This window comes from Coptis chinensis, chromosome 9, assembly GCF_015680905.1.
Source record: "Coptis chinensis isolate HL-2020 chromosome 9, ASM1568090v1, whole genome shotgun sequence".
NCBI classification, from domain to species: Eukaryota; Viridiplantae; Streptophyta; class Magnoliopsida; order Ranunculales; family Ranunculaceae; genus Coptis; species Coptis chinensis.
In genome coordinates this window covers 79,800,728-79,870,954 of record NC_141464.1, presented here as the reverse complement: position 1 = coordinate 79,870,954, position 70,227 = coordinate 79,800,728, and the positions used below count along the sequence as shown (strand labels likewise).

The 70,227-nt window shown below is 35.8% G+C and overlaps 9 protein-coding genes, 1 long non-coding RNA gene and 2 pseudogenes across 15 annotated transcripts; 8 read left to right on the top strand and 4 right to left on the bottom strand.

Annotated features, from left to right (window-relative positions):
• Positions 1-9,916: 9,916 nt before the first annotated feature.
• On the bottom strand, positions 9,917-12,048 carry LOC147478485 (Pentatricopeptide repeat (PPR-like) superfamily protein). The gene has a single exon (XM_086584796.1). The coding sequence runs from the start codon at positions 11,664-11,666 to the stop codon at positions 10,044-10,046; it is 1,623 nt and encodes a 540-aa protein (XP_086440922.1). The 5' UTR covers positions 11,667-12,048; the 3' UTR covers positions 9,917-10,043.
• Positions 12,049-13,549: 1,501 nt separating this feature from the next.
• On the top strand, positions 13,550-15,543 carry LOC147478484 (uncharacterized). Its single transcript, XM_086582859.1, has 4 exons — positions 13,550-13,767; positions 14,136-14,657; positions 14,840-14,870; positions 14,952-15,543. Exons 1-4 carry the CDS (start codon positions 13,707-13,709, stop codon positions 15,112-15,114), a joined length of 777 nt encoding a protein of 258 aa, XP_086438985.1. The 5' UTR covers positions 13,550-13,706; the 3' UTR covers positions 15,115-15,543.
• A 3,721-nt stretch (positions 15,544-19,264) lies between these two features.
• On the bottom strand, positions 19,265-20,416 carry LOC147478483 (Plant basic secretory protein (BSP) family protein). Its single transcript, XM_086583013.1, has one exon. It carries the CDS (start codon positions 20,331-20,333, stop codon positions 19,533-19,535), a length of 801 nt encoding a protein of 266 aa, XP_086439139.1. The 5' UTR covers positions 20,334-20,416; the 3' UTR covers positions 19,265-19,532.
• A 1,525-nt stretch (positions 20,417-21,941) lies between these two features.
• Positions 21,942-26,882, top strand: VDAC4 (voltage dependent anion channel 4). Its single transcript, XM_086583503.1, has 7 exons — positions 21,942-22,081; positions 23,160-23,232; positions 24,248-24,315; positions 24,877-24,987; positions 25,168-25,254; positions 25,556-25,764; positions 26,388-26,882. The coding sequence occupies exons 1-7, from the start codon at positions 22,061-22,063 to the stop codon at positions 26,689-26,691; spliced, it is 873 nt and encodes a 290-aa protein (XP_086439629.1). The 5' UTR covers positions 21,942-22,060; the 3' UTR covers positions 26,692-26,882.
• Positions 26,883-35,594: 8,712 nt separating this feature from the next.
• Positions 35,595-43,709, top strand: LOC147478481 (pre-mRNA-processing factor 39-2-like). Its single transcript, XM_086584257.1, is given in 14 exon segments — positions 35,595-35,774; positions 35,973-36,037; positions 36,113-36,342; positions 36,936-37,103; positions 37,232-37,604; positions 37,692-37,835; positions 37,935-38,087; positions 38,170-38,286; positions 38,789-38,869; positions 39,405-39,527; positions 39,529-39,555; positions 40,620-41,960; positions 43,083-43,199; positions 43,486-43,709. Coding segments are annotated over 14 exon segments (3,069 nt in total). The 5' UTR covers positions 35,595-35,734; the 3' UTR covers positions 43,576-43,709.
• Positions 43,710-44,465: 756 nt separating this feature from the next.
• Positions 44,466-49,812, bottom strand: LOC147478480 (uncharacterized). Of its 6 annotated transcripts, none has more exons than XM_086581691.1 (8): positions 49,514-49,694; positions 48,369-48,612; positions 47,914-48,050; positions 47,677-47,782; positions 46,613-46,984; positions 46,433-46,498; positions 45,334-45,671; positions 44,466-44,970 (listed from the first exon to the last, which is right to left on the bottom strand). In XM_086581691.1, exons 2-8 carry the CDS (start codon positions 48,535-48,537, stop codon positions 44,812-44,814), a joined length of 1,347 nt encoding a protein of 448 aa, XP_086437817.1. In that variant the 5' UTR covers positions 48,538-48,612; positions 49,514-49,694; the 3' UTR covers positions 44,466-44,811. The 6 variants fall into 6 exon arrangements, with proteins under 6 accessions (XP_086437817.1, XP_086437819.1, XP_086437820.1 ...); XM_086581693.1 differs by having other exon boundaries at positions 46,613-46,981; positions 49,514-49,673; XM_086581694.1 differs by having other exon boundaries at positions 46,613-46,978; positions 49,514-49,654.
• A 1,568-nt stretch (positions 49,813-51,380) lies between these two features.
• Positions 51,381-54,295, top strand: LOC147478479 (ribose-phosphate pyrophosphokinase 4-like). Its single transcript, XM_086581695.1, has 7 exons — positions 51,381-51,551; positions 52,271-52,586; positions 52,769-52,864; positions 53,046-53,114; positions 53,200-53,328; positions 53,694-53,793; positions 53,872-54,295. The coding sequence occupies exons 1-7, from the start codon at positions 51,406-51,408 to the stop codon at positions 54,003-54,005; spliced, it is 990 nt and encodes a 329-aa protein (XP_086437821.1). The 5' UTR covers positions 51,381-51,405; the 3' UTR covers positions 54,006-54,295.
• Positions 54,296-56,613: 2,318 nt separating this feature from the next.
• LOC147478478 (U-box domain-containing protein 3-like) lies at positions 56,614-57,297 on the top strand (annotated as a pseudogene).
• A 1,443-nt stretch (positions 57,298-58,740) lies between these two features.
• LOC147478477 ((R)-mandelonitrile beta-glucosyltransferase-like) lies at positions 58,741-60,518 on the bottom strand. Its single transcript, XM_086582697.1, has 2 exons — positions 59,833-60,518; positions 58,741-59,730 (listed from the first exon to the last, which is right to left on the bottom strand). Exons 1-2 carry the CDS (start codon positions 60,344-60,346, stop codon positions 58,796-58,798), a joined length of 1,449 nt encoding a protein of 482 aa, XP_086438823.1. The 5' UTR covers positions 60,347-60,518; the 3' UTR covers positions 58,741-58,795.
• Positions 60,519-60,639: 121 nt separating this feature from the next.
• LOC147478476 (protein TOPLESS-RELATED PROTEIN 2-like) lies at positions 60,640-62,396 on the top strand. The gene is made up of 4 exons (XM_086586251.1): positions 60,640-60,698; positions 61,832-61,949; positions 62,021-62,188; positions 62,343-62,396. Exons 1-4 carry the CDS (start codon positions 60,640-60,642, stop codon positions 62,394-62,396), a joined length of 399 nt encoding a protein of 132 aa, XP_086442377.1.
• A 67-nt stretch (positions 62,397-62,463) lies between these two features.
• Positions 62,464-63,461, top strand: LOC147478475 (uncharacterized). The gene is made up of 2 exons (XR_015207725.1): positions 62,464-62,533; positions 62,687-63,461. It is a non-coding gene; the product is annotated as an uncharacterized LOC147478475 (long non-coding RNA).
• Positions 63,462-63,948: 487 nt separating this feature from the next.
• On the top strand, positions 63,949-66,336 carry LOC147478474 (U-box domain-containing protein 4-like; annotated as a pseudogene).
• The last annotated feature ends 3,891 nt before the right edge of the window (positions 66,337-70,227 follow it).

Below are 70,227 nucleotides of genomic sequence, written 5' to 3'. Positions count from 1 at the left end.
TCCTATTCTCAGACTTATTTTAAAATGGGTAGGTTGATTTTTTTTTTTTATTTTTTTTTTGTTTTGTTTTTGTAAAAGGGTAAAGAAATTGTGGTTTATGAAAGGCTAAAGAAAGGCTCAGAGAGGCGATTAGCGAAAAATACTTTCATAAGGTTTGAATTTCTGGCTATATCGATCCAAAGAGGGCCTAAATTCTCGCTTAGGATATGGTATAGTCATCAAGCAAGTGGACGTGTGATTTCTCTATCCGGATTATACTTCTCCCTTGTGTCATTTTTCAAATGTTTCAATCATATAAGACTTTAGGCTATATTATCACAGGATTTATAGAATAAGTACTCTAGCCTAGAATTCAGAAACTTATTGTCAAACAATCATAGATACTCATATAATATATTTATAGATAAATGCAAAGATTATTACGTACATATTAACCTAAGTTTCTAAAAACTATTCTAATGCAAAAGCTAACGCGTGACTTCTAGATTATTAAGATAATAGAGAAAGAAAACAATACCAATATTCCTAAGGCCCTGTTTGGTGTATAACCCATTCAACATATCCCGATTTTTTTATGTTTTTTATTTTTTTTTTAAGCTACTTTGGTTGGCCCAACCACAAAAGTATGAATAACGGTATCCATTGGAAAAGGTTGGATTTCAATCTACATCATAATAAATAAGAAAAGGACTAAAAACACCTACTCTCTTCTTCTTCACCACTTCAACAATTTATTCCCCCCACCACCACCACCACCATCTTCTCTCCACACCTTGCTTCTCTTACTACTTAAACAAAAAATGAAAAGTGCAATATCTCAAAGCAAAACCCACCGTTTTCATCACAAAAATTCTCCATTTTATCAAATTTGAACATCTCTTGATTTTTCATCTTTTGATTTCTTTTTTGAAGATACAAAATGAAACCCACTTGATTTTTGCGATTTCCAAATTGTTGCTACTAAAGAAGTTTATGTAATATTTCTTTGTAAATTTCTTTCAAGAAAATAGAAATATATATGTGGTTGTTTTGGTATATTAATTTGGGAGTTTGATTAACAACTGTTTTAAACCTTGTATTGGGTTTTCTATTTGAAGTTTTTCATGATTATTTTGTGTGTTTTGACTTGGGGTGCAATAACTTTTGTAGGCAAGAACCAAACAACTTGTGTTATTGATCATCTACGGGACATGAAATAAATTTGGCTAAGTACCACCTAGTAAAAGTTATCAGCATAACATTTTTTATTTTTTATTTTTTTGAAATTTTTGAAATTTTAACTAGAAAACAAGTACATATTGTACCTATATATATTCTAACATATGCCTTAATTACACGTGTTTCTATGCCACCACCAAACAAGAAGCATGCTTTATCCTCAAAGTATTGAAATAAAAGGGTAGAACGGAACATCTGCAAAATAAGGTTAAAACATACTAATATAAAAAAAAGAAAAACAGACGCAACTCTACAGGAGTTCCACCCGTTATGGGGTTAACAAAAATTAAATTGTTTGGGACATAAGCAGACACTAACTAAAACTAAAAACTTACCTTATCTCCCGTGTTTAAGCATCATCCTCATCCTCATCAAAGAAATGAGGTTCCTTCGCGTCCTGCCACGCCATGATAATTTTCCAGGCTTGACGCCATTTATCATCTACGATCGCTAACCTATTAAGTGATACTTGGTCGGATGGGGTGGGGTGTAAGGTGGAACCTAATGAGGTTGTATCCTCCACCCTTGCCAAGTCATTGCACGGAAAGATCGAATAATACAATTGGTGGGTCTCACAATGTCGACCCCAACCCAATCCGTGGAACGAGTACAAAAAACAAGAAAGAAACATAGCATAATACGACAAAATAAAACAAGCATAAGAAGGTACTTATGCCTCATGCTATGGGCTAGCGCTAAACTAGAAACTAAAGTTCAGGGAAGGTCATAGAACATACGTCCCGTGGCTAAAGCAAGGAAGACGCTGCAAGTGGCGTCATTCACAGAAGAAAAACATCATTCCCCTAATATGTTTAGCATGATCCAAAACATAATAGTGTCCACGTTCATGGACAAGCTACCAAGGGCGACGTTGTATTCCCTTTGGTCCTCAATACGCAAAATTCCTGCCCAATAAGCCTCATGCAAAAACTCATAGGTGTAGATATAAATATTATCTACCCAATAGCCCCATGGGTCTTGTATTTCAGCGGGCATAGCAAGTCCAAGAACAAAGGCTAGCAAGAACCTGGTAATTTCCATTGGTTCATCCTCAATGGTGATGGAAAACACTTGTTCTCTATCCGGTCTATCAAAGAACTTACAATTATCATAAAAATAAGATGTAAGTGCTGGATAATAATGTTCATCAGGTCTTACTATTAGCGGTTCCCAGCCTACGTGTATGATCACCTCGCAAAACCAAGCACCATAGGTGTAACTTTGGAACAAATCTTCGAAAGATTGCTCAGGTATGACTGTAGGAGATGTCATCACAATAAATACTCTCTAGAAGTGCTGCAACAACCTTGGAACACCCGCAAAAAAAAATCTCAAATTTGATGTGGCTACGAAGGTCAAGGTACGGGTGCGCTTTGAATTGGCTTTGGTAGGGTGCGAGGTTGCTTTCGGTATATCGAGGTTATGATCGAGTTCAGCGCTCACTTTTAGCCTAGGATGGGCGCAGGGTGCGCTCGTGCCTTAGGCAAGTTATAGTGATTTGGGTGCAGGGCATGCTCAGATTTGGTGCGGGTAGGTGGCGGGTGCTCGAGGCTTTGATCGAAGTCACAAAGCGGTTCAAAGCGTGGTGTAAATTTTATCGAGGCGCAGTCGCTCCGTATAGCTTGAGTGCTGAAGTGAAGAATAAAAGAGAAAAAAAAAAAAATTGGGAATGAAAGGTGAGAGATGAAAGTAAGATGTGTGGGTTTTGAGTGTAGAATGGAGGAAGTATATATAGGGTTTTGGCTTCTAAAACGAATTAACAAGTTGCCAAAAAAATTTAAGGCAATTGCCGAAAACAAAATATTTCCAAAACCTAAAATATAAACAACCCAGATTCATTATTCTAAAACCAACCTAATATCTTTTAGGTTGAATTTAGGATAGTAACTTCCTAACTCATTGAAATTTCATCCTACCACAATATCTAATCATAGCCATGCAAATATCGGCAACATTCCCAACAATCATCACAAAATTACTTCTAAAATTGTGGATCATATAAAAACCATGCTAAAAGAAATAATACCACCCCCAAACAATTCGGGAAGGGATTAACACTAAAATCAACGTATAATTTGAAAAGAACCAAATTAAATTAAAATCGAAATTCAAATACAATTAACTACCAAATTCAAATTTAACTACTGAATTCAACAACTTAACATCCGAACTAATAAAAACAATAAAAATAACATCAATCAATAAATTCCCTAAACCACTCGCTACTGGTTGAAGATGGACCATGAGATGAAGATGGGTCCTGAGTTCCCGATGGGCACTAGCCATCCGTCCTTCGGTGATGACGTTCATGCCTCATAGACACCTCCTCAGAAGAAGACCCCCCCTGGGGTGGGAAGTGTTCAAGCATTTCTTCTCGGAACTTGCGTTGTGCTTCCATCTCTGCCTTCATCTATTCCCAATGTTCATCCTCGCACTGAGCACGATTCTTATAGTTATGATGTATGGTAGTCTGCCGAGTCCGGAGATCTTCACAAATAGTATTAAGAGAACGCATGCCACGATGAAGCACTGACATATGTTCTGCATCAGAAGTACACATCTCCAAGGTATCGGCATCAAAACACGTCGTGTCCTCCTCATCATCCAACTCAACCTCTTCCACTACCCTCTCTCCAGGCAACCTCCACGTTTTCTGGATACACTCCGTATAAATAGTAGGATTTGAGTGCCTCTTCAGCCAAATCCGATCAGATTTCAAAGCTCTCAAAGTCATTATAATCTTTGTTATCAAAATAGGGAGAGGTGCAATACTCTTCCCAACTCCTCTAATCATATTTATCAAAAACTCGAAGATACAGAATTCATACTTCCTCTCTTGGAGTATCCATAGAACGTGAAGACAATTCAGACTGATGTCACTGACTTTCTCTTTTCCAATGACATTCCTACCAATCCACTGAGCTACAGCCAGCTGGTTGGTTTGCAGAGACGACTGGCGAACACAATGCGAACTCGAATTGTAGTTTCCCTCCAAAACTGTCTCTTTCATCAAAGGTTTGATCCGACTAAGTTGGGATTCCTGCAATGTGGCTACTAGAGTGGGTCCTTCCTCCATACCAAAAATACGAGCCAATAAATTTCTATCCACTTCTCTCCTTAATTTATTCACCTTCACAAAAATATTATTCCCATCCAACTCCCTCGTCTTATAGAATTGTTGGACCAAATCTTCGTGATAAAAATCGTTCGTCGAATACCACAACCCTTTCCACTTCCGGTGGATCATCTCATCATCCTTTATAAAACGCGGCGAAATGGTCGTGATAAAATCGACAAAATTCGTCATTTTGAGCCATTAAAGTTTGGAAACGATTTGTGGGATGAAGACAATGTAGGGAACGAGTATAAATCCAAACTAACTAAAAAAAAATGGGAGGTGGCGCGGTGGTGGTTCAATTTTTTATTTTTTATGTTTTGGTGGTGCAAAAGGTTAGAAATGGTGGTGGGGATGTTGTGGAGAAGTTTTGGAGTGGGTTTAAACTTTTGGCGTGGTGGTTTTTTTTTTTTTTTTTTTTTTTAAATTAGGGTTTAAAGTTTGGTAATGGCAGAATTGGAAACAAAACTCGCGATCTGTTTTTGATTTGAGGAAGGAGACGCACATGCATGCGGTATTTGGGCCCAAGCCCAATTCGATTTCCGAAATTTTCCGATTTTTTCACGTAACTTCAAACTAAAATTATTGATTCGTTACTGGTCCGATTTTTGCGAATGAGATATGGAAACGATCAGGAGAGAATTTCCAATCCAATGATCCATAAAACACGCTACTCTAACCGTATGTGACATATAAAAAAATGGAAAATATCTCAAAGTGCGTGCGTGTCGTAAGTTATGCGAATGAATGAAAACTAAATTCATAGATAATGTCAACCCGAATCAAAATACGATTAAACGGCCTAAGTAACAAAAATGGAAAGTTGAACAATCAAGGACGGAAAAACCAACACCCCACCCCCACTAGATGAGCCAATTAGGATCCCCCCCCCCCCCCACTAGATGGGAAATTAGGGTAGTAGAAATCCTGAACCTTAACAAGCACATTTTCAACCACACCCTTAGGATACTTAATAGACTGATCCGTTAATTGCAACGTCATTTTAGTAGGTTTCATCTCTTGTAGACCTATTTGTTTGTATAGATAATACGGGAGTAATTTAACACTCGCCCCCAAGTCTAGTAAAGCGGTCGTCGTGTGGGAATCTCCTAAGGTGCATTGTACAGTAGGACGACCAGGGTCCTTGTACTTAACGATTCCATTATGTTCTGATAAAGTAGGAAACTATTCAGTTAAAAATGCGTCTTTAGGAATATTTGTCTTACGCCTAGTAGTGCACAACTCTTTAAGAAACTTAGCGTGGTGATGTAACTTTTTAATTGCTTCGAGAAAGGGTAGGTTTATCGTTAGGCTTCGTCAAAGTTTGTATCCTTGTTTAACATTGCTAATCTCTCGGGAAACGGTGGTTTCTCTCTATATTTAGCGTATGGATCAACTGAATGTATAACCTTGGCTTTCTGTTTCTTAGGTTGTGGTTTAACTGGTACCTCTACAGTGGTAGGCTCTTCAATTTCTATTTCAGTATCTAGTTCAATATCCGGTGTAGAGACTACTGGTGGGGTAACTATAGGCATAGTTACGGCGTTATCAACCACTCTACCAGAACGGAGAGTGGTGATGGCATTTAGCTCACCTACATTTGCATTTTCTGTACTAGATTTACCGTTCACCTCAAAGACTATATTTGTTGCTTTAGGATTAGGTATCGTTTGACCTGGAAACACACCTTTGGGTTGTACTTTCTCTTGTGCTAACTGCTGTAAGGAAAGTTGGATGGCTTGTAAAATCTGTTGTTAGGTTTGCATAAAGGCATCAAAATGATCCGATTGTAGAGGAGTGTTTGCTATAGGTTGTGTGACAGGAGCTATGTCACGTTGGTTATTAATGGGTGGGTTGTGATAGTTATTATTTACCGGAACAATACCTCTATTAGCATTATAATTATCCTGACCTTGTCCTTGTCGTGGTAGAGCTTGGTTGGAATTGTTTGCTGGCCTTACATTTTGATTATTAAACCCTGGAGGTGTTACTTGTTGATTATTTCTCCAACTGAAGTTGGGATATTGTCTCTAAGGGGCGTTAGGAATAGGATAACTATTAATTGAGCAAACATTATCTTGTTGTGATGTTTGTTGTTCATAAGTGAGAGGACAATAGGAGCCGAGATACTCAGGACTCAAACAGAAATTACATGGATTAGAGTTGACATTCATGATGGGGATATACTTTTGTTGAACAGAAATAGCCTCTACCTTTTTAGTAAGAGATTCGATTAAAGTTTTTAGTTTAGGATCGGGTTTAATCTCAAACATACCGGCAGCCTTAATTGTTGTAGAAGAACTAACGGAACGGGAGATATCGTCACTACCCCCAAGTTATTATTACGCTTTATTTGATCTTTTAAAAATTTATAAGCCTCTGAGGCTCCTTTACTAAGAAAACTACCCCCATTTATTATGTCAAGCACCTCTTTGTAGTGGTGTAACAGTTCCTTAAAAAAGGCATGAACTAACGTGTCTTTCGCAAGGTTATGGTGTGGACACTCTATAAGAAGGTCGGTGAAACAATTCCAAGCCTCTGAAAATGATTCATGAGGATTATGTCGAAAGAAATGAATCTTGGAAAGCATTTCATCTGTCTTCAGTGGTGGGTAAAAATGTTCCATAAATAGTTGAACAAGTTTAGCCCATGAGTCCACAGAATTAGGCGTTTGGGCAGTTAACAAAGATCTTTGCCTTTATCGGCTAAAGTGAAAGGAAACACCCTTAGTTTAATTTGTTCAGCACCAACCGTAGGATGGTGGAATGTGGTAAGGACTTGTTCAATCTTACGCATGTGCTGATAGGGTTTTTCATGGTCTAACCCATAAAAAACGGGTAACAAATTAAATATATTTGGGGGAATTTGGAAATCCCCCACTGGGTCTGTAAGAACGATGCAAGATTTTGGGAAATCATTCAAGGCTTTGTAAAAGTCAGAGAGAGGAGACTCTCTTTCTTCAACCATTATATCAGGTGTAGTGTTTGGTATATTAGTTAGAGGTGTAGTGAGTGGTATACTAGATAGGCGTGTTTGTTGATGTGGCCATTTGATTACGTTAGGCATTTTTCTTCGACTTGACCTTAATCTCATGCAAGGCTAAGACCAATCTTAATTAAACATGACAATCTCAAAACAATCCTGATATACTAGTATAAACCTCTAACAAGAGATGCGAGGAGTGGAAGAAAGAAGTACATGAATGCCTCTTTGCTTCGCTTATGAATATCGTCTTGTATACGCGAGCTCAGTGTGTGTAACAAGTTAGAAACACTGAATAACTTGAAGAAATGGAAATTTGAACTAACCTGTGGAAATTGGGCGGTTCAAAAGAGGGAGTGGGGGTGCTCTGAAGTAGCCTAGATAGGGCTCAGGGTGCGCTCGTGTCTGACTCGAGGTCCAGGCACTTTGGGCGGGTTCAAGCTTTCTGGTTAAGCATTGGACGGGAGAGGGCGCTTCGTGCCTTGGCCGATTGATGTCCAGCACTTCAAAAGTCGCGCCCAATTTTTGGCCTACAAGAGCGCAGGGTGCACTCAGTGTATTCCTGCGGAAAAAAAAATCAGTTCCGAAGTAAACAACCACAGTTATAATCAAACAAGGGTGGGTGGGTTTAATGGGACTTTGGGAAGATCGACTAACAATACTAATGAAAACAATTCGACTTCAACAGACTTTTCATCCACTTCTGCTCTTCTGATTGGGTCAATGTTTGGACCATTGAAAACTCTTTCCAAGACGGTCGTTTTGACATAAGGTAGGCCTAATTCTGAGGTCTGGGTCCAAAGATACAATCTTTGAAAGTTTTGCTATCTTTTGTGCACTGTTTCTGCCCGCGTTGACTTTTCAGTTTTACTGGGCTTTAAAAAAGCTTTTTCTCCTTGAGTCTTGGCCTTTAATCACATAACTTCTTAGCAACCAACCCGTGCTCCTTTATCTCACAAAAGTGACACATTTCTTCACATAATTGACTCCAATGCCTAAAATATATAAAAACACGAAATCAGCACTAACTCTTATTTATTACTCGCATAATTGGTCTAAAAGTATTATTGTTAAGGGGTTAAAACTACAGTTTTGGGCTCTTATCAAGGTATATTTCTAAATCAAAGAAAGTATGTGTTGGATCTTTTGAGTGAAATAGGAAAGCTGGGGGTAAAACCATATGATTCTTCAACTGATAGTGGAGCCAAGTTGGACAACACCGGTGATCTTCTTACCGACATTGGTCAATTATCGCGAATTAGTTGGTAAACTAATATATTTAACTATTACAGTATTACCCCACCAGATATTTCTTATGCAGTAAGCTTGGTTAGTCGTTTTATGCATGCTCCAAAGACTCCACATATGAATGCAGTTTCGAATCTGCAAGATTCCGAAAAGCGGTCGCCAAAGTGCAGGTATTTGGATGCAGAAAAATGGGCATACATCTATTACTGTTTATACAAATGCTGATTAGGCAGGATGTCTAGTTGATCGGCGGTCTACTTCTGGTTATTGTACCTTTGTGGGAGGTAGTTTGGTCACTTGGAAGAGCAAGAAATAGAATGTAGTGGCTCGTTCTAGTGCTGAAGCTAAGTGCATGGCTATGGCTTCCACCACCAGTGAAATCATATGGCTTCGCACTTTTATGAAGGATTTATGTTTTGGTTTGCATTTGTCAACTACACTTTAGTGTGATAATCAAGTTGTTATGCACATTGCTGCAAATCCAGTGTTTCATGAGAGAACTAAGCATATTAAAGTTGACTGTCATTTTGTGCGTGAAAAAGTACAGTCTAACATTGTCACTACCTTCTTTGTTCGAAGTGACCAATAGCTTGCAAACATTTTTACCAAGGAACTTCCAGCTTCCGAGTTCCATGATATACTTTCCAAGTTAGGTTCGCTGGATATCTTCGCACCAACTTGAGGGGGAGTGTGGGTGAAGAAAGAGAGCGCGTGTGCGCTTAGTCGGTTCATGACAAGTTCGACCGATATTGGTGTTTCTATAAAAGGGAATACTCCATTCTTATAATATACACGATTTTGTGCATTTGTGTTGTGCCTATATATATCTCTGTAATGGAACCCTACGAAATCAATCAAGCAATAAACATTTCTTTTCCCGTAGACATAGATTGCCGCATTGGCACTGAACCACTATAAATTCTCGTGTATTGTCTCTTTAATTAGTTGTTTAATTCTACAATTTTTAGAACCAACCGTTGCCGAATTGTCACAATCAGGTTGTTCTATTGTGTTTATTGGCTACTAATAGTGTAATACTTTTGCGAACCAACAACGGTTGCCGAATAGTCACAATGGGGTTGGTCTATTGTGTTTATTGGCCACTAATAGTCACAATTATTGTGTTTATTGGCTACTAATAGTGTAATACTTTTGGGGGCAAGATGAAAATGTCTTCGGTGGAGAGTGTTTGTGGGACCTATATTTTTTTTTTTTTTTAATTATGGTGGGGCCCAAAAAAAATCTCTATTCTCTCAACTAACTAGACAATTAAAAAGAAAACTTGCATGGTGTACCAAAAGTTTATTTTTGAAAAATGGCAGTGGTGGTGTTGATATGATCGATAGCAATTGGTTTATCAAGATGAACCACGAACGTGTTTTTCATATGGGTTAATAATTAGTGTTAACCACCTCCATTTGACTACATTTTAATAATTAGTCTTAATAATTGTGTTTACCCCATTTTAAGACTACAGTCGTCAAAGTTTAATTTCCTTTAACATCAAACCCAACTCATCCAACAAGGCATGTATCTCTATGGCACGAGGATGCGAAATCCCACCAACTACAAACTCATGAACTTCACCATTCACTTCAATCAAACTACATCCTGGTTCTTTCTTTGTTCCTCTTTCCTGCATTGAACGCCTTGCATCCATTGCCTCCTCATATCTACCTGAGGATGCGTAAACATTCGATAAAAGTATATAGCTTCCACTATCACTAGGATCCAACTCAACTAATCTCTTCGCTGCTCGTTCACCCATTTCAACGTTACCATGATCTCTACAAGCAGATAGCAATGACCCCCATATGATGGCATCTGCTTTTATTGACATGTTAGTTATGAGTGCTTCTGCTTCTTCAAGAAGTCCAGCTCGGCCTAGAACATCAACCATGCAACCATAGTGCTTAATAGTAGGTTCAATCACGTATGTTTCAGTCATTAAGGAAAGATAGTACTTTGCTTCATTAACCATGCCTGAATGGTTACATGCGGTTAGAACACCAATGAAGCTTACGTCATCCGGTCTCAAACCAGAGGATTCGAGGTCAGAAAATAATTGTATTGCCTCCTCACCATGCCCATTGACTGCTAAGCCTATTATCATAGAATTCCAACACGAAAGTCCTATTTTTGAGGATGCCTTGAACACTTTAAAAGCTTCCTCAATCCTTCCACACTTGCAATACATGTCTATAATTGCTGTCAAAACAATGGTGTTGAGTTCGATTTTGTTCTTGTTAATGTATGCATGAATCCACTTCCCCTGTTCTAGAGCACCTAAGCGAGCGCTAGCGGTTAGTAAGCTCACTAAGGCGAATTCACTAGGCTTTATCCCTTCTCTCTGCATATCTCGAAAAAGCTCAAATGCCTCTATGAGTTTACCATTCCTTACGTATCCACCAATCATCGAATTCCACGATATTGCACTTTTCGATGGCATTCTATTAAATAGCCTTCTTGAGTCATCAACTTCTCCATTTTTAGCATGACCCGTGATCATAGAGTTCCAAGCAACGACATCCAAGTTTGCATTCTCATCAAATAACCTGTTAGCTTCAATCAGATAACCACAATTTGCATACATGTAAATGATAGTATTCCGAACAAAAGGATCGGCTTGAAGCCCAAGTTTTATGATTCTACCATGAAGTTGAGCTCCATCATGAGCTAGACCAAGTTGAGCATAAGCTTTAAAGAGTGAAGGATAAGTTAGCTTTTGTGGTTGAATGGAGGAAGAGTGCAGCATGTCAATAAACAAAGATATAGCAACGTGAGGTGTGGAGCTTTGAGAGAAGCCTCTTATGATAGTGTTCCACGTGAAGAGATTTGGATCTTGAATTTGAGAGAAAACTAAGTAAGCATAGTTGATGTTACCAAATGGAGATGTGGCACAGAAGGATAAGACTCTACTAGCAGCAATATGGTCTTTTATTAGACCAGTTTTGATAAGATTGGCATGAAGCTTATGAAGGTCTGCCATGCTGGTGCATTTTTTCTCTAGCATGAGAAGAGCTGGATGGTTTGAAATGAACTGAGATATGGAAGTGGATGATGATAATGGTGTTGGTGTTATTGCACTAAGACTGGTGCGCATTTTTCCTATCCTCTCATGATTCTCATGTGGATAGGATGAAAAGGGGGGGACTAGTTAATTGTTTTGAAGAGTGAGGGTCAGGAATGCTGGACAGCAGACACCTAAGCTAGTCCAGAATTTTGAAGTGCGGTTTTGGACTTTTGTTTGGTGAAATATGAACTGCTACGCTAAATGGATATGTGATAAGTCTCATAAGTTCTATGTGCACTGTGATGGGGGTTAAGCACCATTTTCGTGTTCATTAGGCATTAGCTAACTCAACCTTACAGGGTATCTTTCTATAATTTCTGACTAATCCTCAAACAAAAATGTTATGACCCTGCACTTTTGTTTAAGGATTTTCGATATACATTAAATAGATTTATAGAACTATAAAAGTGAGTGATATATACTTCATGCAGCCTCGATGATGATAAGTCACATAGCTAATGGATTGAACCATGATAAAGTGATCAGATATGGCATATGAAAACATTTGAATTTTGAATTTTTGAAAGAAAAATGATGACTAGAAGCTAAAAACTGCAAAGAGATATGAATGATGAGTGGATATCTACACTGCATATTATTATGATATAATTATAATTTAATAACATCTTAGTATCAAACCGATGCTCTACAATTTTTACCTTTTGATTGAATGATCCTAAGTTAATACTTCTTTATTTATGGTCTTGTGTAGTGTGTGTATTTAAATGGGAAAAAAAAGGAAAAAGATTGGACAGGAGAACACTATGGCTTGAACTTTCAAATTAAACAAGTTTCGACATGGCCTCAATTGGCAGGGACTGTTCCCTTACAATGGGGAAGTTAGCTAACATAATTATCTCATCTAAAATGAGGAGTAACTGGTCTCTTTCTTTAAGGCACGGCTAATGGATCAATATATATAATTATCTTGAACTTTTAGATTATTTTTTAATTTTCTCCCTTTTTCTTTTTGGCAATTGTATTTTCCATCCTAGGCATTCCTAGCTACTACATGCATTGTTATCTCCTGGATGTAGAACTGTAGAAGGCAAGGCTGCAGAAGGCAAGGTTTGAAAGCCTGCAGTTGCCTGTAGCAATATGGATGAAAATGGATTCAATGGCCTTTATATATAATAGACCCTTTAATCTTAGCAAAGATATTCAATTCACAAGTACAAATTGGTATACAAATTTGTAGTAAGGTGCTATCAATTTTTTATTTACTAGTAAGGTACTATCTATTTGATCCATAATTTTCTCAAACTTCAAAATAAAGGGAATCCATAGATATAGACTTACTCTCAGCTGTTCTGACTAGCTACTGAGGAAGATGTGAAAGCAAAAAAAAAAAAAAAACTAGTTAATGAATTATGATTAATTGAACAAAAACTTTGCTCAAATGGAGTCTAAATTGGAACCAATGAGTCTATGACCCATGTTCCTATTATTTGTTGTTTAAGGGTGACAAGTCTTGTTACATATCCGCACTGACAAAGTAACTGCAATAAACTGAATTTTTTGGTGGTATTATACTGGTAGTCTCTTCATGGTTAAAGACTTTCAAATGTTGGTTGAAGAGCTTGAAATAAGAGATATTGAAACACGCACCCAACCAACCAACAAGATACCTCTATCAGTCTTATCACCCTCCTTCTCTCTAGTCCCCCACTTTTGGCATTTTGATTTAGTCCCATAAAACAGTAAAAGTGAATGCTGTCACAAAATCATCATTAGTATCATCCCACAAACACACACTTGGAACACTTAAATTCCAAACAATTCTCTCTTTACCTCCTTTTTCTTACTCTTCACTTTTGCCACCTTTTTCCACTTGACCCTGCACCTTCCAAACCTCCATGCCTCCTTTCCCAAGTTTTCTTTTATTCCCTCCATCTCTCACTCTTTGTCTCTCTAGGCCTGATTCTTCAAATACATTTGTATAACCTAGTAAGGTGATCAAAAGTACTCATACATCTCTTTATCAAGATCAATAATTAATGCTTCAATCTTGTTAAAGTGATTTTGCCACTATCTTTGCGTTGAACTCAATAGAAGAAGAAGGTTGGAGGTATGGGAAGAAGCGTTGTTCAGTGTATCATATTCTTCATCTTGGGCCTTTGGTTCTGTTCAGGTCAGTTGGAAAAATTCTTTTTTCTGATGGGATTTCTTACTTTTATGTCTAGGATCACTTTGGTTGTTTCACAATGTGGGTGTTTTGTTCTCTTTTTGCTTTCTAATCATTGTTTCATGTATGTCGGTTTGAGTTTCGACTGCAATCATGGTTTTCATGTCTATTCATTTAATGGAGTAATGAAAATCTGCAACAGACTATTTCCTCTGTTTTCAATTCGATGCAAACTGTTTTCTACATGCGTGTGTATCTCTTTCCTGTAAGAGTTCATATCTGCATCTTAGACCATTTGAACTAGAATTGGACTAGTTTAACCTACTTTGCATTTGATATGATGGTGATCAGCTGTTGTTTGAGTCCAAATGCAGGTTCAAGTGAAGAAAAATTATTGGTCAAGTTAGCTGAAGGATTGGATCGCGTAGAAAAGCAAGTATTTTTCTCATCTACTTCTAGGAGGGACCTAAGAGGCGGAGAACAAACATCATCCACCACCATACGAGATGTAACAACACCAATAACAACAGTACCCTTGATTAATCCATTGAATCCAACTACAACAACTCCAGTTACTAATCCAGTTGCAAATCCAATGACTCCAACCATAACAAACCCAGTAACTAGTCCAAACGTTGCGTCCCCTGCATCATCAGGTGGTAGTTGGTGTGTTGCAGTCCAAGGTGCCTCACAGACAGCTTTGCAAGTAGCTCTTGATTATGCCTGCGGATATGGTGGTGCAGATTGTTCAGCAATTCAACCAGGTGGAAGCTGTTACAATCCAAATACACCTCATGATCATGCATCTCACGCGTTTAATAACTACTACCAAAAGAATCCTACTCCTACTAGTTGCAACTTTGGAGGGACTGCTATCATCACAAATGTAGACCCAAGTAAGATTATATGTTTGCATCAACATTTTCATTGGTTTGTGCTGCATTCCTTGTTGTTCCCCGTGTCTGCTTCATTTGTACTATGCAATTATGCATCCCTTATTCCCATGTTGACATTTTTTTTTTTCAAAGTTTTGTGTAGCATTGGGTAATAAATGGACAACTCCTCTGTATTCTTGCAGGTTCTGGGGGATGTCAATATGCATCAACTAGGTAAAAATCACTCAATCTACTTTCGTTTGTGTTTATTAGTCGCTTCGAATATGTTAACAACAACTGATGCGCACTTTACAGCACCAGTTCATCCGTTCTAAACACAACCAACCAGACAGGAGAAACAATTTTCGGATCACATCCATCTGGGTCCAGCAACTCAGCATCTTCAATGTCACATTGCTTGCATCTCCTTTTCATTTCAACATGTCTTTTGATGTCATTTCTTGCTTTAAGTCTCTAAAAGAAGCGGTCCCAAGACTATTTCTCCACCTCAGAAAGAAAGGAATCTACAACTCAAATTTGAGTACCAAATACTTCGTATATGCATGGGTATCTGAAGAACAAACTTAACCTCGATCGTTTGACCTTGTTGGTCGTCGTTGTTGCTATCTTTGACGTTGCTGATGTAGAATGACCCCTTTTGCTCGACGAAGTGACACACATAGAGGACGAAAGATAGTTGCAGTACTACAACTAGTTGTGATGGTGTGCTTGTATAAGTAGTTAAGTAGACATCATCAAATAGTTAGTTCTAAATTTTTGTAGTATCATATCGATCAGTATAGTACAGTGGAAAATTTTAGTTACACTCATTATGTTATTATACCAAGTTTGGTTTTCAGCTTTTCTCCTATAATATGAAATTTAACTACCTCAGTTTACAATCTAATACCTTTTTTTTGTTTGTGCACCTTATTTGCATTTACACAAGTTTTTTTGCTAATTTGTGCTCATCAATGCAATTACGTGTAATTCAGTAAACATCAATGATCTTCAAAAAAGTATCACATATCCAATCGAAGTATATCCATGGCATACAAAAATAGTTAAGCTAAAAATGAAAAATATTCTTGATATATATTGTGATAATATCAAATATATATAGGAGATCAACATATAGACACAGCAGAGGAAAACGAAAGACGAAATTAACATCACTGATTTATAATATACCGAAAGTAATCACCGAAAAAAAATTGTTAAACGTTGTGATTAATGACATTAAACCAGCTAGACATATATTGATGCTATCCTACATGCCGTCATTTCAAAATGGAAGTTATGCCTAAAGGAATACTAAGAAGTTGACAAAAAATTTGTTTCCTGTAGTCAGTGGCGTCGATAGCTTCATCAGTACGTCCAAACCCAGTTTCACAAATTGTTGGCACCATATGGACACTATTGATGAGTGTATAAGAATAATAATAGTTTCTTGCTGTACCAAGTGCGTCACGAAACATCTTGGAATGCAAACATGCAATTGTGTAAGCTTGTAATTAAACATTCTTTAAAGCATTTCGCCATGGATACATTCATGTATATGCCTCGATCCTTCAGAATATGTGGAATATGTGCTTTGATAGAAGTCACATTGAATACGGCTAAACTGATGGATATGTCGCCAAGACGCCAAGTACTTGAAGATCTGCAGTCTGGCGTCTGGGGTCTGTTTGGAGAGTTGTCACACAAAATAGGACCCCAGGAGTTTCGGCGACGGTATTGAGGTATTCAAGTTAGAAATTCAACAATCAAAAAAATTATTTAGTGTTAGGTAGATAAAAGCAAGTAACAAATAAATTCGTTTCGTAAAATCTTGAGAACACAAAAAATAGAATGTTGAGTAGACATACAAGTATTGTGTACCATCCACATAAATACATCAACTGCTCAAAACAAATTTTTCTCAAATTCTCATATACAAAATAAACATAACACCTTACAAAGTACCACCACAAAATTCTCAAATTCTCATATACAAAACAAATATTAAATATTATTAAATATTTCAATAATGGAAAAATCAAACAAATGGATAAATTAACAAGTACCTCAAAAAAGCATATGATTCTAAAAAGTCCGAGAAAAATAGGAGGTGATCGAGAAATATAATTGAGTGAGTTTGGGTAAGTCTGAACAAGACAAAAAAGAATAACTCTTGGAGTTAAGGGTAGAATTCGAGCTAAACGAGCCGAGCTTTAATATCTTTAATACGCAGCTGGTTTATTACACGAAGTTTTAAATTGTTTCGAGCAAGCCATCATATAGTTAAACGAGCGAGTTCGAACCGAGTTTAAACAAGTCGAGCCCGAGTAGCTCAGTTATTTTACACTACAAAAGATATTATTTGAGCTAAACGAGCTGAGCTTTATCAAACTCATTTGTTACACGAGTTTTAATTTTAGTTCGAGCATGTTCATATAGTTAAACCAGCGAATTCGAACCGAGGTTAAACGAGCCGAGACTGAGCCTGAACCGCTCAGCTCAAATTCCACCTTTACTTTGAGTAATAGTGTGCACTTGGGCTGTTGTGCACTTGGGCCTACGTTACAAACTCCTTTATCCAAAAAAAATAACTTGTAAACTTATCGGCCAAGCTAATTACCAACACTACTACTGTGTTTTTTTCGGCAAAGTTGAGGGTATTCAAGTAAATACCCTGCTTATACACTGGGTCCGTCCCTGCATGCAATTATCTTCAAGGGTGTCACCTTTTACACCATGGAGGCTAAGAGCAACTGAGCAAGGACTAGGAAAGATGAAATTTGAAAAAGTAATAGTAGGTTGAGCTCTTCATATTTTGTTTTGTTTTTTTTCCTGTTTATGTATGTGCAAGGTGACAACTATGTAGAATTGTTGCACGCCAATATCACAAAGGGTGGAATAAACAGAGATTATGACATTAATGTTTCTTTGAAAAATGATGATAAAATTGATAAGGATCTTAGGATCGAATTAATTAACACCCTAGCAAGTCTGCAATGGAAGGCCAATGGTATTTTGGAGAGATACTGTACAATATATACCAGAAAAGATATTCTAGCTCAATATAAGGAAATCTAATTCAACTATGAAGAACAGGACATTGACATTTCACATTTCAATATTTCAAGATTTTTGAACTTATATGTAAATTTTCAAATGTGAACTAATAAACCAGAATGAAGTCGAAAAACAATTAGGGTTTTTTAGACTTTGGTCCTAACAATAGTTGGTTTATTAGGGTTTGGTCCAAAGAAGCTTGAATATTAGGGTTTAGTCCTAGTTTTGGTTGTTGACTGTCTGTTTGGAGAGTCACTAACCGAGTTTGGCCCGGATGAGGGTCAATCTGTTTGTATTTTTGAAATGACAATAAACCACGTGCAACATCACATGAATATATAAATTAGACTTTGATACAAAAATAAGGTCATCTTCTAGGACTTGGTCCCTACTTGTTATTTGACAAATTAGAGTTTAGTCCTAATTGCCAACCATTAAAGAATTATTGTCATTTCAAAAATCAAAATCAAAATCAAAATTGCTATTATAATCAAAATTGGATACCCAACTGAAGATAATGGTGATAACAAAGGAACATCGAAATCAAAATTGTTGTTATAATCTTGCACCTCCCAAATGCCAGTCCAACCAGATGTGGTTGACAAACTAATTGTCGTCTCAATACTCTTCTTTGCAATTCGGTTTTGTTTCATTGCCTTCTCTTCTTTTGCATCAAAATTTTCTTTGAGCCATCTTTTACGGCAAACAGAGTTGTCAGATGGTTGCTGGTTTTCAATTTCATGAGGGAAGTTGAGATTGGCTTTACTTCCATGCATATTAAAAGCCTTGAAGATCATAAGATTTAGCTACTTCAATATTATTGACGGAAGGTTCCAAGCCATAGTCCGGATCCACGACGATTTGAATGATTCTGGCCGTGCATATTTCCCCATGGCCTTCTTCTTACTCCTCCTCAGAATGTATGTTTTCCTCAACATTTGACGACTTCTATTATGAAACTCTTTGGATTCAATCTCGTTTCTTTGGTTGTTGATATGGTTCGAAGTTAGATTCAAGTACATTAACTTGGTTTATAATGGAAATGATCAAAGTTCTCGTGTTGGACTAAAAAATGAATGATTCAGAGCTTGAGGGTGATGATGACTGGAAATCATCATTAGAGATCTCATTGTATAGCTTTGAAATTGTGGAATCAAAAGAACTGGATGGAGAAGCATAGTACATTTCTGATTTAAGTTGTTCAAGATCAGTAGTAGTAGTAGTAGTTATCCCATTCATTGTTTTAAACAACTATGAATACAAACACGAGGGGTATTATAGTCATTTCAAAAATACAAATAGGTTGAACTTATATGACAGTCAACAACCAAAACTAGGACTAAACCCTAATATTCAAGCTTTTCTGGACCAAACCCTAATAAACCCACTATTGTTAGGACCAAAGTCTAAATACCCCAAACAATTAGTCATCCTTGAATTGAAAATCATCAACCAAGGATTAAGAATGCATGGCCTAGAATTAGTGTACAATTCTACATTGCTCTAGTCCTTTAATTTGAGCACAACCCTTGATGGCAACCGGTCAACCACTATACAATGTACTCCAAAGATCTATAATCTATTTTAGACATATAATATTGAATAAAGTATGTGATAGTTTGAAAAGGAAAAAAAATAAAATATAAATAATTTTACAGAAATATAAATCATAAAGAATGAAATACATGTAAGATGAATGCCTAAATCTAAAGTACTTTGTGCAACAACTCATTTTGAGTCTTGATTGATGCCTTGATGGTGATTTTTCGATAAATTGAATGCCACAGTCCACGCAACCTTATCTGGATAACAAGAACGCCATTCGATCATTTCTGAGCTTTAAAGTGAATAATAGGACCCACAGAGCTGCCAAGCTGGCATTCCAAGCGCATCATCCACCATTGAATCATGCCAACTGCTCTCCATAGCTTGATTCAACCTTTCAATGAACCCATTCTTCATCGTCTCACAATATCTCAAAAAATGAGCCATGTCCATGTGATCACCATATTTCCAGCACATGTTATCAACTACCGGCAACCGTTTTAGCCTATAATCGGGTATTCCTACATGACCCCCAACTACATTAACGAACTCTACTATACCATCAATAAGCTCATCAGGTGTACCACCCTCCCCATTCCATAACCATACACGTGTCATTCCTCTCTGTACTGCCAATACAACTGCTTTCTCTACATTTTTCTCTTCCATCAAAGAAGAACTAATATGAAGAACATACTCATACGTGCCTTGAGTGTCCACAACCACCTGCTGATGTGCCATAGTTTGATTGGTCAATCTAATTGTGACACTTGTGACCGGTTTTTTCTGTTTCCTGTCATCAGGGTACAGAACTGTTTCAGCTATTTTACTTGTGCTGAGAACAATTTGTGTGATTTTATCATTTGATACGAACAATAGATGAAATTTTTTACCTGACTTGGCGTCTTTTACGTCGTTGATAATAACAATCTCAAAGCCTTTCGATGCTTGGTAATTAGCCCACATAGAAATAATTGCGACAAAGAAAATAAACATAAACCGGGGTACAATATTGGCAATATGGTCATTTTGTTTCGTCGTGGTGGATGTGATGGTGTTGGGAATGAAAGGGTGGAGAAGATGGTTGTCTTCCATCTCCAATGTCAAGGAAATGAGGAATATAATAATAATAATAGAATAAACTTTGTAAAGGAAAATGTTAGGCAGCTCAATTATTGGTTTGAAATTTCCAGTGACCAATTGTTGTTTTTGTGTGTTATGATGTGGGGTTGGAATTGTCTAACTGTTCCAATCAACTATCAACTATTGATCTTTTTCTGTTTTTTATGATGATTTAGGACCAATTAAGGTTCATAATTAAGCATGACAATGAATGTACATTGGGCAGTTTTAACTTTTAACTTTTAAGTCCATTATAATTATCAAATTACAAGAGCTTCTAGCTCAATTGGTTGTGTACCCCTTTTTTCACGGGAGAGGGGTTGATGAGTCTTCGGGCAATGTAAGTCTTCGGACTAGATTCCTTCAATGTAATCGGTGTGAGTCTGCCTTAACCCTCTAAAAGAGTTACTAATCTCATTTAAAATAGGTTTGCCAATAAAATAATAATAATAATAATTATCAAATTAAGTTCAAACTAAAAATATGGGTGATCATAAACATACCCATAAAAACACTCTCATACCTCATAACTAACTAAAGTTTTCGCCATAATAATAAAATGAAACAACACATGATCTTGTTCTGAATTCAAAATCATTAGTTGTTGATTGAGACTTAGGCTAGATAAAATAAAGTAATCTTTTGAATTCTCTCATTCATCAAATTTTGATTTTGAATTTTTTTCTTCATCCTCATTAGGTTGATATTCATCCTCATTATTTTTGTTTTTGTATAGTTAATTCAAATAAAAAACAAGTGTTCATGCATGTTTATTGGTGAGATAAATGTTGCTAGAGAGGTAAATTATTGGAAAATAAATCAATAACATTTTTTTTTTTGTTTTTAAAAGAGGAGAAAAAAACGCGTTTTTTTTTAGTTTCAAGTTAAATAACGTAAAGTATCTAGAATTTAATATGATGTACTTAATAGTCCCACAATATATATTATAATAAATAACTTATTTTGTCTTGAATCGCCTAATAAAAAATAATAATTTAGAAACCTAAATGTGTCTAAAATAATTATTTCCAGTATAGAGTACCACAAACCATGGACCAAAATATCGCCGATATATCCGATTTATATTTATTTTTTAACATCGATATTTGACATATATCCACCGAATATAAATATATATCGGATTTCCGATATGAAACTTTATATCGCCCGATATAATCGATATTTCCGATATAATCGATATATATCGGTTGACTTTTTGACAATTTTAAAATATAAATCCGATATTTCCAATATATTTCCGATATATATCCGATATTTCCGATATTATATTTCCGATATATCCGATATTTCCGATATTTTAAATAGTTTGGACTAGTTACCAAAAAAATGGATATATCCGAAATATCCGATATATCCGATATATATCGGTTTTTGGGTACACCGATATATTCATCGATATCGATATTTTGGGCCTTGCCACAAACACTAAAATATTTCAAGGGCCCAAAATATCGTCCCGAGAATACCACAAGATATATTTCATGCCGAATTTTGAAAATATCGTTCACGGAATGTCGCGAAATTATGATTACAATAAACCCTAAAAAAATGAAATTGAAAATCTAGCTGTGTACTACAAAGTGACGACGACGACAACAACAACAACAACAGAGTAGTAGTAGTAGTAAAGACCTGCTTTTCCTTGTTGTTGTTGTTGTTGTCAAACGCTTCATCATCAAATGGCAACAACACTATCTTCAGTAAGTAAACAAACTTTTTTTTTTTGCTATTTGATTGATTGAATTGCCTTTGTTATTACTTTTTAGTAAGCCATTAAACTTGGGTATGTTCTCAAATTGCTTAATTTCAATGTTAAAATATATATAGTGTGTGGAAGAAATTGGAATTAAAGGTGTTGTAGAAATTTTGATTTTGAGAAATGGGGTGGAAGTAATTAGAATGTGGGTATTACCTGGTAGTAATTGTAGCTCTGACGTCACAAGTTCATGTAGGCTTGGAAGTTGTGAAATGGGAAGCAAGTTTTGAAGGGGTTTGCGTTTACGACTTTTGGTAGAGGAAATAGTTACCAATTGTAGCTTTACTTCTCTTTTGGACTGACAAATATTTCGTAGTGTTGAGCCACTATGATAGGCTAAGCAAGTCCATTTTGTAGAGAGGTTTAGTTTACTTTAGACTAGAACTTCTTTTAAAAAAAGATGCTGAAGCCATTGCGGGTTTACTTTTTACATTAAGTGTGGTTGTATTTATCAATAAACTGATTTTTAGTTTAGGAAGGCTAAAACTAAGGATTCTTGTATTTATATTTGTGTGCTCAATTTAGGAAATGTAGAGTTATATAGCCTTTTTCTTGTACCACTGTCACATTGTTCCCCCTCCCTTATTTAAGCGTCTTTTTTGCTCATATCATTTATGATTACGGTTATTTAGGCTATTTTTTACAAGAGAATCTAGCCTATAAAAACGTGTTCTGTGAATGATCTCCAAGAGAATCTAAATATTATCAAATCAAAGAGAACATTTGTATTGAATGCCACTTGGCACAAAAATTGTTTAAAAGAATATATTATTATTGTAAAAACTGAACACCATTATTTTCTGTAAAATGAACTGTTGAGTGGTATGTGGTAGTTTTAGATGTTTATATTTTTCTAATTATAGTTGTCATTTCATTTATGTTATATGGAAAGAGCATGTTTATTCAGTAATAAGGATAGGTGTAAGTGATGATCATATGAAGTTTAGTGACTAGTCTCCCACTTCATTTGATATTGTAGTGCTTGTTTCTTGTGTGCTAACTGTATTTTTAACTGGTTGCAGAATAAGTCTTCAGTTAAATTTGGAATGCCCAGCAGCCCAGCTCCATTTTCCGACATTGGAAAAAGAGTAAAAGGTTAGTGTCTTGGATTCTTGTATTAACATCTTCGGTATAAGTTCCACCATAAATATAAGAGATTTAGTCATAGCAGAACTGTTCGGAGTTTGAGCATAAGTTCATTTTGTCACGGATCATGAATACCCTTTATAACACAAAAAATTGGATATGCTTCTAGCAATAATCAATAATGATGTGCCACATTGCTATTTAAATCCTTTAGAGATTAGCTTAAAGTAATCAAGAATTGAATAGGCATTTCCACCTTGTTCTCATCCCTCAAGAACATTGGTGGCGGATGAGGCCATGAGGATTGCAGAACTTAAAAATTAAACCAAATCGATCCGCACATCAAGTCGTGAGGTGAGGACATCCTGATGTCCTCATTTGAGCAACAGATTGGGCCTGGCTCAGCTAATGAAATTCAGATACTATTCTGCCAAAAAAGAAAACATCATCAAGAGAAATATAGCAGAGAATTTTTCGGCTGATCTGACAAAGTCGTCAATCTAGTGAATTGCATCATGATTAATCACGCATTTTTAATAAAAGAGCACTTGACTAGAACCTTGATATTTTCTGTATTGTTCCTCAGGAAAAATCTCAAAACTTGATAAGATTGTTTCCTCTAGACCACAACTTGTTATTTATTATAGATGTGAATGTGCTAAAAAGATGACTAGAATACCTAAGAATTGGTCAAATCATAGTTTTAAAAGAATATAAAGTTGAGAAGTGTTAATGGAAGACTAACAGAACTAGGGTAATGCGACATGGAAATAAGTAAGCATACTATATATTACTCAGATTATTTAGTCTATGCTGAGTCTATATCACATATATTGATTTAGTTTACTGCTACAGCCTACAAGGATGATATGGTGTGGCAATAAGCTCCTAGTTCTTTCCATACCTGAATCTTTTCTCCACAATTAGTCAGTCTAAGCTGATTCCCTATCACATTTATCGATCTAGTTCATTAGAGATTCCGATTTATCTATCATCTTTAAATAATTCTCTGTTTCCTGTGCAGATGTTTTGACCAAAGACTATAACTTTGATAACAAGTTCATTCTAACAATTCCAAGCGACAGTGGATTGGTACATATTTATTCACACTTTTAAGCTTTTTAAGTTCTTAAAAAAAGATATATTAAGAAGCAGGTTCTCCCGACTTGGTGGTCTGAAGAGGTGGGGAGCTGATACTATTTATCTAGGTGTGGAGAACTTATGACAACTAAAGAGGATGGGATAGAGATGCACATACCAATCAAATCTTACATTACTCTCCAAAAATAATTTCCATAGTCTCCAAAAATATCCATATAGACGTATATGTTGGTAAATGCCATCTGATGTGAATACAAATCTTTTCAAATTAGCCTTTCCTTGTCCTTTTCCATGAAATTTATCATAACTATCCAATTAAATTAGCAAGAGAAGAAATTCTCCTCTAAGTGCATCTAAGCTAAAGTGGACCACTTAGTATCAAAAGATTCGTAATATCTTCTTTTTAACCCTCAACTTTACAGATTAAGTACAAGATACTTGCAATTTATCGACACCTTTTCAGAAGACATCCTAACTGAAATAATGTACGGATCACTCAGTTCTATATTAGTTATCCCTTTTACCAAGTACAAAGTATTTCTTTGGTGGCAGTTAGTCACTGCTGCTGGTTCGGTGAGGGATCAAATTTTTGTCGGTGATATTAGCACGCAATACAAGAGCAGTGGTACGACAGTGGATGTTAAAGTTGATACCTGTTCTAATGTAAGTTGAGATTTCTCAATAGAATTGCCAAATCTTTTTTTATAATTTTTGTATGTCTTTGTTGGTTCGTTGTCAATTTCTGCATGCTCATGCTATTGTTTGGACTTTGCCATGTGTTTTTCGTGTGGTATAAGATCACAAGCATTAATTGCTTAGGTTACTAACTACGCATACTCGCAGGTATCAACAACCGTAACTGTGAATGAAATCGTTCCATCTACCAAGGCGGCACTCAGCTTTAAAATACCTGATCATAAGTCTGTCAAGGTTAGTTGATTGTGATAACTCTAGCAAAGTTAACAATTTCTGTTGTAGATTATCTCGACTTTTTTGTATCAATATAATTAAATTATCTTATCAATAGCTTAAAAAAAGCTTGGTACTCAGAAGTCAGAACCAATAGATGGTCCAGTCCTTGATGATAGCATTGTTGTTACTAAAAAATGTTTCATGTTGTCTCTTAACATTTGTTCAGTTGAATCTTACGAGGTTCTCTTAAGTTTTGCTATCAGAACTTCTGTAGTTTACTAAAACACATTTCTTTTCTTTTACGTGTGTCTGCTATCAGCTGGATTTGCAGTACCTTCATCATCATGCAACCATAAATTCCAGCATTGGCTTGACTCCTTCCCCGTTTCTGGAGTTTGCTGCAGCCATTGGAAGCAAACAGCATAGCCTTGGTGGTGAAGTTGGATTTGACACCTCGACTGCCTCCTTCACCAAGTACAATGTTGGGATAGGGTTAAATACGCCGGATCTTTCTGCTGCTCTTGTTCTGTATGTACACCATTCTCTCTCCTTTTTCTTCCCCTACTTATTAACTCTTTGATGAGTTTTAAGTTTGCATTTTTTTAGTGGGATGGATTTCTGGGTTTGACTAATATCTAAAGGGCCGAATAGTTATTGGTCAACCAGAGTCATTTGCATGTTATGTCTATGACCAATTATTAGTTTATATGAAGTTACTTGTAACATTATTATGGTAAATACTTATATGCATTGTTTTCTCCCAAAATTGTTATTCTTCTATATGCAACATCAGATCCCAAGGTCCACCTTGAGATATCCTCCTGGATCTTGGCTAGAAAAGTTTCCTAGATCTGTGGCACTGTCAGAAGGACATGGTAAGACAACATATTTGGAATTTGGACAGCCAAGTTGATATGTCAGGATTGCCACATGCTATTATCAGATGGGTCTTCATTGTCCTTACCCTTTTACCCTGGCCATAAAGCTGAATTCATAAAATGGTTTTGATAAATGATGATATCGAGTGCTGTGATTTATCAACATCTAGTCAATGTAGGGAAGTTAAGTCTAATTATTGTTCATGTATTTATCTGTCAGATTGGGCTATATGTAGGACTTTGCAACTTATGTTACATATTTGGGTGATGTAGGGCTGATAAAGGAGAGACCTTGAAGTTGTCTTTCATTCAGTCTGTGCCAATTAATGGTTCTACTATTGCTGCTGAGATGACTCACAAATTTACGACCTATGAAAATACTTTCACCTTTGGAAGCTCACATGCTATTGATCCTTCTACATTGATAAAAGCACGCATTTCGAACAATGGGATAGTTGGGGTGGTATGCCAGCGAGAGTGGAGACCCAAGTCACATATAACGTTTTCTGCAGAATATGATTCTAAAGCCATCAGTGCACCTCCTAGGCTTGGACTTGCCGTGGCTCTCAAGCCTTGAAATGGATCGACGTTTCAAGAAGTCAATTTTTGGTACCCAATGTGTGTATTATACCTGAAAGATTTTTTGAAAGTTGGTGGATTTTGGTCGATATTTGATGTAGTTGTAGAACCCAATTTTGTTTGAAATTCATTTGGGAGTACGCTACCCTACCTTATAAGTTTTTGGCCCAATGTGAAGGGCCTATATCACCTCTCTCTCTATATTAAAGAAGAGTACATCTTAGGTGGATATTTTCTTTCCTAGGTGGCACTTTCTATGTTAAGGAGTGATCCACGTAGATCACTATTGGTTGGGGTTTCTCCCACGTGGATCTTTCATATGACCTTCAAATTGGCAATTAGCTTTTACTATACTGTCTCGATTTATCTCCCTCTCGACTTATATCTTTTCTTGATAAATGGTCCACCGAGCAGAAAAGTATTTAATACGTTGAAGTAATATAATCTGATGAAAAATACCAAACTATGGATACGATACTAGAAACACAATTGAGGGCAGGAAGATTGGTGCCGTTTTTTTTTTAGAGACATGGTGCCTATATGCCATGCATCTTCAAGGTTCCAATTTAATGGGGAATACAATTATTCGTTGAGAAGGACGACTTGCAGAATCTATCCCCCTAATCAAGTTTGACGGTTCCTGTTAATGTCATTTCAGATAGTACTAGTCTTGAAAGCAGAGAGGTTCGGCAACAGAACCTTATCTGTATGGGCTTCGCAATGGCAACCAATCACTAGAAGATAGATCGACTTCAATGAAAATAAGCATTGGAGAAGCACTCGAAGCAACTACATTAATAGCAAGTGATAAGCCAGTCGATCAGAGCAACGATTCAAGCAGAATAGGTTAGAGCAACCCGTAGTAATGTCATCACTCCTGGTGGTGTAGGCGCCATGGCTCAATCTGCGGCAACTATGAATGCAAAACAAAGCTTGCTGATGCCCTTATGGTAAAAATTGTGTTTATATCAACTTAAATCATAATTATACATTGTTTAAAGGGTCTATATAAGGAGACTTACTGATATTCTAGCTATCTATAGGATGCAAGTGCCATGTTGCCTAATGACAAACCGGTAACCCAACAAGATGTGGAGATTATTGGACAGCTCAGGCAATGCAGTTTTGTAAGATAGTTTATTTGCTATGCTTACATCAATTGTGAATTTGTGATTTCCTTTCTTCGGATCATTCCATTTGTTCAAATCTTTTTCTTAAAGATAATCAAATGGTAAAAGTACTTATTTTGCACCTCTACTTATGAAGATGTACACATTCCCTTGTTTTAAAGTCTATCTTTCAGTTCTCAATTAATAAAATGAGTTCCACAGTTTTCATCGGTTAATCCCAGACATTTTTCTAGGAAAAGAAGTCTAGAACAAAGTTATGATTATGATTTTTGGCAAGAAATAATCACGGAGATATTTCAGCTTACTTTTGCTCCACTTATGCTTAGATGACTATTGAAAGTAACAAATGGAAAGATCCCCTTTAAAAATGTTCTTTGCCACTACTAATGTTGCTTCACTTGGAGCTTTAACTTAGTCCTACTCTTCTAAACTCCGCTCTGATTGTGAACCTCGAGGATCTTTGCATAAACATGTCTAGAGATATGCACAGATGTGTGCCGTATCGTTATGGATAGCTCATCATTCCATTCTCTATAGAAACGTATATTTGCTCTTTCACTCACTCAAGTCAGCATAATATCCTTTCTACTTAGAATATTGCATAGCAAGTTTTAGTGAACATTGATAGTGGTAGTAATATATATGTAGCTCTAGTATCACATTCTTTTGAGTTGGCTATATAACTTAAAGCAGCTGCATGTGTGTGAGAAGTTGAGTGTGGGAGCCTCTTGAGTATGGGAAGTATGAAGAAGATCGTATTATATTCATGACATGGGAAAGGAGACTCACAGGTGAAGGGAATGCAGTTACTCTTGGCCGTGTACAACAAAAAAAAACAATTAGCTGGTGGGATGGAGTGACTGCTGTATGGCGGTTATTTTGGAGGTTCAAGTCACAATGGAGACAATTCGGTAAATCTAACATGAAGAGTATGCAATTTAGCTATGATCTGTATAGTTATTGTCAAAATTTTGATGATGGTATCCTTCATCAGCTCTCAATGATCGTCCCTCATGACCAACGTCACTTACCGAAAGGTGTGCCTTTCAGCAACAATACCTCATGAGGGAGGAAATAACATCCACAAAACTGCTACTACAAAATGCACAAATGCTGAATTTGGAGTACTATTTATGTCCTTGGGAGTCTTAACAATTGGTGCTACTGGAGTTAGACCATGCAATGTAGTGTTCCTTTTGGCGTTGATCAGTTTTAAGCATCGACTGATGTAGGCAGAAACGGGACTAATAGTTTCTTCAATTGTACTACTAACATTCAGAATACTCATGTTGTTGATGGAGGCAGAAAAGGGACTAATAGTTTCTTCAATTGTACTACTTCACATTCAGAATAGTCATATTGTTATAACAACCATTGTTTATATTAAAAAAATTCAGTGAGTTGGATTTTAGGCAATGGTTTATACAACGAGCTTATACTGTGTTCAAGTGGGATCCTTTTTGAATATCTCTGACATTGTTTTGTATTGGCTGGGGGACCTTATCTTAAAAATAATCAGTGAGTATAACTTAAGAGAACTTAAGAATTGCCCATCAGATGAAGGTTGCATATTACAATTAAGTCAGATGGGAAGTAAACATATATTAGCGTCTTAGGAAATGGACTTGGGGGTAGTAAAAAAATTACATTTTTAACTATATACTTCCAAGTTAACACTAGCAAGTCTATTGATGTTAGCACTTTTGCGGGGTAAAGATTTGAAGTTTCTTTATCCGTTTTCGTACCAACACTCAAGTTATTTACTCACGTTCTTCGTGTGTATTGTTAGAGTAAGGGTTCGTTCCAACTTAAGACAAGGATGACATTACAACTAGAATTGTTCAAATAAAACTAGTGAGAAAGATTTTTGATGATTGAGTTATACTAAAACTACTTAGCTTACTTTTAGATTCTTAAATTAAGGCTACGTAAACATCACCACTTAAAAAAAAAAAATGGATAAATAGAAAGAGGTGGAGAGTTAAATCCACTCATGTGAAGACAAACCTCTATTGATTGAATCTAGTTTATTGCATTATTTTTGTCGATGTCAGGTAAAATCAACTTGTCAACTAGTGCAATATTGCATTCATCGTTGCATTTGTTGTAAAGATCTTACGTGTGTCACTGTATGTATGTTCATGTTGGCTACCATAAATATGCCCAACTTTTAACAGAGACGAGAGGATAAAGTTGTATAGGACATTATTCCAAAATAATAAATTGGAAACCCACATTAAAAAAAGAGTCTTTCTACAACAACACAAAAAATGAACCGAAACTTGTGAACACACTGACGTGGCAAGCAGAGAGACCTTGATTTGCAATACTTCTTGGAGAAATACACGCCTGATGAGTGCCACATCAGTTTGTTCACTCATTCGGGTTTAAAAGTGTGTGTTGCTATAGAATTTTGGTTAAAAAAATAATAATAAATAATGACATAATTGATGACTACTTTGTAGTTTTAATCCTTCACTAAAATTAGAGACTCAACGCACTCAAATATTCCAAACATGAGAACCAAAAAACCTCTCTAAAATTGAAAAACAAGAGGACGAAACACTTGGATCATCTTTGCATTAACTGTTATAATCAATCAATCTTCAACTTTAACGTAAAATCCCAAAATTTATTTTGCATACCGCCACTCTATATACCATATACCACGTAGACATTTGTGCATACAAATTAATTTGACTTGGTATGAAAAAACTATCTTTGCATAATTTGTGAAGTTCAATTCAAGCAAAGAAAAAAAAAACAATAATTTATAGAAAACACTTCGCATGATTAAATATTCTTACATCCTTTATTAATTTTCTTCATCATAACAAATCTATATACATGTTTTAATGAAACTTATTGAAACATGCACAATACTAAAATTATATGGATCGATGTGTTTTTTTTTTTAGTTTTTTTTTTTCCGATAATGATTGTGATTCCATAGTCCCATTAAAAGGAAAGACAAAGAAATCGGGATAGAGAAATACGAGTTTGATCATATGGTTGAATAAGAAAGAAATAGATAAGAAATTGTGATTTTGATGAGGGAGAAAGAAGATAGATTGAGTTTTGAAGATAGAAAAATATGAGAGATAGAGATTAAAAACATTTAAGGCCAAACTTGGTAACTTATCAACTTAATAAGTCCAATATTTTTTTATTTGTTATTAAGATCTAATAAAAATATGTTTTTAAAAAAAAAAAATATAACTATATGTTTAAATATGTCCTAACGACTGATTTTCAAACTAGATAGTATAAATCTTATTTAAAATTAGCTTGTAGAGCAATTTCTTGCTCGAAGAAATAGATGTTAATATTGACTATAACATTTACACGTTGGAGATTAGGGTTTCTTAGTCAAGTCATGTCTACCTGATATGACATAAACAAATCTCACAATATGAAAATATCTCTACTGTAATAATATTTTTCAACCGAATGCCTATTATCATACAAATGTTTTTAACATTATTGTAGTAATTTTTATATCTAGACTGTGCCAATCCAGGTTTCAAAGAGCTATGTTATATATGCTCCCTCCAGCTTAAACAATGATGCAAATCATATTCCATTATATAATTTTCCTCGAGTTTAAAACATATGATGCAAATCATATATATAACTATAATGGATCCAAGAGACAAATTCAATAAGAAAAGATGCATCTTAAATCAAGTCTTTGTTCGCATTTCATACTAAAAAAAGATTAGTAGAAAAAATTAACGATTGGAAAAATCAAATTTTCACAATTTGCAAGTGAAGAGAGAGATTGTAACTTAACCAACCCTACAATTTATTAAGTAAGAGTACTTGTAATAAGTCTTAATTGAAGTAGATAATCCAATTTATGTATCTCTTTTTTGTAGGGAGAATTTTGTGTTTTATAAATGCAATGTAGATAATCCAGCATGTGGCAGCTCCTATTGGTGGGGATAAACTCGTAATTGTTGATAATGCCTACCCCAAACGTTTTTGAGCTTTGGGAAATACCATATGTTTTATATATCTTATATATGTATATGTAGTGATGTCCATTTTGTGTTTGGGTCTTACAAACTTAATACTTCTGCTCCTACTTCTTCTCAACCAAATACCTCCATCCCACCCTCGACAGCTGCTGGTCATTCTAAGAAAAGAAAAACCAGCCATGCTTGGGAAGAGAGTGGGTTTGCTGAAAGGTCAAACTCTTAATTCTGTCTCATCAGCCGATACCAAAGAAGTCTTCAGACCTGTGTTTCGCCTTACTGATGGTAGTGAAATCCCTTTAACCGCCTCGCTTTTCAAAGATACTCACAAAGATGAGCTAGGTGTCGCCTTAGCTAGCAGCTGTGTTCTTCCCCAAGATAAAATTGTTGCTAACGACATCAATCCCACTAAGCGCCTTACTGAGTTTTATGATCATATGGAGAAGGTAACTCATGTTTTTTTTTTGTTTGTTTTTTTTTTGCTTATCTGCTTTTGATATTTTCATAGGCGAAAATACTTGCAATGGCTCAATTCGAACTGCTTCATAAGCAAGACTGTGAACTCGGACACATTAGGAAAACCCTGACTTCTCAGCAATTAGAATTTGATAAAGTAATTCGAGAAAATAGCGGCTTCCAGAAGGAAATCCGTCAACTGAGAATTGATATGAAGTTGCAATCTGAAAAGGCTGAGAAGACTTTATCCGATATAGAAGCTGATCATGCCGAACTTGTGAAAAGATGATTGAAGATTTTGCTGCCGTAAAACAAAAAAATGTCGAAAGTCCGCTGAGGCTGCCGTTATTGAATTCAATATTGTCATGGCAGCTGTAAATTCTTTAGGTGATAAGTTGGAAAAATGCAGGCCTTATGTTTGACATTCTTACGAAAAACAATATGATTTCTGATGATGAAAGTTGATGGTCAAAATATTGAGGGTACCCTCTGATGTTGATGCGCTTCTCAACAATCCTGCTCTTTAAATCAATTTATACTTTTTGATTGCTATACTTTCTAACTTCCACTAGTTTTTGTTATGAATTTTTCACTAGTTTTTGCTATTTGACTATTTGTCAAATCAATTTTTGGATACCAATTTTTGGATACCCTTTTATATTTTTCAAAGAAAATTATTTACATTTATCATTATTGCAAATCCAAGAGAAAAATACAATTTTCGATATCCTCAATAAAAAAGAGAGTATCTGCGATACTTAGACTTGTATCCAAAAAAATCTTATTTTGATATCTCAGCAAAAAGAGAGTATCGGCGATGTTTGGACTTGTATCCAAAAGAAAATCTAATTTTCGATACTTTCAACCAAAAAGAGTTTATCGGCGATATTTAGACTTGTAAAAGAAAATATAATTTTCGATATCCTCAACCAAAAAAAGAATCTCGGCAATAATTAGATTAACATAAATAATTACCACATACCTTTATTACTGAATGATCTCTAATGCCTCATCTTTTGCTGATATCTTGTCCGATATTATCATTTTGTACCTCTCAGAACTATTCATTCCTGATATCTCCCCTGTTTTTGATATCAGGACTTTTTAACAATATGACTGAGATCAACATTTCTGTCAATCTAAGGACTTTTTATGTGACATCTGCCATTGTTTTTGATATCAGGAGTTTTTGACAATATGTCTGACATCAACATCTCTGTGAATCTCAGGACTTTTTATGCCTGATATCTGCTACTATTTTTGATATCAGGACTTTTTGACAATATACCCGATATCAACACGTCTGTTGATATGAGGACTTCTTACGCTTAATATTAACATTTCTTTCAATACTAGGACTTTTGATAATATGCCTGATACCAACACGTCTGTTGATAACAGGACTTCTTACACCTGATGTCACCATTTCTACTGACACTAGGACTTCTTATGCCTTATATCTGCCATTGTTTCTGATATCAGGATTTTTTGACAATATGCCTGACATCAACATCTCTATCAATCTCAGGACTGTTTATGCCTGATATCTGCCCCTGTTTCTAATATCTGGACTTTTTGTAGATATGCATGATATCAATATTTCTATCGATACCAGGACTTTTTATGCTGATATCTGCCCCTATTTTTCATATTAGGACTTTTTGCCGATATTCCTGAAATCAATATTTTTATTGATCCTAGGACTTTTAATCATATGATACCACCATATTTTTTATATGAAAATTTAAATTTGAAACGTGAATCCATTTGTATTGAATTGAAAATTCCTGCTATACATGTTAATTTCCCATAAAATTTCAAAAAATACACTATTGATAAAATACCTTCAGATTACTGATATTCTGAGGTTTTGCTAACAATTCACCATTAGCTTTCTTTAGATAATACGCTCCATTTATCACACCTCATGGACAATATATGGACTTTCCCAATTTGCCGATAACTTCCCATCTCCCTTTTCTTTTTTGTCGCCTGTGTAATTCTTGTCCACTTGCTTGATCACTATACCATATCTTAAGCGAGAATTTAGGCCCTCTTTGGATCGATATAGCCAAAATTCAAACCTATGAATTATGTTCCGCTAGTCGCCCCTCTGAGCCTTTCTTTAGCCTTTCATAAACCACAATTTCTTTACCCTTTTACAAAACAAAAAAAAAAAATAAAATCAGCCTGCCCATTCTTTGAATGAGTCTGAGAATAGAGATGAAGAATAGGAAAAGAGAAAGACCTTTGAAATCAAGAATTTGTTAGTCGCTTCAAATAAAAAAAAAAAAAAGTTTTCATCCAAATAAATAAAAGAAAATAAAGAGTTAGATCTCTAAAAATAGAATCAAAGGAGTCAAAAGCCAAAGAAAAATAAAAATATGACTAAGGATGGAAACAAAGTGTAGAAGCAAAAGTAAATAACAAGGTTTTCTCTAGTTACATAATATGAATACTCTATTATCTCAGACTTGTCCTTTTTGAATATCCATTTCCTTCCTTCTTAAACCATCTTCTAATCCCCGCAACACCTAATAAAGACCTCTAGCTCAATTAGGAATAGGTTAGTGTGATAGTAAGTGGCAGATGTGTTTGATCGACTTCGGCTTCCTTGTATGTCATTGAGATTGTAAGGTAAAGTGTGCCCACTGCACACTGGAGTAGTGAAACTTGAGCGGAAAAATCAAAGTATTTTTGTCTTGATTTTTATGTGAGGATCTGCTTAAGGACACTGCACACTGGAGTAGCAATATATTTCCTTCAAGACGCTATTCCAAAGTTTTAGAAACGGACTTGTTAGTGCATTTCATAGTATTACTCATTGTATATATGTTTATTCGTAGATGATCGATTATTATGCATATATTAGCTTAGGTTTCAACTTGATTATTTTGTATTCATTGCTAGTGAGATATAAAAGATAATTGGGAGTAGAAATAAGAAAACAATAGTTTTATTTCTTAGTCGTTGTAGTATAGATGAAGTTTGTGAATATCTTCACTGAAAAACTCTCACGAAGCTATAACTCGTCCACTAGGAAATATTCCCTAATGATTTATTTTGCTTTGTATTTACTTAAATTCATGACTTTAAAAATAAATAAATAAATAAAACTAAATTAAATCTTTTATGGTTAAGTATCAGAGCTAAAACTTAATATCAAAAAAGTGATCCACAATATACGTCTTCATCAAAGCTAGCTAAAAACAATAAAGTCAATAAAAAAAAGTTCAATTTTTTTCTTGTCTTGTTATTATTTTTTTTAATAACATTGTAGTGGGTGAAAATAAATAAATATAATTCAAATATAACTCTAAGTTGGTAAAAATAACCATTGGCAGTGGGTGAAAATAAACACTACCACTTACGAAACACATATAAAAGTTCAAACCTTTAAAATTTTCATCCACCAGTACAGAAAAAGAGCTAACACCTCTCCTGCTTTGGATGATTTATAACTCACTAGACCTTTCCAATGCCAATATCAGAACAATCAGCTCAATTCAACAATCACGGTAACGATCATTTTCCATTTTGCCAATTTTCCTTTCTCTCAGGCATTTCGTCAAACACTAATACTCACTAATAAAACTAGCTTAAAAATCTTAAGTTTTCAAGAAGAACAAAAGATGGGCTTGTTGTGTGACTTATTTGAGCTTGGGTAAATGTTACTTGCTGAACTAACAAAGTAAAATGTGGAATTTGGTTTGCAGTTGGGTCTGATGAAATTTTTGATACATGGACTTCACTTATTGCAGAGGTGGAGAAGACATCACCTGTAAGTGATGCTTGTAGTGATTGTAATATGGTTTTCTTTGAATGTATTATATTAAGTATTGGGTAATTACTGCAGGGTGATGTGGAGAAGATATCGTCAGTGTACGACAGTTTCTTGTCGGAGTTCCCTTTATGTTATGGTTACTGGAGGAAGTATGCTGGTCACAAAGCGCGTTTATGCATTGTGGACAAGGTTGTTGAAGTTTATGAACGTGCGGTTCAGTCAGCGACCTACTGTGTTGAACTGTGGGTTGATTACTGTAGCTTTTCCATGCTGTTATTTGAAGATCCAGAAAATGTTAGAAGGTAAACTATGTTATTATTGGTTTCCACATAATACTATATAAAACTCCTTATGACCAATCTGTAAAAACTAAGAAATATCCTTACAAATATTTATACTCTAATTAGATATACCCAACGTAGGTAAGCAAGCATGCATATTCAATCCAATCCGTTTGTTTCATTGTGTATTTGGCATAAGCAGTGCAAGCGCTTTGCATGTCAATTATACTTGCCGAAAGAAGTTAGTAGTATAGTTGTTTGACACGTGTCATCTTTGCAGTTTTGTTGTCTTCATGTTAAGGTCTTTTCAGCTTTCTACTATTTTAAAATGTAGGTTCCCCTCGAATTAAGATTGGATCCTAATCAACAAACAGGCTTTAAGGTGTTATTGGCATTATCTTAAGCAGTCAGGCTTTAAGATGTTATTGGAATTCTCTTAACAAAAATATGCATTTACTGTAGATAATATCATGCTGCAGTTTCTGCTGACCATTATCTGTTCTCAATTATAAATTCCACTCCATTGGGGAATAAGGGAATTTATGGATTGTGTGTAGTAAAACAATGGAGCATTGTACAAAAATCGATGATTCTTTCTTAACTTTTTCGGACAGGTTATTTGAAAGAGGAATTTCATTTGTTGGAAACGACTATCGGTGCTATCTTTTATGGGATAAATATATTGAATTTGAGTATTCTCAGAAGAAATGGAGTTTCCTAGCTCATGTTTACATCCGGACTCTGAAACATCCAACGAAAAAGTTATGTAGCTATTATGATAGGTACGTCTCCAATCTATTCAAGGACATCTTTGTTTCTTTATTTATATATCATTTTGCATCTCTCTTATAGGACCACAGTGAATATGACATTAAACCGTATTCTTAGATTTCTATGAAAATTTCTTCAGTTTTAAAAAGTTGGCTGCTATTTGGGAAGAAGAGCTAAATTTACAGAGTAATGATGCTGCAGAAGTGCAATCAGATCCCATACCCAATGGTGAAATAACTCATGTAAAAACGTATGACGATGAGGATATCTCTTTTGTCATTAAAGACCTCCTTGATCCCACAATTGGCTTGCGTAGGCTCAGTGCATTGCAGAAATATTTATTTACTGGAGAACTGTTCTTTCAGAATGCAAGTGATTTGGATGCAAAAATATGTTTCTTTGAGACTCGCATAGGGAGGCCCTATTTCCATGTAAAGCCACTTGATGTCAGTCAGATAGAAAATTGGCATCAGTATCTTGACTTTGTTGAGATGCAAGGAGATTTTGACTGGGTAAAGTTTATTTTGCTATCCTGGTGGTTTTAAAGGTGTCTTATTGTTCTCCGTCTTATTTAAATGTTTATCATCTTATATTTGCAGACTGTGAAACTTCACGAGAGATGCTTGATTCCATGTGCTAACTACCCTGAATTTTGGATGCGTTATGTGGAGTTTATGGAAACTAAGGGTGGAAGAGAGATAGCAAACTTTGCACTTGTTCGAGCAACACAAGTTTTTATGAAGGTATACACCAGCATAGCTAGGATATTTATGGGTTTCAGATATAAAATATTATACTTATAATGGGTTCTTATGGTCTCTTGTCCACTGTATTCCAAACAGAGAGTACCAGCTATCCATCTTTTATGTGCTAGGTTTAAAGAAAAAATAGGAGATGCATTAGGAACCCGTGCTGTGTTTCGTCAATGTGATTCAGAGTTAAGTTCTGACCTCGTTGAAAATGTTACAAGGGAAGCTAACATGGAAAAGCGGCTGGTATGCACTTTCTGGTAAACAGTTATCTTGGGTGAGGCGAAACATTAATATGCTTACAACTTGTTTTGTCTGCTTATGTCAGGGGAATCCTGCAGCGGCTTTTAAAGTATACGAAGAAGCGCTTGAAATGGCAATAGAGAAGCAGAAATCACATATTTTTTCCGTGCTTTCGGTTAATTTTTCTCGATTCAAATACATGGTAGGCTGTTTATTCACCAAGTGATGCACTCGTACACTTTCTTAATATTTTTTGTACACAAGAAAAACAAACAGTTTCATTTTATGAGGAATAGATACATGTTGGGATGGTGAAGAATTGGCCCCCAAGGGAAATCCCATGAGGAGGACCAATGTAGTATGTGATAATTGAATTTAGGCTAAAACTTTCAGTAACAGAATCCCATTATGCTTAAGAAAATGTCACAATTGTTGTAGCTATCAATAAATTATTGTACGTTGCATTTGCATTCTACCGAAGTACTTAATAAGTTATCAGTACCAATCATCACATATAAGGACAACATGATTGTAGACTGTAGAGGCACTGTTGATTATTGATGTGTTGTACTTGAATTACTCTTTAAAGTGCTTCTGGTAAATTTTCTTTGCAAATGCAGTGAATTAAGCCAATTAAATCCTTTGCCCTTGCCCTGGATCTTTCTTGTGAGTAAATAATTCTTAAATCATATCACTTGTTTCAGGTCACCGGCAGCGTTGATGCCGCTAGAGATGTCTTAATCAAGGGTATTCAACATTTGCCTCACTGCAAAGTTCTTATAGAGGTATTTGTTTTTCGTAATCCAATTCAATTCATTTCTAATTTGGTTGATGTTAACAACAGTTTCCTTAATATCTTTCATCAGCTGTAAGTGTAAGTCCTTTTTTGGAGTTATGATTCTTAGCTATATGCATGCCTATATTATGTTGACAAATTATTGAAATTAATGAATCTAAAATGCTAATACGGTAATACCTGTTGCCTCTGATGGTTTAAATATTTATTTTCTGTTTTGTGTGTGTGTGTGTGTGTGTTTTAAGCTGTTCCATTGGTCTTAACCTTTTAACATGTAAAGCTTAGGATTTCTGCATACTAGGAATCCCTACTCCCTATGATAAGTTTCCGCTTTGAGATCTCCAAAATTCTTCAAATAACGTTGTGATTTTTCATCCATCACCACATTACTGACTCAGGCCATTGAATATAAACAGTAATCTGAAAGCCACACACTGAGCATTTAATTAAAAAGGTTATTGTATACATTTCCTTTTTATAAATGATAAGGTTCCTTTGAAAGTTCTCATTATCGGTTTTTGCAGGGATTATTGAACTTTGAGACAATGCACAATGGTCGAAAGCAAGTTGATGTTGTTGACTCTATTGTTTCCAAGGCAATATCTCCAGGACCAGATGCATCTCATGGTTTGAGCAATGAAGATTCGCGAAGATATATCAAAACTTTATATAGAGGTTAGTTTGTCTTTTTACTCCTCCAGTCATTAACATATTCTATTGAATTAACAAAAATATCTCTAGAAAAGAATACCAAAGAAGCTGACCATGGTAGCCCGCAAACAGGTTTAAGGACTCCCAAGTCTTGATGGACAATGACTCACAAGTCATAAGTTGCATTCTGAACACCTGAACGGAACAGTCCAAAACTGACTTGTATGTTTTCTATACATCACAATACTTAGTTAACTCCTAGGATTTTGGATTAAACAGCTAGAAGCCTGTATCACTGACTTCCATTCTGTTAAAAGTTAAGAACGGTCAATATCATTTCATCAGTTCAGCTTATACTGACTTTCTTTTTCCTCAAAGAGTCACTTTGTTTAAGTGGTTTTTTCTCTCCAAAGAGACACTTTGTTTAAGTGGTCTTTGCTTGCATTAATAAATGTACTTGGTACTGATGGGTTGTAAACGTCATTCAGTGTTCACTATTATTACAGTCGTAATTCACTCAGACATGCATAAGTGCTTGGAAAGGTATTCGAATTATTTTTCATTTTTCGTTCTGGTTGCCATGCAACTGTCAGGGAAATACCATGTATTTATGCCCTCCGTGTTGTTGAAAAATCTTCACCCGTGAACGTCAAGTATACATCCAAGTTGCAGTCGAAGTCCTTGCAGATAATAGCTTCACCATCTGACTGTTTTTCATTGAAAGAAATAGTGAAAAAAGGATCATAGTTTCTTATGTTACTTAGTCTTATAACAGTATTTGCTTTTGAGGTTTGACATTACGTTTGTAACGACCCTACTACCACGCACGCCACATGTCAATACTGTCCCCACTTACACCACCCAAAGGCCCAAGTCCGAAGCCTGCCCATCCATGATCCATGAGTATGGGGCTTAAACTCCTCGACATATTCGATCCAATATAACCAGGATCCAAGATGGGTTCCCATCTGATGTGGGACTAAACCACAATTCAGTGTATCACAAAATTCTTTCATTTATTCACCGTAGGAATATAATAATCTATTACCAACTAGTATCTTATGCTTATGAATCTTAATGGGCAGCAGTTTGTGGATTATTATGGAGATATCCACGATTTGATGAAAGCATGGAGTCGCCACAGAAAGTTATTTCCGTATTTACTGAGGCCTACCTTATATGACCAGACAGAAGGAAGGCATGATGTGGTCATCTCCTTGCCTCATACTGTGTCTGGAGATGAAACGCCTCATATTTCAGTGCTGGCATTACAGCCAGACCAGAAATCATCTGTGCCTGAAAACACGGACATCCAGCCTGACATTGCTCCTGTCTTTGAGTCCCAGTTGGTATGTATTGATAGCACAATGGAGAAGCTGCAACCATTAGCATCTCCCAAGATTGTGGAACAGTCTGGAGAAGATGTAAGCAAACAGAATGAAGAAACTAGTAATTTGTTAAATGAAGTAGCTGTTGATCGTCAAGTTCTGGTTACTGCACAAGAATTTCCAGAAGGAGCAAACGAAGTCCAGAAGAAAGCAGACTGTGAACCGAATGATGATCTGAGGCCGCCGTCACTGGACACTCTTTCAATAAATTCTCAGAATGATGAGACTCAAGATTATAACCCAACCACATCTCACAACTGTGGGACGCTTCGATCAAATGGAAGAACCGAGAGAGATGGTGATTATCCTGATGGTGTCTCTTTGTCTAATCTGGCATGCACACAATCCAGTGGTCAAGCTCATGCGCAATCTGATTGTAGTCCTCAGAAAATTCCCAGTGATCTGAGTTCCCAAAAAAGGCATCGACGTTCACAACGAGCGATACCCACAAGTCATACATCCAATCGTAGTGTTGGCAATGAAGAAAATCGGTATAGGAAGAATTATGGGGAGGCCCTTGTTGATGCTAGAAGTGGTATTCTTGTGTCCCCTAAAACTCAACAGCCTCAACAATTGCAAGCTTATCCACAACCACAGTATCAATCATCTCCAATGCACCCACAAACTTTTGGCAGTCAAAATTTGCCCTCTCAGCCTCAGATATGGCAGAACCCACAGTTGCAACCAGGTAACCAAGCACCAAATCATCAGGTAGCTGCTCCTCAAGTGCAACCGATGGGTGTATACCAGTGGCCAGTTCAAAACATGCAGCAACTGTATTTTGCTCAGGCTCAGGCTCAGGCTCAACCTCAACCTCAACCTCAACCTCAACCAGTCTCCCAACCTGTTGCTCATCCTCAAGTACAAGGTTATCAATATCCACAGCAAAACAATGTCCAATATGGACATATGCAGGGTAACCAAGTATTTAATCCTCAGATGTGGCATTATTACTATGAGCAACAGCAGCAGCAGCATCAACAACTACAGCAACATACCCCATTACAAGCACAGGCCTGGAACACTCATTACTATCAGCAGGTACATTGTTCCCCTCAGAAGTTTTGGATCTTATAACGTAGTTGTCAATTGGGTGACAAATTTTACATTTTTGGCAAAGATGGCAATATAAGTGCATCTGAAGCAGCTGGTTAACAAATATTAAATCTTATTTCAAATTTAGAACACTGATACTACCTGAAGGCAAGATATTTTTTTAATTTTGTATCTTGGGGAAAGCTCCATGATAATTAGATGGAAGATCTCTTTTCATGTAACAATTTATTTTGCTTTGGGTCATCCAATGTTGCAACTTTTACCACACCCAAGCGAGAATACTAGTTGGTTGCTGTGTACTCTTAACTTCTTAGAGGTCTGTAGTTCTGAGTCGTGCTCCCACCCCATGTAAAGAACCATGCCAGGTAAGTCACGGACGGGCGTGTGTGCCTTGACTCCAGGTCATCCCTTGCAGGAGGCTATGAGCCAACCAAAACCAGTCAAATAAATAAATAATACACAAAAGGCTTAACTTCTAACTGTTGTAAATTTAACAGCTCCTACAAGTTGAAGGGGTAAGTAATATAGTCAACCAAGAAGGGGTCGCATTTAAAAACTATTTGCTGTTTCTTATGTGAATTTCTTTTTGAACAACCATTTCTGTATCCGGACTTTTAGCAAGTCCAAAATAGGTATGGCCAAAAGGGTGGTTAATGTATCTCATTAGACTTATGAGCTCATTACTAAGGCTCACAAAATGTTAGCACTTTCTTGGATATAATTGCTTAAAATGTGGCTTGACTAATAAATCCAAGTAGCATCATCTTGTGCAAATTCATCCAAGCTAACCAAACCAAGAACTGGATTTGCTCTCCATGTACAGTCCTTCATAGAAATCCCAAACACTTGTTGGTTCAGTTGGCTTCCTTGTTGGTTATGTTTTATCTTTTGTTGGGACATGGTTGGTCTCCAACCCTACGTACTTTTGTCAGAACAAGATTTCTGACATGGATAGGAGTATAGGACCATGATCTTTTGTTATAGAACCTGGGGGATAGAATTTCTTATTGTCAAGAATATGGAACAACCATGTGAGCGAAGAAACTTGAATCTACTAAATCCTAATATTTGATCTATCTAACTGTCACCCTGACTTGCATTTTGCAGCCTCCTGCGCAGCTTATAGTGCAGCCTCCTCTACAGCCTATAGTACAGCCTCCTGTGCAACAATGTGGAAACAATCAGTATGGGCAGGAGTATGGTCAACATGCAGTTGGATCTCAGGTTAGAAGCTGTAATTGTAGTACTAAGAATTGCCATTACTAGTTACGTAAAATATATTATATAGTACTAGAAAGATGGACTGGCGCAAAAACAGGGCTATACTGTTGTTATTTGGAGGGAAACCTTCTTTACACATAGTAAAGAGGAAGATTTCTGTTCTTGTCACTGTATAAGGGTTTAATTTGATCTATATGACGTAGATAATTATGAAACATCCCCTGGTTGGGAAAATGATGTTTAATGTTTTAGACTAATTAGACATTTCGTTGGTTGTGCACTTGTACAGGTGCAAGGAACTACCGAGCTAAACATTGAAGCAGCGGGACCTTCCATGTCCCCACCTCAACCACAACAGAATCCTCCCTCAAACGAGTGAAACTTAATTCCCTGCTCGGACACAAAATATTGGCAGTTAACTGCAATAATATGATGTAATTTGCAACCATTTTGTACTCCTTTAAGCATGCAAAATTGCAACGAGATAAAGCCTGAATTATCCCGTTCTGGGAAGTATTACTTCATGATACGATAAGATATATGTTAGGGCATCTCGAATGTAAACGTTATATCTGAGACTACACATGACCATTTACAAAATAAGTTTATGCGAAAGACTGCTCACATTTACGTGGAAATTTGCAATTTCACCAATTGTGTAGTTTTTCGCATGGATGTTTCACAGTACATGCAAAAAGTATTTCGCCTGAATGCATGCAAACTGGAATGTTTTTTCAAGGTATGCATGCAAAATTGAGCCGTGAGCCAACAGTGTAGTTTATTATAGGATCAAATGCTGTTCTGGCCAATTATGGCCAGTAATTTGCTGGATGCATTACTGTTCCGACTGATAAATAATGAAGTTAAATCACTCATTCCTCAGTCGCTCATTCATGTTCTTACTTTCTCTATCAGTTGAAACTTTTCTTATTTATTCTCTCCAGCGTGGTATCACCGGACATATAAATAAGAACTAGAGTAGTTAGGTACAAAATACCTGTGAATTCAAAATCCCACAACCACAACATTATCATCCACTGCAGTATTTCTGATCATCCATACTTAACCTTCCCATTTAAGACAATTGTGAAAGGTTGCCAATCATTTGTCTATACATCTACCAGGCTCAAGTAGTTTCAAAAGTAAAAATTGTGATGCGGATGTTTTCCATTCTTCGATAGATGTAAATTATGTGAGCTGAAAACGCAGTGGCAGTAGTAACCACCATGGAGAACCACGACATTAACAGTTGTATATATAGAAGCATAGTAAAGGGCAAGGCAGAAATAATTTTATTTTTCTCCAAAATCACTCATGTACAAACCAGTAGGTATTGTCTTTCTAGTACACAACAAAAAACAAAGATGAATTCTTGACAACTTTCTATGAGCACAACAAAAAACTCTTTCCGGAGGCTTTCTGAACGTGGTGAGTAGATGGGAACTGCAGAAGAGACAGCTAACACGATCAACACTAACTATACTTACAGTTACTATAACTGATCAACAACATGTGGGGATGAAAGTTGAGAATATGAACAGGGTCGACTGTAAATGAAATGAGAGACTAGAAAAGAGGAGCAAATAGAAAATTAGTATAGAAGAAAGAGAAAAAGCTAATCCATATTGCTGAACTTCTTTGCAATGATAGGACGGACATCATCAGCGTCAACGAGGGTCTCTAAGAAGGGAAGTAATGAAATTAGTGCACAATCTGATGGGTCATCAAACCAACTTTTAATTGGGATCCCATTATTCACTTGCCACCGGAAAACCTGAAAGCATAGACAGAACAAGGCTTCAACAATCAGAAGCTGATGATATAAAATCAATGCTCCTAATATTAATCTCTGCATTTTGAAGATTAAGTGAGTTCCAGACATACAGAAACGAGAAATTTTATGTCAATCTATGGTAATTCGGACCGAATAATGATCATATGACAAACATAATGCTCAAAATCTAGAGACAATGGTCAAGAGGCACTCCCTAATAAGGACTAGACCACAAGATTGGGCCTACCATATTCTAAAATGAAATTGACACTATTCATCTGAAACAAAACGATTAGCTATTTAATCGTGATCACTACAGAAACATGTACAACCGTCGTAGTTACATACTTTAAAATACAATACCTGTGGTGAATTGTCAACTATGGCAACTTTTGCAAGGTCAACTCCGAGAACAGTCAAATCCTTGGTATAAGTACCATCTGAGAAGATGCACGACTCACGGTAAGCTCGCCTCGAAATAAACTTGTTTTCTGGGTCTAGTATGTTAAGAAGCTTTTCAGCATAGGTGCTTTGGCTGGCTGTGAAAATAATAATTTCAAACATCTGAGCGACTCTTTCCAAGAAAGTCTGGAGATGCGGTCTTCGTTTCACATACACCGTGTGCTCTTTCATGTTGAAGAAGACTGGAAATGTGAAGTCAGCATCATTGCAATTGTCCAGGGTAGAGTGGACAAGCGTCTCTGCACAAGCGCAAATCAACAAGATTTAAACTTGAGAAATGTGAAGTCAGCATCAATGAATACAACAGAAAAATGTAAAATGACATCTTGCAAAATGAAGATGTAAGTTTCAAATCTATTATTAAAAGACAACTTGTTTTATAAAAGATGGCTGCGAATGGATGACACATTTTTGACATGTGTAGATTTAAATACAAGACAGAACACATCTTAAAATTATGAATGCTTGGTATTTCACTATTTCATATGAGGGTTGGTCTATTTTATTCTCATTTGAGATGTCCCTTTCTTGTTTAAAATGACACCTAAGATCATTGCCTATTATGTCCATCCTTAGCGTCTCACAAACTTTCTCGTCACACACTTTTCTTAAGAGCTGGAAAAACCACTCTGTAAGGAAATTCAAAACCTAGCTCCACACTACTATATCATGAAAAAAAAAAGATACTCAGATGCAACATAACTCTGACAAGGATAGAATGTATATCATAATCTATATAGTTTCACCCAACAACAGTTTCCAATCATCCAAACACACCAATTGATTACAGATGTACATTTCTTATGACACTGATAAAATAGTTATTTTCATTTATGGTATCAAGCAACACAATCCATGCATGCTGTCACATGGAATAAGTATAACCACAAGACTTGTAGTGAGGATTTACAATCTTTCTTTCCCTAATTCCTATTACAGTATTACCATAGCAAATATCCTAACGAAATAAAAAACCATGTTTCAAGTTGATTATGCTTACCATCCAAATCAAGAACTAGAGTGACAAGCTTCCTTTTCCGAGTTTCCTTTGGCAACAACATTGGGCCTAAAGCAGGAACAACATCAGATAGGTCTGTTACATTTCTAATAAACATGAGTGAGTCAGAACCATCCACTTCATCAGAATCAAAATAATTAGAGTTGACATCAGGTTCCTGACCACAGGTATTCATCTGCTGAATTGCTAGATAGAAGCATGTGTCGTCTGAGTTCATCATTGCTAATTCACAAGATTCACCATCATGGGTACTGCTGATCTCGACAGTTTCCTCAAGGAAAGGTAATATCATGTATCTCCCAGTCATATCAAAAATCGTATCTTGACCAAGACATTCAAAGTTAGGAAAAGGAACAGCCTCTATAATGTCATTAAATTCTTCAGTCCCATCAAATGGTAAACCAGTAACTGTCATGTCTGATATGTTGAAATCTGTTATATTGCAAGTTTGATAATCACAGGGACTATGCCTTCCATTTTCATCATCGTTGTCGGCTTTTGAATGAGCCAAAACAGTATGGACATTGTCTGCTGCTGCAGAATAAGGAAGCTTTATGAAAATTCTCAGCAGACAATTTTCCCAATGAAGAAAAGATACAAATCATCTTTAACATACTTTTAATATGTTTTAATTAGCTATAAACAAATAAAAAGTACATTAACTGGTTTAGACTTAGACATATACATTGAAACTATTTTCAAAAATAAAAATAACTGGTTTAGACATATGCACTTCAACCGTCACGCCTAAGCCATCAAATTGAAAGCTAAAGTTAGGGATAAGATAGCATGACAAGGGTGCTTCATCATGATTCACGAGGCTCACTCTAATGGTGAAGAACAGAGTGTTGCATGATCAGGGTGAATGACAAGCACCTATGTCATCCTAAGTTATCCGAATCCGTAGCCTGCACTTCATGCCTAAGCCATCAAACCGAATGCTAAAGTCAACTATGAGTGTATCCAAATATACGGTAGGTTGAGTCCTATTTGTTGCTGAAAATTGGTTCTCTTGTAAAACGACCTGGTTGTTCAGATACAGATCTACAACATAGCCGAAAAAGTGTCTACTCTATCTAAGTTGACAAATCTCTCAAAAGAAACTAGTCACATGCAAGTTGAAACCAGGTCTGGGGCGAACAAAAACCATATTCAAATACAAAGTAAATGCAAGGAAGTATAAAATCTTAAATAGACCTCAACTAAGAAACAAGTTCAAGTAATACCTTCGTAGTTGTTAAATAATTCCTCTTTGCCAAGGACTTCAATTGGTTCTGATATGGGCGAGAAGATAGTTTCATAGTCCAATGAGCATGTGTCTGATGGAATCTCCTGTAGTTAAGTCAACCATTTTAGAAGCATTACAGAAAAGACAGCATAAAATTAGATCTTTAAGCAAACTGAATTGATATCAAGATATTAACATACAAATACTGTGAAAGTAACTAGGAATATATTTGTACCATTATTTCAGACGGAGAATCAAATCCAGATAATGGATGACTCTGACAGTGGTGGATTCCTCCATTAAAATTATCTTGATGATCGACAGTTTCATCACATTCATTTCCCGAAAATGATACCTCATCGTTGGAAGACACTGTAGGAAGATGTAGGCGCAGTTAGAATTAAGAAATTTGCATAACAGATTTAACCCCTTCCAACGGAAATGGACATTTTAAAAAACTAATGATTGTCACTAATCATAAACAAGAACACGGATCAGCTGACCAGGGTCTGTCTAAAATGTAGACATTCCTTACTACTACGTAACTGCACACGCATAAAATTATCTGCTAATGTGGTTGGTGTGAAAAAGGACTGCCTACATTTTAAACAGCCCCAGGATCAGCTGATTTGTGTATCTTATATAGTAGGATTGATTAAAACTGGATCACGTAAAGGTGCAGTTACTTACAATCCTGACAATTTTGAAGAGGGCTTTGCGATTCTTCTGCTTCCTGAGACATCCTGACCTGAGTGCAAGAGGCCTTAGATATCTTACTTGACTTTTGGCAGACACCAAGACCACTTCCTTCTTGTGAGTAAATCATGCTTGGTTTGGTCTTCATTCTCAATGCTGGCATGGTTGATGATATATACAATCGTAAACTTAAAGTCTCTACCACAAAGGACGTCTCTGTACTGTTTTTATCCAAAATCTGCAGTGGAAGTTTTTGAAATAAGTAATCCAGGTGGTGAGAAACAACAGGGATGACAAGATAATGACACTATCAGAGTATCAGTAAACAACGATTGCTAACTACTTATCCACATCTATGTGAATTGTACACATAAGATTAGATTCCACATCCATATTGGACACTTCATTTTCAAAAAAATCCCTATATCTAGTGTGAATTGGTTATTAGTGAACAAGCAAAAAAACAAAGTCAGCCAACCAAACCAAACTCTATGGAATTCAAATCTCTGTATAAATTACAGTGTGACGTAAAATTCTGAAGCTAAGCCATATATAATTTAATGCAAAACTCCTATTACAGATATACAGAGCTGAAGAACCCAAGTTTCAGCCATGAATAGGTACCAACCTCTCAGATCCAACAAGCATACATCTTGATCTATTTTCAGACATATTCAGAAACCAGTTTCTAGCTGAATCACATTACTTTCTAGCTACGCAGAAAATCGCATTTCACAGAATCTAATATAGCCCAAATCCAAACATATCTTCCCTCAAAAAAAAAAAAAACTTCATAATCATTCTCAAAACAACTAGTTGAGCTTATAAACTAAACAGCAACTTGGCATGCCAATATAGACCTCATCATTTATAAGAAGTAACCCAGAGACCCAAACTACTACAAAACCAGTCATAATTCAAAGTCAACTTTGCTACTTCACAAACAAAAAAAAATTCACACAACTCAAAAAACAACACATAACCAAATCACTAAACATGAATTACAAACAAGCCCATCAACCAAAACACATAAATATATCTTCTTGCACCAAAAAAACAATTGCCCAACTTAAAAAAACATATAAATTATCCAAAAAATACTAAAAACAAAAAAAAAACACATTTTTAAGGTAATTTACCTGCTTAAAGCTACACCCCTTGATTCATTCTCTCTCTCTCAGCTGGAAAACTGAGAAAGAGAGACACACTCAGAGTGCAAAAACGAGTCAAAATCAGAGTTGTTCTGAACACTTTTTAACTTTTGAGAAGCGTCTTAGTAAGAAGAAAGAGAAAGAAGGTGATGTCAGGTGTTGAAGATTCTTTTTATAAATGGACGGCTTAGATTCTGTTTTAATGATTCGTTGAGTAATGAGATGAGGACACGTGTAATATTCTTCTTTCCAATCATAAGGTAGACATATTATTCACACGTGTGGACTTTTTTTTTTTGTTGAATGAGAGGAATGATTGTAGTTTGTGAGACGGCACTGCAGGGTACCAAACTGGACAGGTGGTGCTTTTTGATTTGTTTGTCTTTTTCCTTATATAGACTATTTTTTTGTTGACCCTAGGAAAAGGAGTCTTCCACTATAAAACTTTCAATCATGCTGTGGTCTCTAAAAGATCATAAGCTGGCCCAATGTATACTGTTGATTAGTTTATGGAGATGTATGTTTTGTTTAGCAGTGTGCATAATTCACTCTTTTAAAGTTCATAAAATTAAAAGCATATCACACTTTGGATGTCAGCAAGGATAGCACTGTCTTCTTCAAAAGCATGTCATGTCTATGTCTATGCAAGTGATTATGTAAGAGCGAGTCCAATGGAGAGCTGCCAAAATGAGTTCTAAGGCTGAGTCCAATGGTTAGCTAAAGCCAAAATGAGTTGCAATGGTTTGAACCACAGGTTCAACTGGCGTGGTTTGAAAATTAAAAAAAAAAAACCATTGCCACTTCAACGTAGATAATGAAAGCCCGATTTTGTAAAAACGAAACTGCAGAAGAAATTTTTGTTCTTTAAATAGAATTGAATAAAATATAAAACAGTGAAAAACCGTTCCATAATTTGAGAGGGATGAAAAAATCAAAAGGTTTGCTAGATAAAGGGATACGGAAGTGGCGCCGGTTTGTTTTTACAAACGGCATACTTCTATTCTCTATTTCACTCTCTATATATATGAGAAGTAAAATAGAGAATGGGGCAATGACCACCGCCACTCCCGATTTTGAAGGAAATTAATTAAAAAATTTAAGCTTGTTAAATTTTTTTTTCCAATGGAGGGATGAAGATGAGGTGCTAAAGGATACGGACAAAGATAGTTTCTGTCGTCAATCCATTAATTTTCTAATTTTTTTTTTGGACATTGAATTTTTGAAATTTATTTTATAGCATTTCTTAATGAAGGTTTTAATTTTGGCTGGGTTTATAGCTTCTTCCAAATTTAAGAGTCTTTTAACAGTCCTATTGAAAACACATTTTGGTGGTTGGAGTACTATATTTGCTTTTAACAGCCCATATAGTTTTTTATTGGACTTGCTCAAAAATGACTAAAATCTAGCTAGGACTTTTTTTTTTCCAGTCCAAACACTATTGAATAATTGAATACATACTACATTTTAACTCTTTTACTAACTAAAATTTATATTATTAGAATAACTACAACATATCAGTGGGGACTGAGAGCGAGCAAAAAGACAGAAGGACCCCCACCTCCTAGGCCCAAAAGCATTTGCTCCCCTCACTCAAATATTGTGGGAAAACAATTATATTCATTTTTAACTTTGGTCAAGATTCATTTCACATTATCTTAGGTCATGCAACATGTTTCATGCTATACACATATTGTTTGTAAATAGGCATTACAGGGCATTAAAGGAGACTAAAGAAATGAAATTATTTATTGAGGTTAAACAAGAAAAATAAAAATAAAAATCGGTTTGAAAAATCAAAATTTCAACAAACTTCTTTAAATATCAATATATTTCATACCACATTTCGCGACATTTTCATATATCGATATTTGATAAGTGCCATGAAGAAAAAAGGTGCAAAACAGAGAGAGATGGAGATGCCAAAGAAGAAAGAAGTACTACTATTCTACTGTGTTGAGTCTGAAGAGCTTGCTCGTAAAGTTGCAACATTATCTGACTCTATTCAGCTTCAGTCTATAAACTGGAGTTTTTTTTTTTTTTTTTTTTCACTATCTTTTTATACATAATTGTCTTCTTTGAAGCATTTCAGCATTTGTAATGGTGTTTTTTTATTACCAAGTTAACCATTTGTTTAAAGTATATAAATTTAGAAGTGGGCTATTAGTTTTATATGCTGGGCATGCTCCATTGTTCAAATATGCTGTTTTTAATCAAGTTTTCATCTTTTAGCTCATATGTTATGTCTCTGTCTGTTGTAGTTCATCATATTGGTCTGTTTTTGGTTTTTTTTTACTGTGACATATCTGCACTAGAGTCTTGGAAATTTGTTGTAGATGAGTGGAAGCTTATTTAGGTGTGATAAACCAATTGGAAATTGAATAAGTGTAGCGACATAGGAAGATTAACGAATGGGCACTGCTTGGTATGAAGTGGAAATTGCGGGGGGATATGTAGGTGAATTGTGTTTCATGTACATCTGTTGTTTAGGGAATTTGGTTGCTTGCAAAATTTCCCAACTATTGTATGAAGTCGTCGAATGACGAATGATGGATGTAATTTGTGTGTATGTTGGTGAGTTATGTAAAGATACAATATATATTACATTATTAATGATTGTTTCTATCATAGAGTCATATATATTCAGGAAGGTTACAGGAGGGGACTTGTTCTATGAGTGTATATCATAGTCTCATAGAACATGGGCTGTTCTGTTTCAATAAATCTGTTGTTTTTTGCATATTTCAGGAGCTTTGATGATGGTTTTCCAAACCTTTTTATCAACAATGCACAAGATATTCGAGGCCGTCATGTTGCATTTTTGGCTTCCTTCAGTTCACCATGTGTCATATTTGAACAATTGTCTGTCATATTTGCCCTCCCAAGGCTGTTTGTTGCATCTTTTACATTGGTCTTGCCATTCTTTCCAACTGGTTCTTTTGAGCGCATGGAAGAGGAAGGGGATGTAGCAACTGCATTTACCATGGCACGAATATTGTCAAATATACCCATATCACGGGGTGGTCCAACTAGTTTAGTCATCTATGACATTCATGCTTTGCAGGTTGGTTTTACTGCCATGATGCTGGTACATATTTGAATGGTTTGCAGATGTCATGTTCTGATCCATTTTGTAAATAATGTAGCTCTTCAAGCTTTTCACTCTTTTCACCTTCTTATATTGTGTGTGCCGTACTGCTCTCAAACATTCAAGAGCTAGATCCTAATCTTGCATACCATATATAGGAAAGATTTTATTTCGGGGATCATGTGCTACCATGTTTCGAGACTGGGATCCCTTTGTTGAAACAACGTCTCCACCAGCTTCCCGATGCTGACAATGTGAGTAATTTCGCTCAACATTATTTTTCTTCAGAAGTTCTGCTATGGAAGTATACCCATAATAATTTTCTGTACAACAAATGAAGATAGTTTCCCCTTCTTAGCCCTCTTTCTTTGTTTGTTTGACCATAAGTTTTTCCTTAAAAGTTCTATTACTCAGTTTAACTATATTATCTTCCAGATTAGCATTGCATTTCCAGATGATGGAGCATGGAAAAGATTTTACAAGCAGTTGCAGCATTTTCCAATGGTTTGGTTATTGCTCTGAATGTGTTTGTTTTCATCGTTCTACAAAACCTTAAGATACCCATACTTTCTTCTTTTTTTTGGTACAGGTCGTGTGCACGAAGGTTCGTGAAGGTGATAAGAGATTTGTTCGCCTCAAAGAGGGGAGTGCTGCTGGACGCCATGTTGTCATCGTTGATGATTTGGTTCAGTCAGGAGGGACCCTTATTGAGTGTCAGGTATGGATTATCTACAATGGAAAGCACAGTTCATGGTCTCGAGACGTAAAGGACGGTTTAGTATTTTGTCTATAGCTTATAAACTAATTGAAAATATTATTGTACCGTCCCATCAAACGGAACACAAAGTTTAGATTTAGTTTCTTGGTTGAAACTAGTTAAAAGCAGATTCTGAAATCGCTTCATTTCTAGTTTAACCTGTGGACTAAGTTCTGACTTCTGACCATCTTCCACACACTAGATTATCTTCATAGCCCCGGCTTCTGCATGCATAAGAGCTTCATGAATTCGGATTGACCTAATCTATATAGAATTCTACAAAATTAGGGATAGACTAAATTGTTTTTCATCTTTCCGGTTATCAGAAAGTGTTGGCTGCTCATGGTGCTACTAAGGTTAGCGCTTATGTCACCCATGGTGTGTTTCCCAAGCAATCGTGGGAGCGATTTTTGCACAAAAACGAAGGTAGTTCTTGTACTTCTGCATACTCAGTTTCTTACTATTCAAAACTAACGTATTTTATTTATTTTTCTTTTCTTTCAGAGGGATCCAAGAAGGCATTTGCAAATTTTTGGATCACAGATTCCTGTCCCCGTACAGCCACAGCCATAGCAAACAGGGCCCCATTTGAAATTATAAGCCTTGCAGGATCAATTGCAGATGCACTTCAAATCTGAGGCAATCAGCCGCAAGGGGAGGGGTTTAATTTGGATTAAGGTGTTCTGATGAGACGACGAATGCTTCAGGCATAAGCTTATCACCACCAGTCTTCTATGAAGAGAAAAAAAATATGGAGTTAGAAGTTTTTGTCAGGATTTAGTGTTTCAAAATAATCCGAAGTTTTTGTCAGGATACATTGTTTTAACATAATCCTACATCACTACATATATATTCCATTGTATGGATATTGTTTACGAAGAAGCAGCTTGTTACTGCCCCTACAATTTACAATTTGCTTCCCTTGGCATAATATGTAATACTTGGTTACTGGCCTGCAGAGTAGCCATCACCTTCTGACTCTCCCAGGCTAGGTGTCAGTACGCATCTTCCATGATATGATTCGTGGAGAAATATCTAGCTTCGGGCTTCGGCACAATGGTGAATCAGTGTTCTGCGTGGAAACAAGATTTGCACTAGGGGTGCAAACGGATAGGTTCGGATACGGATATGGCTGTATCCGAATCTGAAAATTTATACCGATATCCGAATCCGAATCTGATGGATATTAAAAAAAATTATCCGAATCCGATTTCGGATATTTGAAACGGATATCGGATAATATCCGATCCTAAAAATTAAAATTAATTAAAATTTTATTTGTTTTGAATAATTTATTTTACCACTATAAAAACTAGTATAAATATTATATTTGTCATTTTTATTATTATTTTGTTATTATAGTTTTATATTATTAGTTTATGATTTTATATAATATTTTGTACAATAAAAAATGAATAAATTAATTATATATAACTAGTAGAGGACACTTGCGATTCACGTGATTGAAAGCTAGCACCATGTAATATGATAGCTGGTATTAAATACATAGTATGATCTGATGTTGCAATATTTGAAGAAAATATTTTACTAATTGTCAGTCAGATACAATGTTTTAAAATTATTATTATGTCAGAGATACTCAATTTGTCCTTAAGTTTGGAATAGGTGGTCATCACCACACTATGAAACAATTAGGTTACCCATAGTCCTATACTATACCAACATTTTGTCAATCCCAAGTGAATTCTACCACATTCAGTATGGATACTTATAATTCATCAAGAAATAAATATCCATATTTATATGAAGTCCAAAACTATAATCGAGATCAGTATCATATATATGTTTACCTACGTGTTCTTCAAAGGACAAAGTAGAAATTCTTTGTACGATCTAAAGGATCACAAATATTCCCCTCTTACATAAGGTTCTGCTTCAAAATTTCTGATGTATCCAAGCGAAAAAATATGGTAAGGAAATTTCTATTTTGAGTCAATTTGTGATGCAAGTTTTTTTTTTCCCTTCATGTTTAACAATTAAATGCCATCTTATTGATAAATATATAGCCTTTCCACTTTCCAAGTTCCCAAGCCTTTCCGTCCTTATGGTAATCTGTAATGGCGAAAAAAAATATTTCGTCAAACTTTGTGTTGTCAATTTATGACAAATCGAAGAAATTGAACCCAATAAATAATAAACAATAATAAAAATACAAAAGAAAGACATTTTACTTTTTCATAAGCCAACATAATATAATGTGATGTGCTAGTAGGGACAAACCAACATAATCCCGGGTTCGATCCCGACAGCGGAGTTTAAAGATTTGTAAACTGATTTTAGTATCTAATGGGGGTAGTGATAACCAAGGACCAAAATATCGATATTGGTGAATATATCGGTGTACCCAAAAACTGATATATATTGGATATATCTATTTTTTTTGTGACCCGTCCAAACTATTTAAAATATTGGAAATATCGGATATATCATAAATATCAAAAATATATTGGAAATATCGGATTTATATTAAAAAATGGTCAAAAAGTCAAACGATATATATTGTAAATATCGTATATATCGATTATATCGGCGATATAAAGTTTTATATCAGAAATTCAAATATATATCGGAAAAAAAAGGGTTCAATATTCGGTGGATATATGTCGGAAATATCGATATCGGCGTACAAAAAAAATAATATATGTCAACAATATATCGGATATATCGGCGATATTTTGGTTCTTGGTGATAACTATCAATCCTATCAATTCATTGTACTACGTAACTTTTTCTTATTAATACAATTATCCTTAAAAAAAAAACAGAAAAAACATAACAAACTCATAAGAAATCTAACTACTAGATGATCAAAACAATAAAGGAAATTCTTGCACATCCTATTGTTCCCGTATACTAAGATAGCATACACATATGGTTAAACACCCATTAAATGTTTTATTAGTCGAACACAACTTTTAGGAAAAGGTGTTGGTCTAACTTTAATGAAGCCAGTTCCTTATCTTAGGAGTGTCCCCCCCTGATAAGTTTTCTTTGTTATCTCCAGGTCCTACGGAGTGAGCCAATGGCAATAAAGATCCAGAGGTCTTGTATTGATATTTGTCACATATTGTGTATAATGCTGCAATCATCTTCATTCACTTCATAATTAGTTGATGCGAAGGTACTTAATATATATGTACTTCAATCTCATATGAATTATTTGTTGCAGCCCTATGTGCCTTTTTCCTTGTTTGCATTTCCTTTTATAAGCCTTGTTGATCTACTTGTGCTACATATTTTCTCATTATTTCCTTGCTTTGTGCTAATTTATTGGTAGACTGTTTTCAGCACCGTTTGCAGGAACTTCAATGTTCAGACCAAGAGAGAGTATCGGAATTAATAAAAGAAGCTATGAGAGATCAAAAGGAAATTTTTAACCCCATTCAGAGATTCTAATAAAAATTACTGAGACACTTGGTTTAACTTCAAATCAGGAGTTGCTAGTGGAGAGTGTGACCTTGGAAAAGGAGAGAGCAAGATCACTGCTCAAGGAGTTAGAAGCAATTGATCAAATTTGAATCTGACGCATATCGGGATTGGACGGCTAAACTTGAGCAATATTCAGCTACAAATGGCGTGCCTATTCCTCCTTATTTTTTTGCCCACCCGTTGGGGCTGATGTTGGACCCCTCGTGATTGTGGCATCCGACAGACTTATGAAAGAGCTTTCATCCAAAGGTGGGTTGACAACGAACTAACATTTCTCAAAAACCCGTCAATATCTTGCACATGCATGCAAATCTTATTACCAATTACACCGTGAAGGATTTAATTGCAAATTGGTGCGAAGACAATAACATAAGACGTTGTGATCTCGCTAATGGAAACAATGCTTCACCTTTGCCTATATCTTCTAATGTCCCTTCTCAAGATTTCACCCGCAGAGAGTTTTCGTTGTTGTTTCTATAGTAAAAATTCTACCCAAGGTCCTCTCGAGTTTTGGACATCGATCTCAAAAGAAAAAGGTTGGCGACTCATCAAAGTGTATTGAAGATAATAGCAAGGTGATTCCAAAGTGTGACCAATCATTCCGAGGCATCATATATTCAAAGTAGGATTGAATCGACCTCAAGCACTATTTCGAGCATTGAATATCTTTCCCCATCCTTTGCAACGAATTTACATGAAGCATCGATTTGTCGAGTAAGCATGGACACACGAGTGAATTTTTCGAGAAGTCACATCCAATTGTTGGTTTCTTCTCCAAGTAAAGAGGCGGGATTTTCTCCATGGTTGTCCGCGAGAAAATATCATAGCTCCAAAACAATCACCGCAGGTTGCTTTAAAAATATATGGAAGTAACCATCGAGAAGCCTCTCTCTTCCATTTTTCGACTCGGGGATTTGATGATTTGACCACATCTTTCCCATGTTGAGAAGCTTGTAGAGGATCTAAAAGTTCAATGTAGTGACACACAAACCACAGCTGCCGCAGATTTGCGGCTTCTTGCCAAGCACAAAATGGATAATCGCGTAATTATTGGTCATTGTAGTGCTATTCCACCTCTTATTTCATTGCTATATTCAGTAGAGAAGCTGACCCAAGAGCACGCTGTCACTACTCTGTTGAACCAATAAGAACATGATTGCAGAAGCAGGAGCAATAGAGCCACTAATCCATGTTCTTAAGTCAGGAAATGCAGGAGCAAAAGAGAATGGCGCCACTAATTTGTTCAACTTCTCTGTGTTGGAAGAGTACAAAATGAAGATTGGTCGTTCTGCTGTAGTCAAGGCCTTAGTTGATCTCCTAGAATCGGGAACCCTTATGGGGAAGATCTACCCGAGCCGTTCTTATTTCGCGTCAAGGGTAAACTTGAACTTTCATCCACCCGGTCCTTGTGAGTGATTACAAAAATAACGTGTCCTCTAGAGTTCCTCTTTCGGCCGATTTGTCCTCTAGAGTCGCTCCCTGATTTTGAAAACAGTGTACGCAGTGCATCCAAAACAGTGGTATTTGATGTCTAGGCTGAAAATATTTGGTGTTTATTTGGTTTGGTGTTTGTTTGGTTTTCAGGTCTCACCCTTAAAGGTGAATAATAAGGAACCAAGATTTGACTTTAAGTAAACACAAGCATGGTATTCGATATATCCGATATATATGAAAATCGGTATTTTAGTATTTGATATTATTTGACATATTTGAATATAGAACCTTTTTTTGTTTATTTGGAAACTTTTTGGTGTTATGTTTGGATATTTCAGGTATAACCCGATATATAAGGTGAATAATATTTCGATAAGGAACGATATTATATTTGATATACGATATTTTTTATATTTTAAAAGTAAACAAAATGGATATACCATTGATATACCGAGATATTCGAAGATTTTGGGCCTTGAAATTTATTCAAATTCAAGATTGAAAATTCAAACCAAACTAGTACGTATACAATAAGAATAGTAGTTTATTCTAGTTGCGTACGGGTTAGAACTTCCTTGATAATTTTATCCAAATTCACATAAGAAGATCCAGCAGGTTTTGCTGAATCTTCAGCACTCTTCTTCCACACCATAGCTTGTTCCTTCATTCCCTTACCCTTTTCACCTTCCATCAACTCTCTCACAAGTCCCTCGACATCATCCCTTTTAACATTATAATCTATCTCCATACCAATACCAAAATTAACACAAGCATTCCTGCTGTTTGTTTGTTGATCACCAAAGAAAGGCCAACTGAGAATTGGAACACTACCACATATTGCATCCATAGTCGAATTCCAGCCACTATGCGTTAAGAACCCGCCAATGGAAGAGTGCATGAGGACTTGTTCTTGCGGACACCAACCTGATATCAAACCCCTCTCTGCAGTCTCCTCCGTAAACTGTGGTGGCAAAATTGCTGCTTCGCCGATGACAAGATCAGGTCTAATGACCCACAAGAAAGGGTGTTTGCTATTAGCTAGTCCCCAAGCAAATTCATTGAGTTGTTGCGAAGTCATAACCGTGGTACTACCAAAATTAACATAAACAACAGAGTTCAGTTCTTGAGTATTAAGCCATGGAATGCAATCTTCATTTTCTTTCCACAGATTGGATCCCACCGATCTCAATTGGGTGTTCTGTGGTAGTTGCTCAAGAAGCAACGGCAGAGGGCCCATTGTATAAATGGGAGGTAGTAGACATCTCATTGCTTCTAAAACACTGTTCTCTAAGGCATCAAATGTGTTGAAAATGATTGCGGAAGCCTTAGAGGCGCTTTGCACTTGTTCATCGAAATAATTGTGCAGGGCTTGATCATCATCCCAAAAGAAGCTCGGAATATCTTTTAGTCGGATATCCCTTACACCAGGGATCGAGTCGATAGGCTTGTTGAGATACCCATCTGTTAAATCACTCTTATCTATCAAGTCCAGGAAAAAGGAAATATCAGTAAAGATTCGCTTTGAGTTCAAATAATACTAGACAAAAATGAAAAAATTAACCAAGGTTTTGATATATATACCTTTTACGGGGACAAGTCCTTTTTCAGCTAGGTGTTGACAATGAAGATAAATCATCAAAACACAAGCACTCACTGGACATAACAGAACACTTGGGATACCATGTACTTTAGCTGCTTCCAGTGGGAAGCTCATGAATATATCGGATATGATGCATGTAACTGGAGGGCTATCTGCTGATGCTTTGTTAAGCTTGGCAATGAGGTTGAGAAATGGGCCTAGAAAGTTCTTCGTCGTGGAGACGCAAAGGGCTAATATGTCTTGACTGACATTGATATCAGATACAGCTAGACCATCTGGGATGGTTTCGAATTGGAAGTCTGGCAAGCCTTTGAGTGAATCAGGTCCTCTAGATTTCAGTATCCTTTGATGGTTGTATTCCGTGTTTACAAAGGTGATGTGAAAGCCTTTGCAGTGTAGAAGTTTTGCAAATTTAAGCATGGCAATAATATGACCTTGGAATGGTATTGGTATGCAAACCGCATGAGGCTTCGTAGCTGCTAAAGAAGACATCATTTCCCTTCTTAGCTGCAGAGGGAGGTGTCAGAGGAGCTCTTTCTATCCTCTACACTTAAATGAGAATATGATGAATTTTATTGATTCAAAGTTCCAAACAATTAAACCCTTGTAGGGTATTTGTAGGGTAATATATAGTGAATTACATAAAACTCAAATAATATCCTAATTTTTCATAGTCTAGAGCATACTTTCTATACACCATATATATATTATAATACTAGGTAGTAGGTATTGCCATGCTGATTTTCTTGCCACACATTGATTATAAAAAAAAATTATGTCGACCATATATGTCGGTGCAGAATAAAACGTTAACTCTTAAATGGAAATTGCAAGTTGCTAGAGACACGTATAATTAAAGGTTGTCTTACCAAATTCAAGACTTGCAAAATGCGACCTCACCACAGCATTGATATGCTTAAGTTTCCATATGCCGCACCAAACGTCAATTTTGTTTTCACCATAAATTAACTGCTAAGTAATTACTATGGCAAAGCTTACATATGGTGTTCAGAACCATATTATAAAATATTGCGATAAATATTGAGATTTCAATAAAAGATATGTAAATATCGCAATATGTTTAGAGATATATACAACTACGAATATCGATGATACTTATGATTTTTTTGATATTTTATAATCAAAGACCATTAATACTGAGTAGTTGAGAATGCTCCCAGTGAAACACGTCAGCCCCCCTTTTTTCTCTCAGAATGACACATAAGATTTTATCTAAAAAAATGAATTCTACGCTTTTTTGGGATTTCAATTGTTCGTACCCAAAATACATAAAAACCTAAAATAGATAAATAGATAAAAATCTCTTTCTTAAATCTTATCTCATCTCCACTCTTAAATCTTATCTCCATTCTTAAACAAAACGAAACCTCTCCTCTTCCAGAATTAAACAAAGAAATTGTCCTAGAATGAATTGGTTTGTTCTCCAATGATATATAATACTAATCCGTTGCCAGTTGCTTTGATCTATGTAATACTTTTTTAAACTTTTCGATTTAATCTCTTTATCTCACATTTAATATGCGTGTTATTGGTATAGAATTGATTCTTAGCATTGAAATAGTAAAGGCGGAACCAAAATTTCCCAAATTTTTAATACCCTGAGATCTTTCTTGAAATTTATGATGAGATAAAAAAAAAAAAAAAAGTAAATAAAAGCAGTGGTGATTCTGCTTAATTTTGACGGATGTTGAGAATGCATTGTCAAAGTTTATGAAGATAGAGAAGTTGCAGGCTGAAGGGAAACCGATACCGACTATCAGTTCGCTTAACTCTGCGATTACACACCAACTCCATTAGCTATTTTAGAGTTCTGATACTGAGAACATCATATTTCCTGAACAATTTTTTTTAAGAGTCCGTTTATTTCACAAAAGTACCTATTTAGGAAGCGCTAGGTTTAGTCATTCACAGGTTAATTTTTTTTAAGAGTCCGTTTATTTCACAAAAGTACCTATTTAGGAAGCGCTCTTTAGGTGTTGTGCAGTTCGACACAACTAGGAATCGATTTTTGGCTGCCGGTGATGAATTTCAAATTAAGCGCGTAATAGCAAGCACTGAAGCGGATGGAGGATTGCCTGTTAGTACAAACCACCCACTCCTTATCAATGTTGTTGATGTGACTTTAACATCTAACTTTACTACTTGCAGGCGAGTCCTAAGTTGAGATTTAACAGAGAGGGTTCGTTATTGGCAGTCACAACCAACGATAATGGAATAAAGATCTTAGGCAACTTGGATGGCCAACGCTTGATAAGGATGTTGGAGAGTAGGACTTTTGAAGGATCACGTGGCCCCTCTGAGCCAATCAGCATGAAGGTGATTGTGATTGTTCTAATTATTTTATTTATTGATTATTTTTATTTTTTGATTAAACAAAGATATACATGGAGAATATAAGAATATTGTATGCTGAAAACAGCAAATCTACCATTTCTGTATGGGATCACTCACTCCTTTATTTTATTTTCAGCCTCAGATTGTAAATGCACTTGGTTCTGTAGCAAATCTCTACTACGCGCCTTAAAATGTGAAACGCGTCGACAGAGAATAACACCGATGGGCATGTCGACAGCCTTTAGCGGAAGGAGTCGATTGGCCCGTGAAACACATTTGTCAGGAAAAGCTTTGAAGACATTGGATTCCTGGATAAGTACTTCCAAAGTAAGTAAATTCTACTACTCATGCAATTAACTCTTTCATATAAGAATGGCTGCTACACTAATTTCATCCTATTGTTTCATATAAGAATGGCTGCATTATTTATGAGAAACAAACATTTGATATTATGATATCTTCTCATTCCATGCTATACAGATTTATACGTCTATGCACCGATCAAGTGTCTTGCACCTGCTTCTGGTGTCTCAAGTACTCGCCAATTCGGGAGAAAACTGAGGTAAATAGTCTGCTAACTTTGAAAATATTTACTTTTGGTAATACGAGTAGGTAAGAGGGGGTAAAAAGGAGTATTACTTGGTTGGCCTTCTAGGTCAAGGTGAATGATTTGGTTATCTATAAGATTGTTATTCGTGTACATTTATAAGGAGCGCAGATTGGATGGTAGTGTTATTGTTAGCTAGAAAATGTGTTAGGATGAGAATGTTGGAATGTTAAGAATTGCCAGGCTTGGTGTTACTTGACCTTAAGGTGCATTTGGTTAAACTGAATCTAGAACCTACTTTTTCCATTAGAGTTTCTACCAATAATACAACTGCTTCTTATGTATATCTCAACATTACTTGCTTTGTTTGTTTGTTGACATTAAGAACATGTGACACTTGGAAATCTAAATCCTGAATCTTTCCGAAATTCAAATATGCAATCAAGATCGAGAAAGAGAAAATCGGTCTTGAGATCCTCCCTAGGAAGTGCCAGAGTTCTTCGGCCCAGAGAAAATGGTCTTTGTAAAGCTCCTGATCCTACTGATATTTCTGCAAATGTTAGTGTTGAAAGAAACAAAAAACGAAAGATGAGAAAAAGGACAAATAAAGCAGTGGATGATGAGTTTTCGAGAACAAGAAGGCGTCTAAGATACTTGCTGTATCGAATGGGCTATGAGCATAACTATATTGATGCTTATTCTGGTGAAGGCTGGAAAAGACAAAGGTTTGCATATTATAATCTCAGCCATGCATCATACTAAAGATCTTTATCAGTTTTGGGTAGAAATTTTCATGTCCACCGTGCTTTGATTTTCTTGCTGAGATTATATATCTAAAATACAGGATCCTTGATTTGTCCGGAACTATTCCACTTGCTTGCACATACTCTTATTTTGTTTAGAACTAGAAATGTTTCATTGGATGTCAGCTGGAGCCCCCTTATTATTGCCTGGTGTTTGTTTTGTAATTTGAATGTATTGCCCTTTAACTATGAGTTGTATCTTACATAAAATTTAATAATTTTAATACTTACATTTTAGCAAGTTAAAAACTCTTACCTGAGTTGTTTTTGTGTATGCCTCCTAATATAATAAGTTTTGTTCCGACTATCAGTTCACTTAACTCTGCGATTACACACCAACTCCATTAGCTATTTTAGAGTTCTGATACTGAGAACATCATATTTCCTGAACAATGAAGGTCCTAAACGCAGCAGCTGCCCTGTTAGTCAGTGGGCATGTCGACAGCTTAGCTGAAGGAGTTGTATAGTATTTTGATTGTAATCTCTTAAAAAAAATAGAAAAACATAAACCCTTCAAACAAAGTATGTAGTGAATTATTAGCTATCAATATACATATATTATTTATTCAAGTGGACTTTAAGCTTTTAAGTCATTATCTATCTATGTAGCAAGTCCGGCCATAGGCCGGATCAAATGGCTAGTACATTGCAATATTTGAGAATATTTGGTGATATTTTGTGTTGATAACAATTTTATATAATATTTATCATTATAATTCAAATAAATATAAATTACATATCATGATATATCAAGAAATATCCATAATATTTATCGATATTTGCATATGAAACAATGTCAAATATCCCAAAGAGAGGGATATATCCACGATACATATCCGTAAATCAGGAATCAATATTTTGCTATATCCTGATATTTTGTACTATGTTCAGAACAACTGAATAGGGTAGCTTCCTATATAGTGCCACTACAGGGTTAAAGATGATTATACTCAATTTAGTTTCAACAAATTTATGACTATTGCAAAAGAAACGTTACTTCTAACCATAAAATAACTTCAGAGTTCACAACTTCTATTTACGCATTCTATGAGATAGTTGAGGCATAGGTGACATTTCAAAACACTGTTATGATTTTTATTTTTATTTTTTGAAACTCAATCAACATGCTTGAAGGATTTAATTGCAAATTGGTGCGAAGACAATAACATAAGACGTTGTGATACTGCTAATGGAAACAATGCTTCACCTTTGCCTATATCTTCTAATGTCCCTTCTCAAGATTTCACCCGTGCAGAGAGTTTTCGTTGTTGTTTCTATAGTAAAAATTCTACTCCAAGGTCCTCTCTGGAAGCTGGACATTGATCTCAAAAGAAAAAGGTTGGTGACTCATCAAAGTGTATTGAAGATAATAGCAAGGTGATTCCAAAGTGTGACCAATCATTCCTAGGGCAGTCATATATTCACAGCAGGACTGAATCAGCCTCAAGCACTATTTCGAGCATTGAATATCTTCCCCCATCCTTTGCAAACTAATTTACATGAAGCATCGATTTGTCGAGTAAGCATGGACACACGAAAGTGAATTTTTTCGGAGAAGTCACATCCAATTGTTCAGTTTCTTCTCCAAGTAAAGAGGCAGGATTTTCTCCATGGTTGTCTCGCAGAAAATATCATAGCTCCAAAACAGTCACCGCAGTTGCCGAAAATATATGGAAGTAACCATCAGAGAAGCCTCTCTCTTCCATTTTCTGACTCAGGATTTGATGATTTGACCACATCTTTCCCATGTTGAGAAGCTTGTAGAGGATCTAAAAGTTCAATGCAGTGACACACAAACCACAGCTGCAGCAGATTTGCGGCTTCTCGCCAAGCACAAAATGGATAATCGCGTAATTATTGCTCATTGTAGTGCTATTCCACCTCTTATTTCATTGCTATATTTAGTAGAGAAGCTGACCCAAGAGCACGCTGTCACTACTCTGTTGAACCTATCTATTAATGAAAACAATAAGAACATGATTGCGAAGCGGGGAGCAATAGAGCCACTAATCCATGTTCTTAAGTCGAAATGCAGGAGCAAAAAGAGAATGGAAGCCACTAATTTGTTCAACCCTCTCGTGTTGGAAGAGTACAAAATGAAGATTGGTCGATTCTCACTGTAGTCAAGGCCTTAGTTGATCTCCTAGAATTGGGAACCCTTAGGGGAAGAAAGATGATGCTCTTTGCTTTGATCAATCTATCCATATTTCATGCAGGGCAAAGTGAAGCACCTTTGAGGTGATGGATCCCGACATAGGAATGATTGACAAATCGCCACTCTTCTTGCCAACCCGTCAACAATTCCGAGAGGGGCCAAAATAAATCGTGAAGGTGGCATCCCATTACTTGTTGAAGTTCTAGAAACAGGATCACAGCGGGGAAAGGAAAATGATGCGCCTATCTTATTGCAACTATGCTTTAATAGGCAGAAGTTCTGTACCTTAGTTCTTCAAGATGGGGATGTGCCACCTCTTGTTGCATTGTCTCAATGTGGTACACCTAGAGCAAAAGAGAAAGTATGCATTCCTAACCCTGTTACTTTAATATAAATCTTTGCATTCTTTTTCTCTGATATGTGAGTGTATAAACAAATAGAGTTTATTAGCAGAAAAATATATCAAAATGTAGACTATGAAACTTCATAACGTATATATACAAATATTAAATGGTGATAGAGCTATCAAAGGCAACTATTAAGATAATCTTGCTTGCAACATAATATGTCAGAGAAACCTTTGTTTCTGGAACAATGTGTATTGGTAGGAGTTTTATTCTCAACACATAAATAGAAGTGTTTTGCATACTTGATTGGGCTATCCATGGAAGTGCTAATGTATTGAGAGGTGATATGCGGGAACCTCTCATTTCGGTGTCGGTCTAGCGTTTCTTGTAATTTCTCTTCGAGTACTAATGAAGTGCGATTCTCGATTCTGTTTTACACGCAGCACACAGATTCTTAGTCATTTTCGAACCAAAGAAGAGAGAGCCGTTGGAAAGGCAAAGTAATGATTCATATTCTAGATTTTTGCTACTGTCATGCTAGTTGGAAAGTAATGAGTTTCGTGTTAATGAGATGACCCAATCACTGCTTCTATGTTTTTCCCAGTGTAAAACCTCTATATTATATAGGCCTCACCAATTAACCTCCCTGTTTTTCATAATATAAGCACATCACGGTAAGCTGGTTTGCACAAGGTGGAAAATAAAGTGATAAACAGTAATTTCGATTAACTTATACACTGTACCATAGGTGATGAAGAGATAAAAAAAATGGAGATATATGTGTTTGAATAAAATGAATTAACTACTAAAAAGTCAACAAATGGATACACCAAACTACCATGTGAAATACTCCACTCTTTAAAGTGAAACATGAAAAATTAGTTTAGACACACCTTTAAGCATTGGCTAAAAATAGTTAGATCCCGTCTTGAGAAAAAGGGTTCAATAGTGGTTACACACAACTCTTGGAAACAAAGGGTGTTTCTATGGGCTCGCGTCATTCAATTTCAATCTATGGGTATTGGTCATTATAAAGTTTACATTGGATGAAGGATTTATATGCCAAAGAAAGCGAGCCACCAATAAATGATGCAATGAGAGAATTCAATGCGCTTGTCCTCCCATGATTCAAATTTAACATGCTATAGACCAGAGTTTGACAACGTCTAAAGACAATGAAAACCTATAAATGAAATAGAGGAACGAAAGAGCAACCAAAACAATTTCGTTTACAATGCTTATCACATAAAGTGGTTTTCATATCAATCGCTTAACTATAAGTTTCTTGCATTGAGGCAGTTTTCCAGACAACATATGGGGAAAAATTACTCATGCCAGATACCCATTACATAAAAGAGAGAGAGAGAGAGAGAGAGAGAGAGAGAGAGAGAGAGAGAGAGAGAGAGAGAGAGAGAGAGAGAGAGAGAGAGAGAGAGAGAGAGAGAGAGAGAGAGAGAGACACATTCAAGAGATTTAGGAGTATGGAAAAGAAAAGCAATTTAGGAAGTATGGAAAAAGAAAAGAAAAAGACAAACAGAAAAAAAAAAGAAGTATCAATAATATTTCGGACATACATAATAGGCACAATGGGCGAACGAAAAGAGGTTTTTTTGCTTAAGGGCGAAACTACGCCAACAAAGGAACTGGAAATTTAGAAAATGTTTTATAAGAAAAGGAAGTCATGGTGCGGAACAGTTCAACTCTTATAAATCCAACACCTTGGTACCTTGTCTATCATATGAAAAAACAACCCAGATCACCTTACAAAAGCAAAATTAAGAACATCATTGTTTCGTTATACAGATGTTTAGATGTCTAGTTTTCTACAAAATTTCAATAATCAATGTTTGCTTTTCGCTAATGGAATCTCAAAGGCAAGAGTTTGTTGCATGTTAACAATAACTACTTGCACACACACACGCATGAAATCGAGTTGGCACAATGATTGAGTCTAGATAACCTGCTTGTCATCCCAACAACAACAGAACCCTTACGCAAGAGAAAAGAATCTTGGGGTTTGCAACACAATCCCCGTGATCTCGCAAAAAAACATACAATGATCTAAAAAAAAAAGGACGAAGAAGAACAAAACAAATAAAACAAGGCCAAAAGGCAAAGGAAAAACTCCACAAATATTTAAGCTAATTTCAATGGTGATGTATATTGAGGATTAGCAAGCAACAAAACTGTTAAGCAAAAGGGAATGTGTACATACCTCATTACCGGTAGGATAAGAGTATTAAGTCCCTCCATTTTTATCCAAAAAGAAAAATGAAAGAAGTTAATAGCATACATTTAAAACTTGAGAAATGATCTTGTGTAGTAACCAAATATTCTACACCAAAGCATTTCGTCAAACATGAAATGTTCAAAAACTAACGTAGAACAGAAACGGATCAAAGAAGAATAAAACTAAGAGGATAAAAAGAAGAATATAGACATCACCTCTTCCATCGCAATTTAACAGAAATGTGAATGAAGTAATGAAGCAATTTTTTAGAAAACAAAAAAAATGAAAAATCAAAGACAAAAAGTAATCAAGGACTAAGTGCTTAACAATAAATTAACAATCACAAAAGTAAAGAGTTCAGTAGTTTTACCCACGAAGACAAATGAAAGGGTTTCTTCTGAAATTGGAACAATCCCAAAATAAAAATTAGAACCATGTTAAAAAAAAAAATCCAAATAGAAATAACATAAAACTAGGTTCAAAACCCTGATTCCGGTCTTTATTAGCCTAAAACCCGTTGACTTTTTGAATTATGTCTAAAGCCCACCCGGTTTGTAAAAGTGCGAAATAAAGGTTTCGTTTTCGGTGAGTTTGTGAGAAAAAACCAATCGCACCTTTATTGTTTTTTCAAAATACCTTACATACCCTTTTATATGAAAGTTGTTACTTAATTTCTTTCTTCCTCAATTGGCAATGGTGATTTCTCATATCGTGATTTTGGACTGAAATTGAGACCGTCTTTTCTCTTTTCTTCTTTGTTCTCCTTTTGCTGGACTTTCTGGAACTGTCACCACTAAGGTACATTTATTTACACCTACACTTCTATTATTATGTTATCTAGGGCAAGCAAAAGATGGAAATTGACTACTGATAATTTAACTTATCGTCATCTCTGTATTTGATCATTTTTTTCATTGAATAATATAACCTGCACTCTTTTAAGATAATGGAATTGTTGTAATTTTTAGTTTCATTTCAATTTTGTGTTGTAGGATAGATTTTACTGTTCTTGGAGTTATATCCTTCAAAAATTTAACTCTCGCGAGTCGTATTGGTCCGTCTTCTTCAATTATCGATGTCAAAAATGAGATTTCGACGAATTTCCCTTGCATACATGTTATTGCCTCAGATTGGTAGTAAGGGTGATTCCTTTTATGGCTACATTGATGAAGGATATACGGTGATCGCGTTCAGGCAATGCTACTCACATTCTATCAAGCCAGTTCCGAATGGTTTTATGCCAAGACGCATGCCTGATTCTCCTGCGGTTTATCCGTGTAGTCCAAGATTGGTCTGGTAGACCCAAGAAGAAAAGAATTGAAAGCACCGGTGTGATTCGTTAGTCTATGATCAGTTTTGATGTTCTCGGCAAACCATATGTTTTTAGTTGTCTTAATTGAGATTTTTAAGTTTGGTCTTTTGACATTTATTAATGAGAAATTGATATTCATTGTATACTTTTATGGAATGTTGATACTCATTTGAGATTATTCGCTAGTCGGTTTGTTTTATTTTTCATTTGTTATAATGAAATTTATAGCCCTGTAAAATTATTCATGTTGCGCGATTGATGATCTGCAACATTCATATGCATGCGTCGTAGATTGAGAGTGCAACATTCATGTTTGATTGTAATTGATAGTGCAACATTCAAATCAGAATTGAAAGTGTAACATTCTTGTTAAAGGTTTGTAATTGATAGTGCACCATTCATGTTGCGTCATTGGTCGTGAATTGAGAGTGAAACATTCATGTTGCAGTTGTAATTGAGAGTGCAACATTCATGTTGGGTTGTAATTGAGAGTGAAACATTCATATTGCATGCAAATGAATCGCGTCGTAATTTATCGAACCCATCTTTTTTAAAGGAGACTTCTCCATTTTACAGATGCCATGCTATGTATCGCGAACTACATAGTTTGATGCTTCCTTTTAAACT

Bases quoted from the DNA above. Each gene is read 5' to 3' on its own strand.
- LOC147478485 (XM_086584796.1), bottom strand. From the start codon at position 11,666: ATGCGCACCAGTCTTAGTGCAATAACACCAACACCATTATCATCATCC.
- LOC147478484 (XM_086582859.1), top strand. From the start codon at position 13,707: ATGGGAAGAAGCGTTGTTCAGTGTATCATATTCTTCATCTTGGGCCTT. The intron at 14,658-14,839 runs GTAAGATTATAT...GTATTCTTGCAG, and splicing joins CATCACAAATGTAGACCCAA to GTTCTGGGGGATGTCAATAT. The intron at 14,871-14,951 runs GTAAAAATCACT...CGCACTTTACAG, and splicing joins TGTCAATATGCATCAACTAG to CACCAGTTCATCCGTTCTAA.
- LOC147478483 (XM_086583013.1), bottom strand. From the start codon at position 20,333: ATGGAAGACAACCATCTTCTCCACCCTTTCATTCCCAACACCATCACA.
- VDAC4 (XM_086583503.1), top strand. From the start codon at position 22,061: ATGGCAACAACACTATCTTCA. The intron at 22,082-23,159 runs GTAAGTAAACAA...AACTGGTTGCAG, and splicing joins TGGCAACAACACTATCTTCA to AATAAGTCTTCAGTTAAATT. The intron at 25,765-26,387 runs GTATGTACACCA...TGGGTGATGTAG, and splicing joins CTTTCTGCTGCTCTTGTTCT to GGCTGATAAAGGAGAGACCT.
- LOC147478480 (XM_086581688.1), bottom strand. From the start codon at position 48,537: ATGCCAGCATTGAGAATGAAGACCAAACCAAGCATGATTTACTCACAA. The intron at 48,051-48,368 runs GTAAGTAACTGC...ATCTTCCTACAG, and splicing joins TCTTCAAAATTGTCAGGATT to TGTCTTCCAACGATGAGGTA. The intron at 47,783-47,913 runs GTACAAATATAT...ACTTAACTACAG, and splicing joins ATTCTCCGTCTGAAATAATG to GAGATTCCATCAGACACATG.
- LOC147478479 (XM_086581695.1), top strand. From the start codon at position 51,406: ATGAAGAAAAAAGGTGCAAAACAGAGAGAGATGGAGATGCCAAAGAAG. The intron at 53,329-53,693 runs GTATGGATTATC...TCCGGTTATCAG, and splicing joins GGACCCTTATTGAGTGTCAG to AAAGTGTTGGCTGCTCATGG. The intron at 53,794-53,871 runs GTAGTTCTTGTA...CTTTTCTTTCAG, and splicing joins ATTTTTGCACAAAAACGAAG to AGGGATCCAAGAAGGCATTT.
- LOC147478477 (XM_086582697.1), bottom strand. From the start codon at position 60,346: ATGATGTCTTCTTTAGCAGCTACGAAGCCTCATGCGGTTTGCATACCA. The intron at 59,731-59,832 runs GTATATATATCA...TGGACTTGATAG, and splicing joins AGGACTTGTCCCCGTAAAAG to ATAAGAGTGATTTAACAGAT.
- LOC147478476 (XM_086586251.1), top strand. From the start codon at position 60,640: ATGTCGGTGCAGAATAAAACGTTAACTCTTAAATGGAAATTGCAAGTT. The intron at 60,699-61,831 runs GTATAATTAAAG...GTACCTATTTAG, and splicing joins TTGCAAGTTGCTAGAGACAC to GAAGCGCTCTTTAGGTGTTG. The intron at 62,189-62,342 runs GTGATTGTGATT...TTTTATTTTCAG, and splicing joins CTGAGCCAATCAGCATGAAG to CCTCAGATTGTAAATGCACT.